Source organism: Phyllostomus hastatus, unplaced genomic scaffold (assembly GCF_019186645.2).
Source record: "Phyllostomus hastatus isolate PE091 unplaced genomic scaffold, TTU_PhHast_1.1 phas_contig_194, whole genome shotgun sequence".
In the NCBI taxonomy this organism is placed as follows: Eukaryota; Metazoa; Chordata; class Mammalia; order Chiroptera; family Phyllostomidae; genus Phyllostomus; species Phyllostomus hastatus.
Window position 1 is genome coordinate 372,154 of NW_025333703.1, and position 69,769 is coordinate 441,922.

The 69,769-nt window shown below is 38.9% G+C and overlaps 1 protein-coding gene across 1 annotated transcript; it reads right to left on the minus strand.

Moving 5' to 3' along the window:
- Positions 1–1,763: 1,763 nt before the first annotated feature.
- Positions 1,764–50,468, minus strand: ZFP14 (ZFP14 zinc finger protein). The gene is made up of 4 exons (XM_045833809.1): positions 50,229–50,468; positions 45,262–45,334; positions 42,003–42,129; positions 1,764–3,984 (listed from the first exon to the last, which is right to left on the minus strand). The coding sequence occupies exons 2-4, from the start codon at positions 45,268–45,270 to the stop codon at positions 2,618–2,620; spliced, it is 1,503 nt and encodes a 500-aa protein (XP_045689765.1). The 5' UTR covers positions 45,271–45,334; positions 50,229–50,468; the 3' UTR covers positions 1,764–2,617.
- Between the last annotated feature and the right edge of the window lie 19,301 nt (positions 50,469–69,769).

Sequence of the window (69,769 nt, forward strand, 5' to 3'; positions counted from 1 at the left end):
TTACACATACTGGATTTGTTTGGCTGCTTTCTTGTGTTGCCATTTACTTTGTTTATCTAGTCCCTAAATTCTTGGTTTAAAGAAACACTTTGACTTAATGGTTTAATTCCTTCAGTTCATTATTTTGGCAATAAGGCTTTATAAGTAGTGGTGTGTACTTTCTGTTGCATTATTTCAAGAGGTGAATAGTCTAATAGCCCCATTTTTATAGTGGTTAAAGTTGATTAAAGGGTTCAGAGATGGTCAGCTCAGTAAATCCATTCTAATGTTCTCACTATAAAAACCTTCGCTTAATAGTTTTAATATTCACTGATCACTTTCTGGACTCATTATTCCATTAGGAAACTAGAAAACAGTGATTATTCTAATACTGTCAATCCCTCTGTATTTACTAGATTTTAAAGACTCTTTAATTTGAAAAGTTTTTGGTGGCTGTAAAACTTGGTTCACATGGGAAAAGTAAAATAAATGACTTTTCCCCTTATTTGTCAATTTTCAGAATGCTGAGTTGTGCTAAAACATCATCCATAGCTGTCTGAACTATAGAGCCATAACCAAGTAAACTAACTACTAGTGGTGTCATTTCAAAAGACTCTACTACCAGTTGAAGATGGGACAATATGAACACCAAAAGTCATAGTGACCGTAATGAAATGATGTTTTCTTCCTTTTATACAAGAGTTTTACACATACTCTCTCTCTCTCTCACACACACACACAAGTATACACATACAATGTTAAATTTCCAGTGATCAGTTTCCTTTTTGCCATCTTTTTGATAGTTTCTAATCAATCTTGATTTATGCTCAGACAATAAAGATTATAAAACATCTACTTCTGGAAATTTATTATGGGAAAATAATTTCATGTTTCTCTTTGAGTCTTCAATAGTTGTACTCTTAAAAACCTCATTATCAGGAAATTCTTAAGGCTTTCTTTTCAGCATAAAATATCTGATGCAGGTTAAGTGATGAAGAACTTCTCACATTAATATAACCTCTTATATTTTTTTATCCAGGACAAATCAGTGCTGAACAGTGAGAAAAGGCATTTCTCCATTTATTACTTCTATAGGATATTCCTTTCATATGAATTCACTAGTACTAATAATGATACGATAACAGATAATATTTACAGAAAACATGCTATATGGCTGCAATTTTTCTAACTATTAACTACTTAATCCTTTCAATTCTATTACACGATGTTGCAGGCTGACTCTGAACTGGCCCCAGTGGTCCCTACCTCCTGGTATTCACATTCTTGGTTACTCCTCTTTCTTTGAGTGTGGGCAACCTTGAAATTTGCTTGTAGCCAGTAGAAGACAGCAAAAGTGATGAGATATTCAGTTGGCCAAAAAGTCTGTATAGTTTTTCCAATAAAATAAAACACACATTTTTTCATTTTCACCGGTAACTATTGATTTGGATATTTTTAGTATATCAGCTATCTCCTTCATAGTATAATGTTGATTATTATTAATTTGTTGATTTGATCACGATCAACTTCAACCAGTCTACCCAATCATGGAGCATTGTCCAGCGAGATATCTCCAGAACAAAACTTCACAAACCACTTTGACACATTCCATTAGTCACAGCACCTTTTCCATACACTGCACAGTTCATTTTTGGTGTTTTACCTTTCTTGAAATAACAAAGCATAATATGCCAAAAGTGTTGAACATTTTCTTTCATTTAATATTGAAATTGTTACACAAAAATTCACCAAGTTTGATAAGGTTTTTTTAAATGCATGCTGACATGACAGCTGTCACAACACCATCTAACAAAATTGTTTTGAATGAAGTTAAAGACAACTAAGAGCTACTAGAGCCACCTTATAGAAAAAAACAAACTTTTTGGCCAACCTAATATTCAGTGACTAGACTACACAAGATTATAACTTTTATGATTCTAGCAAACTCTACTGCCTTCTTGGCTTGCATATTTTGATGAAGTAAGCAGCATGTTGAAGAGGCCCATGAGGCAAAGAACTGAGTTCAGCTTCTAGCCAACAGTCAGAAAGTGAGGACCTCAATGTTATCACAAGAAACTAAATTCACACAAGAAACTAAATTCACCCAACAACCATGTGAGGTTGGAAGTGGATCCCTTCTCCAGCTGAGCCTTCAGATGAGACTCAGCCCCATCTAAAACTTTGATTTTAGCCTGTGAGAGACCCTGAAGCAGAAGACCCAACTAAATTATACCCAGACTTCCAACTCATAGAAATTGTGAAATAATATATATGTATTATTTTAAGCTAGTAATTAAGTTGTGGTAATGTATTACATAGCAATAAATAATGTACACAGGTACATTACCACCAATTTATGAGTGAACACAATGAGGCACAGAAGTTTAAGTACCTTGTCCAGTAACACACTGGTAATAAAGTGGTGAAATGGAGATAATGATAAAGCTAAAGATTTTTATTACATTCATTGTATTATTCTCTGACATATATTTGCTAAAGATGATGTCTGCATGGTGAAGGAAGGCTTTTAAAGCAACATTTTTCTGTAATATGAAATTTCTTATGCTTAGATGTGAGCATAAAAAAATTCTCAAAAATGAATTTTCTGATGGTCTATACATTTCAAGGCTTTCTTCTACTAAATTCCATTATGAATTTTCTGATGTTGAGTAAGGTGTGAATGTTGTCTAAAGGCCTTCTTACATTCCTTACATTTGTAGGGTTTCTCACCTGTATGAATTCTCTGGTGTTGAGTAAGAAACGAATAAAGTCTAAAAGCCTTACCACATTCCTTACAATCATAAGGTTTCTCACCAGTATGAATACTCTGATGTTGAGTAAGTTGTGAGAGCAGTCTAAATGGTTTTCTACACTCCTTACATTCATAGGGTTTCTCACCAGTATGAATACTCTGATGTTGAGTAAGTTGTGAGAGCAATCTAAAGGCCTTCCCACATTCTTCACATTCGTAAGGTCTCTCACCAATATGAATACTCTGATGTGAAATAAGTTGTGAGTAACTACTAAAGGTCTTCCAACATTCCACACATTCATAAGGTTTCTCCCGAGTATGAATTCTCTGATGGCGAACAAGTTGTTGTCTTAATCTAAAAGTCTTTCCACATTCCTTACATTCATAGGGTTTCTCACCAGTATGAATACTTTGATGGACAGTAAGTTGTTGGCATATTCTAAAAGTCTTTCCACATTCCTTACATTCATAAGGCTTCTCACCAAAATGAATTTTCTGGTGTACTCTAAGGTCTGGACTGCATACAAAGGCTTTCCCACATTCCTTACATTTATAGAGCTTCTCAGCAGTATGAAGTCTCTGATGTCGAGTAAGGTGTGTACACTGCCTAAAAGTCTTCCCACATGCCTTACATTCATAGGGTTTCTCACCAGTGTGAATTCTTTGATGCCTGGCAAGTTGCTGATGTACTCTAAAGGCCTTTCCACATTCCTTACATTCATAGGGCTTTTCACCAGTATGAAGTCTCTGATGTTGAGTAAGTTCTTGGAGCACTGTAAATGCCTTCCCACATTCCTTACATTCATAAGGTTTCTCACCAGTATGAAGTTTGTGATGTCGAATAAGGTGTGCACGCTGTCTAAAAGCCTGCCCACATTCCTTACATTTATAAGGTTTCTCACCAGTATGAATTCTCAGGTGTTGACTAAGTGTTGAACGACGAATAAAGGTCTTCGTACATTCCTTACATTCATATGACTTTTCTCCATTATGAACTCTCTGATATTCAGCAAGAAAATTTTGCTTTTTGTAAGTTGTTATTTTTTCAGAAGTATTTTTCATTTGCCCCAAATATCCTTCTTGTGGTTCCATTTGCCTCTCAAACTTACTTTTGCATTTCCAATAATTTCTAATAATGGAGTCCTGAAGGCAATAGCTTTTAGTTGTTTCCATTATCTCCCACTGGAATAAATATGTTTCATAAATATCCTTTCCTGGGGATAAAGTATTGGTCTTGTATCTGGACTCCAAATCTGAAAGAAACAAGAAAGCAAACACATGCTGTTTTTCTGTTCCAGAAAAAAGAAAACTTCCATAAAGAAATAAAAGGCACTGAAAACAATGCCTATTACAAATGATACCTATCTAATGCAAAATTGCACACCAGAATTAAAGCTTATGAAGAAAGTAGAGCTGGAGAGGACTTCTCAGATCTATGCAACTGTATTAGCAGTGCACTAATACAATAATAGGAACCTTAAGGGAACCCAAAAGGCAGCTCAGCATAACTGAAGGCCACTTCATGAGTATGAAAATGCACAAATATTAAGTGAAAATGCTGGATTTCAGAAACTGAGACATTACACATGAAAACAAAGCCCTGAGCCAGTAAGGATACCATTAAGATGCAAAACAGGTAAAGTACAATGTGTCTGGGTTGAAGCCATGCAAAGCTGATTGTATATGTCTCTGAGGAGGGAGCCCTGGGTGCAAGCATTTATCATTAGTTTGCTTGATACAGAGGTAAAAGGGCTCCTAACAAAGCATAAAATTAAAGGCTTTTGCCTTTCCTTCTGAATGTTATAAATCTACTATTCTGGCCACATTAAACTAAGAAAATTACCTGTGAACTAACTAACTCCTATATTATACTGATATTCCCTATTTCATATGACTATTAGGCTAATTTACATAGGGATTATTCATTGCATTATGGAACAGATTGTATTCTCAAACATTTCAGAAAAAGTCAAGGAAATACAGAATAAGGAAAGTGCAGGAAAGGAGGTGAACTTGGTGATTGGGGAAACAAGATAAATCAGTGAAAGCCTCATTTAATTATGGATGAGTCACCTGAAAATTTGAAACTAGATAAGAGGGGGTGAGGAAGATGACAGTGGAGTGAATGAAAGTCACACTAACTTCCACCCAGGGCCAGTCTAGAATTACAACTCAATTATGGAGAAACCACCCAGAACAAACAACTGAGCAATAGCAAGAGAGAAGCCAAATAACCTCGGACAGACAGAAGAATCAGCTTCAGCACAATCTTATCTGTTAAGGAGTGTAGTAGACACTTGAGAGGGCTGACTGGGCACCCACAGGCAGCAGTGCCAGTGGGATAATTAAGTGGCTGGTTGGATCCCCCTGAGAAGAATAGGGTCTAAACCCTAAGCTAGGATTCTCAGCCTAGAGCACCAGAGTCCAAAAAGTACAGTTAATAACCAGAGGCAAAAAGTGGCAAGGTTGCAGAGACAGAAGGCTGGAGATGCAAGACCTGTTAAAAGGGCCAAAACACAAATTTTAATTTGCAGCCACTTATCCTAGGCTCTGGCAAAGGAGGGGCAAGAGTGGGCTGGTAATGCCTGAGGAAAGACTGAGTACAGAAGCTTCAGGGAGAGAACTGAGAGAGTAGAGGCTGGGATCCCATTGTTGAGGCATCCATACAGAAGTAGCCATCCCGCTCAGGCAGACCACTTCCCTCCGAGCAGTAACAGCCTGAGGGGAAACAACAGCCCCCAACTCAGGAGAGACTCTGCTCTAGCCCTGTGGTGCTTAAGCCTGACTGCTGAGTACTGATTGACTAGATTAACAACAGAAAGAGACAGCCACAGACAGTAGATCCCTTGCAAAGGTGGGGGCAGAGTGGACTAGAAAGACTTGAGAAAAGACTGGGGACAGAGGCTTTGGGGAGAGAACTGAGAGTAGCTGCTGGGATCCAGGTGCTGAGCCAACCCCCATACAGGAGCAGCCATCCTGCTTAGGCAGACTGCTCCTCTCCAAGCAGCAGTAGCAGCCTGAGGGGAAACAAAAGCCCGTACCCTAGGAGGGATTCAGCCCCAACCTATGTTGCTTCAACCTGACTGCCAAGTCCAGAGTGACTAGATTAACAACTGAAGGAGACATCCAAGAACAGTAGATCCTTGGAAGTCTTGTATAGGCTGCCTAAGGGCAGACAGGGTCAACATCTGACATCACCAGAAGCAGATCAAGAAAGAAAAAACCAGTGGTAAATACAAGAAGCTATCAAGACAAAATCCACTGTTGTCTTCTCCATGGTTTGCAATATTCTCTTTCCTGCATAGCTCTTTAACATTCATTTCTTGTCCAGCAAGTTTGTACATATTAAGTCACTACATTTTATACCAGTGTATTTCAATTCACATATTTTGCTTCTCTCTTCTCTTACCTCATTTTACCTTCCCCTTTTCTTGCATTATTCTCATTTCAAATTGTTTCCTCTCTTGCTACAACTTGTTTCCATTCCACACCATTACTCTTTCTCCCACATCCAGACACACAACACCAATTTTGTTGTCAATGGTCATCTGACATCCCTTTTCCCTGCTCTTAAAATACTCATGTTCTCTCTCCACCTGTAGCAATCTTTGCTAGTTGGTTGTGGGTAGGGTAGTTATTGTTGTATTTTTTTCTATTATATTTCTAGAGCTTCACTAATTTTGTATTTCAAATATCAAATTTTGCTGATCCCTCATCTACTCTTTTTTTCTTTTCACTAAAGATTTTATTTATTATTAGAGAGAAGAGAAGGGAAAGAGAAAAATAGGGAGAGAAACATCAATGTGTAGTTGCCTCTCAAATGCCCCCTACTGGGGACCTAGCCCACAACCCAGGCATGAACCCTGACTGGGAATAGAACCAGAGACCTTTTTTGTTTGAGGCTGGCACTCAATCCACTGAGCGACACCATCTAGGACTCCTACTCTTTTTTTCATCTCAATTTTTTAATTTTTCCATCTTAGCCTGCTTTTTTCTTTTTTTTTGTCTTTTATTTCTCTTTCATCCTGCCCTTATATTTTTCTTTATTCTCCTTCTCTTTCTTTTCCCTTACATCCCTAATTTTAATTTTTCCCTGTCTAGCCTAGTTTTTCTTCGTGACTCTTAGTATTTCCTCTCCCTCTATCATTTCAAAATCACTTCCCATTCTTCTAGACATCTCTTAGATGTTTCTTTGTTTCTTTTTTCCCTCTTATTCCCATACCAACTATATTAATTTTACTTCATTTGTTGTTGGTAGTATTGGGGTGGTACTTCTCTCCAATTTGGCTCCTATATTTTTATTAATTATTTACTATTTATCCTTCCTTCTTTCTCTCTCCAACTTTATTTTATATTATTTTCATTTTTGTTCAAACCTAATACTATACACTTCCTGTCTCATACTCAATTCCACATTCTTCATTTTTTTCATGATGTAAATTTTAATTTCTCTCTTTGCATTGTGCCAATTCTTTCGCTTCACAACTCCCAACTCTTATTAGTCCTCCTCCTTCTACACTCTCAAATTTCTTTTTATTTCAGTAGGTCATCTCATATCTGCTCTCCTGTCTTATAATAGTCCTCATCTCTTTACACTCTTATTAATACTGGTTCATTTGCTGTTAATAGTGGGATTGTGGGAGGGAGTATTTTTGCAGGTATGGGTTTGTTTCCTGGACTTTGTGGTTTTGTTCTGGCAGCACCTGCACAACAGCACACAGGACACAGTGGGTAGAGTGTCACTCTGTCAACCAGCTGGAAGGTAGGACCCATCAAAGAAACCCCAACAACAATCAATATCCAATTATATGCAAAGAACCAGCATAAATAGCATAAAGGGCATCCCAAGAGCATCTAGTTTAGGTGATCAGGGAGATAACACCACTGAATCTCACAGACCGCCTACCATAGAAGTTCACACCACAAATACAGGGAGTTAAACAGATCAATTTAAGAGACAGAAGCAAACAAAAAGAGTCTCACGAATAATGGGAAGACAAAGAAACAATCCCTAACAGAAAGGATGGAGGAATCTTCAGGAAGAATGCTAAATGAAATAGAGGCAAGTCAACTATCAGATATTGAGTTCAAAGCAGTGGTTATAAGGAAGCTGAATGAACTCAGTGCAAACTACCAAAACCTACAGGGAAGTATGAGGAACTTACTGCAAACTATATCAGCATAAAAAAGGACATAAAAAAAATCAACAAGGGCTAAGAGGAAATGAAGAATACAACTTTTGAAATGAAGAACACAGTAGATGGAATCAAGACCAGGCTACATGAGGCAGAGGATCGAATTAGTGAGATGGAGGACAAGATAGAAAAAAAAAACTCACAAAACAGCAAGAAAAGGAAAAAAGACTCAAAAAGAATGAAGAGGGTTAAGGGAAATGCAGGACACATTAAAAGTAATAATATCCACATAATAGGGATACCAGAAGGAGAAAGAGGAGAAAAGAATAGAAAACCTGTTTGAAAAAGTAATGATGGAAAACTTCCTTTGCAAGAAAAAGTCACACAAGTCCAGGAAACACAGACGGTCCCAATCAAGAGGAACACAAACAGACACACTCAAAGACACATCATAACTAAATTAGGAAAATTCAGATACAAAGAGAGAATGAATAAGGTAGGAAGGGAGGAACAGGACATAACATAAATGGGAGCCCAAAAGTCTAACAGGTGACTTCTCAAAAGAAACATTACAAGCCAAAAGAGAATGGTAAGAACTATTCCAAGTAATAAAGAGCAACAGACTGCAACCATGATTACGCTACCCAGCAACACTCTCATTTAAAATGTAAGGCAAAATAAGGAGATTTTCAGACAAAAGAAGGTTAAGAGTACACCTCCACCAAACCAGCATTGCAAGATATGCTAGAGATGCTTTAAGAAGAGTAGGAGAAACAGTGAGAGAGAGAGGAACACAGGTACAAAGGGAGTAAGTGGCAATGAATAAGTACCTATCGATAATAACCTTAAATGTAAATGGATTAAATACTCTAATAAAAAGACACAGGGTAGTTAATATATATATTAGGAATATATAAGGAAATTCTTCAAGGATTTCAGGAGAGCTATAGAGAGCAACATAATTATAGTAGGGATTTTACGCCCCACTGTCAACAATGGATAGATCTTCCAAACAAAATATCAACAAGGATATTGTGGAACTGAACCATGTATTAGATCAAATGCACTTCACTGATATATATAGAATCTTTCATCCCAAGGAAGCAAAATACACATTCCTTTCAAATGCACATACAAAATTTTCAAACATACAGCACATGATAGGCCAAAAAAAAAAAAAACCCTCAACAAATTCGAGAAAACTGAAATCATATCAAACATCTTCTCTGACCACAAGGGCTTGAAACTAGAACCCAACCTCAAGGAAAAAATTTAAAAATATTCAAACTCATGGAGATTGAACAGCATGCTATTAAACAATGAGTGGGATAATAATGAGCTGAAGGAAGAAATCAAAAAGTTTCTGCAAACAAATGAAAACAAACACACAATAGTCCAAAACTTATGGGACACAGCAAAGGCAGTCTTGAGAGGGAAGTTCATAGCAATACAGGCCTACCTAAAAAAGACAGAAACATTACAAATCAAGAACCTAACCCTATATCTACAAGAACTGGGGCAACAACAACAAACAGAGCTCAGAGCAAGCAGAAGGAAGGAAATAATCAAGATCAGAGCAGAATTAAATAACATAGAGACTAAAACAATAATTCAAAGGATCAATAAAGCCAGGAGCAGATTCTTTGAAAAAATAAACAAAATTGACAAGCCTTTAACCAGAGTCATCAAGCAAAAGAGACATGAACCAAATAAAATCAGAAACATAAGAGGAGAAATTTCAACTGATACCACAGATATACAAAGGATTATAAGAAATTACTCTGAGCAAGTATATGCCAAAAAATTTGTAAACCAGGGTAAAATGGACTACTTACTAGAAAAATATAATTTTCCAAAACTGAATCAAGAAGCAGAAAGCATACACAGACTGATAAAAGCTGGTGAAATCGAAGCATTAATAAAAAAAAAATTCTATCCAACAAAAGCCCTGGAGTGGATAAATTCACAGGAGAATCTTACAAAACATTTAAGGAAGAGCTAACTCCTATCCTTCTTAGACTATTCAAGAAAAAACAAGAAGACTGAAGGATCTCAAACTCTTTTTATGAGGCCAGCATCATATAATCCCAGAGCCAGAGGAAGACACAACAAAGAAAGAAAACTACAGGCCAATATCACTGATGAATGTAGATGCTAAAATCCTCAACAAAGTATTGGGAAACTGCATCCAGCAATACATCAAAAATATCATATACTGAGAAGACTGAAGATGGCGCTGAGGTAGGAGGGAGCAGATTCCACTTCTTCCTACACATGGGAGAAAAACCTAGCTGATCTATGGAGGGACAGAGCAAACAGCCAACAGTACCCCAGCATATATGAAGATAGGGGACCAAAAATTGTAGAGGACATTGAAAAACCAGACAGTAAAGAAACTGCTTAAGGACAATAGGTTCCCTGGGACCAGCACGTGGACCAGGGCAGCTGCAGCCCCAGGCCCTGTGGGTCTGCCACAAGGTTCTTCAGAGAGAGCTGGGTCAACGGCTCCCTGCCCTGCCAAACAAGGATTGAGCACCACTGAGAGAGACCTGGTTGCCTGAAGTCACAGAGCGGGGAATAAGGACTAAGTGGCAAACACACAGGGGCTGTGAGAACCCACAGAATCTGTGGATGCCAGCTGGGGAAAGTTGAGAGTTGGGCCATGATGGACCCTGACCCCAAGAACTCCCACTGTGGTTGGGGAATTGGGCTGTGCGAGAGGCCAGACCGCTGTATGAACCGGCAGGCTTGAGTAGGAGGAATTACTCAAAAAGAAAGAGTGAAAAAAGAGACACTGTTTGCAGAAATCTGCAGCAGCTACTCCGGCCTCCTCCCCACATTTCTGCACAGCAATCCTGAGGTGGCACAGAAGACCCTGCACACACTCCCACAGCCTGGGGGAGAGTTCCTGCCCTAAGCTGTGGAACCTGAGGGACCAGAGGCTGATGGGGAGCTGGGCTAGAGGCTGACTGAGTGAGGGTCAAAGAGAGAAAAGTGACACCAATTGCCCCTCAGCCTGCTTCAGCCAGGAAGACCAGCAAGCCTAGTTTCGTCAGTTTGAAGCCAGCAAGAGGTTGAAATTTTTTTTAAGTAATTATTTATTTTATTTATTTTTTAAAAATTTCAACTCCTTTTGCCTCTCTTTCCTCCTTTCTTGTTTTATTCCTTCTTCCTCTCTTTCCCATTTTATCTCAATTTTTTTTAAATTCCCACAACTGAGACAAAAAATACTGGAACTGTGAAAAGATCAGAGTTGGACCCTAAGAGGGGGCATCGCAACAGCTGAGATAGGGAGACATATTTCATTTTGCTACTACAGAGAGACCGCAAATTATTGTATATTCATATTATTTTTTTCATTATTCTTACATCTTTTATTTTATTAGTATTTTTGTATTCCTTTTCTTTCTGTTTAGTCTTCTTTGCCTGCCTGGTTAAATTGTAATGTTTGACTGGTTTCCCTTGTTCTCTCTTTCACAGTGTATTGTTAATTTACTGTCATTCACTTCATGTTCCATTGGCACACTAGTCAAGGTCCTATACTCCCTATTTTTGTTATCCATATTACGTAGATTCTGTCATGTGATTGCTGCTCTATTATTATTGTAAATAACAGCTGTTCTATACAATTGTAAATACTACACAGCACCCCTCCCAGATCTTTGCCCACTTCACGGTTTCCTGAACTCTATTACTGTTCTGGTTAACTCTATTCTCTCACACACTACACCCACTTTTAAACCTTTACTCTAACTTTACCTTAGAATCTGACATCCCACAACCTCACTGCTTTCTAGATCCAACTCACAATACTTCCCTCCCCAACAAGAGTCTTATATTCTTTCCACCCTTTCTAAAAAATGGCTAGTAGGGTAGAATATTACAGTTAACACTATACATATTCAAAGGATATCCTCTCTCTTCTCTACCAGCTGCTACTGTAAATATCATAGATTACACTCATGCTGTCTTAAACCATTTTGCCTTCCCCCTACAACTGATCACAAAAAAAAAGTACGTGCAAGCTGTGAACACCAGGATAACTGCTGGAAGGGGAAACCCACCAACAGAGGAACCACCAAAATAACAACAGAAGAAGGTGAAGGAGGGAGTGGAAACCACACTGCCTCAATCCAGGACCTATAGGAAAATACAACTAAATAGTGAAGAAATTATGCAGAACAAACAACTGAACAAGAGCAAGAGAGAAGCCTCAAAACCTTGTCCACACAGAAGAATCAGCTTAAACACAACCTGCCCACACCACTAAAACAAAATACAAGAGGTGTTGACAGAGTGACCCTCACTTAACCAGCTGGTGGGAAGAACCCACCAAAGAAAGACTCAACAACAATCAAAACCCAAAGACATACACAGACCCAACATAAATGACAGCCTAAGACCAGTGAGCTTGGGAGGTCATGGAGACTACACCACTGAATCTCACAGGTCTTCTAACATAGAAGTTCACACCATAAACCCAGAGAGCCAAAACAGATAAATTTAAGAAGCAGAGACTAAAAAAGAGTTTCAAAAACAAGGGGGAGACATAGAAACAAACACCAAATGAAAGGAAAGAAGGAAGCCTCAGAAAGAATGCTAAATGAACCAGAGGCAACTCAACTATTAGATATGTAGTTCAAACAAATGGCTATCAGGAAGCTCATTGAGCTCAAAGAGAATTACCAGAAACTACAGGGAAACTACAATGAACTCACTGCAAACTATATCAACATGACAAAGGAAATAGAAACTATCAACAAGGACCAAGAGGATATGAAAAATGCGATTTCTGAACTGAAGAACACAGTAGAAGGTATCAAAACCAGGCTCAATGAAGCAGAAGATCGGATCAGTGAGTTGGAAGACAAGGTAGAAAAAAACACCCAGAAAGAGCAAGAAAAGGAAAACAGGCTCAGAAAGAATGAAGAGATACTAAGGAAAATGCAGAACAATATGAAAGGTAATGATTTCTGTATAATAGGGATACCAGAAGGAGAAGAAGAGAAAAGAACATAAAACCTGTTTGAAACAGTAATGATGGTAACTTCCCTAAGGTGATGAGAGAAAAAGTCACACAAATCCAGGAAACACACAGAGTCCCAATCAAGAGGAACCCAAACAGGTCCACTTCAAGACACATCATGATTAAAATGGCAAAATTCCAAGACAAAGAGAGAATCTTAAAGGCAGCAAGGGAGAAACAGAAAGTAACATGCAAGGGAGCCCTGATAAGGTTAGCAGCTGACTTCTCAATGGAAGTATGCCAAGCCAAAAGAGAATGGCAAGAAATATTCCAAGTAATGAGAAACAGAGGCCTGCAACCAAGGCTGCTTTACCCAGCAATGCTCTCAATCAAGGTAGAAGACAAAACAAGGAGCTTCCCAGCCAAAAGAAGTCTAATGAAATACACCTCCACCAAATGAGCTCTGCAAGAGATGCTAAAGGGACTGCTTTAAGGAAAGGAAGGAAAAGAGAGACAGAGCAAGAGACAGAGGAATACAGGTATGAAAATGGCAATGAATAAGTACCTATCAATAACAACCTTAAATGTAAATCGATTGAATGTTCCAATCAAAAGACATACAATAGCTGAATGGATAAGAAAGCATGACCCAAATATATGCTGCCTACAAGAGACCCCCTTCAGGACAAAAGACCCACACACAAGGAAAGTGAAGGGCTGGAAACAAATTTTCCAAGCAAATAGACAGGAAAACAAGCCAGCGTAGCAATATCATATCACACAAAATAGACTTCAAAAAAAAAGGGCTATTACACAGACCCAGAAGGTTGCTACATAACACTCAAGGGAATAACCCACCAAGAAGACATAAACATTGTAAATATATATGCAACCAACATAGGAGCACCCAAATACATAAAGAAAATCTTGGAGGGCTTCAAGAAAGATAATAACAGCAAGACAATTATAGTAGGGGATTTTAACACCCCACTGTCAAAATGGACATTTATTCCCAACAAAATATCAACAGAGATATTGTGTCATTGAACAATGCCCTACATGAAATGGATTTCACTTATTATATACACAGACTTTCATCCCAAAGAATCTAAATACACATTCTTTTCAAATGTACATGAACATTTTCAAAGATAGACCACATGAGGGGAAACAAAACAAGCCTCAACACATTCAAGAACATTGAAATCATACCAAGCCTTTTCTCCAACCACAAGGGACTGAAACTACAAACCAACCCTAAGGAAAAAAAAACCCAAACCACTCAAAATCATGGAGATTGAATAGCATGCTATTGAACAATGAATACGTCAAAAATGAAATAAGGGAAGAAATCAAAAAGTTCTGGAAACAAACAAAAATGAACTCAAAACAACCCAAAACTTATGGGATACAGTGAAGGCAGTCCTGAGAGGGAAGTTCATAGCAATACCGGGCTACCTAAAAAAGATACAAACATTTCAAACAAACAACCTAACCCTATGCCTACAACAACCAGAAGAACAACAACAAAGACAGCCCAGACCAAGGAGAAGGAAGGAAATAACCAAGATGAGTGAAGAATTAAATGACATAGAGAATAAAAGCACAATTCTAAGGATCAATGACTCCAGGAGCTGGTTCCTTGAAAAGATAAACAAAATCAAGAAGCCTTTAAGCAGCCTCATCAAGAAAAGAGAAGAGACCCAAATAAACACAATCAGAAATGAAAGAGACAAGATGACAATTGATACCACAGAATTCCAAAGGATTGTAAGCAATCACTACAAAGAAATGTATGCCAAGAAATTTGAAAACCTAGGTGAAATGGACACATTTCTAGAAAAATATAGTCTTCCAAAACTCAGTGAAGAAGAAGGAGAAACCTGAACAGACCAGTAACAGCAGATAAAATTGAAGCAATAACCAAAAAACTCCCAACACACAAAAGCCCTGGACCAGATGGTTTCACAGGAGAATTCTACAAAGCATTTAAGGAAGAGCTAACCCCTATCCTTCACAGACTATTCCAAAAAACCCAAGAATATGGAAGACTCCCAAACTCCTTTTGTGAGGCCAGCATCTTCCTAATCCCAAAATCAGACAAAGAAAAAACAAAGAAAGAAAACTTGAGGCCAATGTTGCTGGTGAACATAGATGCTAAAATCCTCAAGAAAATATTGGCAAACCGCATCTAACAATACACTAAAAAAATCATACACCACGAGGAAGTGGGATTCATCCCAGGGATGCAAGGATGGTACAATATTTGCAAGTCAATAAATGTAATACATCACATGAACAAAAGCAAAGAGAAAAATCACATCATCATATCAATAGATGCAGAAAAAGCATTTAATAAGGTACAACACCCATTTATGATAAAAACACTCAGCAAAGTGGGAATGGAAAGAGCATTCCTCAATATAATAATGGCCATATATGAGAGACCTACAGCCAACATGATAGTCAATTAGCAAAAATAAAATCTTTTCCACTAAGATCAGGAAGAAGACAAGGTTGTCCCATTTCACCACTTCTATTCAACACAATATTGGAAGTTTCAGCCACAGTGATGAAACGAGAAAAGGAAATAAAAGGAATACAAATCAGAAAGGAGGAAACAACACTGTCATTGTTTGCAGGTGACATCATAGTGCACATAAAAAATCCTATAGACTGCCAAAAAACTGCTCAACCTAATAAATGAATTTGGCAAAAACTGTGGGATACACAGTCAATATCCAGAAATCAAATGCATTCTTGTAATAACAACAATCAGAAGCAGAAATCAACCAAAAAAATCCCATTTGATATTGCAACAAACAAAATAAAATACCTAGGAATAAACCCAACCAAAGAGGTAAAAGATCTGTACTCAGAAAACTACACAACACTGAAGAAAGAAATCAAGGAAGACACAAACAAATGGAAACATACACTGTGTTCATGGATCAGGAGAATTAACATCATCAAAATGTCCATACTACCCAAAGCAATTTACAGACTCACTGAAATGCCTATTATAGTACCAATGGCATATTTCACAGATATAGAACAAACACTTCAAAACTGTATATGGAACCATAAATGAACCTGAATAGCTGCTGCAATTTTGAGAAAGAAGAGCAAAGTAGGAGGGATCCCAATACCTGATTATCAAACCAAGTATTACAAGGCCACTGTAATCAAAACAGCCTGGTTCTGGCTTAAGAACAGACAGAGAGACCAATGGAACAGAACAGAGAGCCCAGAAATAAACCCAAGTCTTTATGGTCAACTAATATTAAACAAAGGGGGCAGCAACATAAAATGGAGTAAAAAATAGTCCCTCCAACAAATGGTTTTGGGAGAGCTGGATAGCTACATGCAAAAAAAGGAAACGAGCACCAACTTACACCATACACAAAAATAAATTCAAGGTGGATAAAAGATTTAAATATAAGTCATGACATCATTAAAGTGCTAGAGAAGAACATACCCAGGAAAATTTCAGATATTTCACCCAGCAATATTTTCACTGACATGTCCCCTAGAGTAAGGGACATAAAGGAAAGAATAAACAAATGGGATCTCATAAAAATAAAAAGCTTCTGCAAGGGTAAACAAAAGAGTATTAAAATGAAAAGAGAAACAACTGTATGGGAAAACATATTTGCCAATGATACCTCAAACAAGGATTTAATCTCCAAAATATATAAAGAACTTACATGACTCCACTCTCAGAAAACAAGCATCCCAATTAAAACATGGGCAAAGGACTTGAACAGACACTCCTCCGAGGAGGACATACAGAGGATTCAGAGACACATGAAAAGATGCTCAGTATCATTAGCTATCATACAGATGCAAATTAAAACCACAATGAGATACCACCTCCCACCAGTTAGAATGGCCATCATAAACAAAGCAACAAAGAACAAGAGTTGGAGAGGTTGTGGAGAAAAGGGAACCCTAGTGCACTGTTGGTGGGACTGCAGACTGGTACAAGCACTATGGAAAACAGTGTGGGATTTCCTGAGAAAACTAAAAATGGAACTACCTTTGACCCAGCAATTCCACTCCTAGGATTATATCCTAAGAACCCTGAAACACGAATTCAGAAAAACCTATGCATCCCAATGTTCATAGCAGCACAATTTACAATAGGCAAGTGCTAGAAGCAACGTAAGTGCCCATCAGTAAATGAATGGATCAAAAAACTATGGTACATTTACACACTGTAATTCTATGCAGCAGAAAGAAGGAGCTCCTACCCTTTTTGACAGCATGGATGGAACTGGAAAGCATTATGCTAAGCGAAACAAGCCAGGCAGTGAAAGACAAATACCATATGATCTCACCTTTAACAGAAACCTGATCAACGAAACAAACAAACAAGCAAAATATAACCAAAGATACTGAAATTGAGAACAGGCTGGCAGTGACCAGAAGAGAGAGGAAAGTGAATTTCAGGGGAAAGGGGTAAGGTTTTGCAGGAAAAATTATCAAGGATACAAGGACAAAAACAATGGGGGATGAAAATGGGAGGGAGGTGCGGAGGGCTAGGGGGGTTGTCTGGGATGGAGGTAAAAGGCAGAAAACTGTACTTGAACAACAATTAAAAGAAAAAAATCATATACCATGATCAAGTAGGATTCATTGCAGTGATGCATGGATGGTATAGTATTCGCTAATCAATAAACATAATACATCACATAAACAAAAGGAAAGACAAAAACCACATAATCATACCAATAGATGAAGAGAAAGCATTTGATAAGGCACAGAACCCATTTATGATCAAAACACTCAGCAAAGTGGGAGTAGAGGAATCGTACCTCAACATAATAAGGTTTTATATAAAAAACCTACAGCAAACATCATACACAATGGATATAAAGTAAAAGCTTTCCCACTAAGATAAAGAGGAAGACAAGGATGTCCACTTTCACCACTTCTATTTAACTAATATTGGAAGTCCTAGCCACAGTGATCAGGAAAGAAAAAGAATTAAAAGGCATACAAATTGGAAAGGAAAAGTAAAACTGTTATTGTTTGCAGATAACATGATAGTGTACATATAACACCCTAGAGAGTCTACCAAAAAACTACTCGACCTAATAAGTGAGTCTAGCAAAACAGTGCGATACAAAGTCAATATTCAGAAATTGAAGGCATTTTTGTACACCAGCAATGAAATACCAGAAACAGAAATCAGGAAAAAATCCTATTTATTATACCAACTAGAGAAATAAAGTACCTAGGAATAAACCTAACCAAAGAGGTAAAAGTCCTCTACTCAGAAAACTACACAATACTGAAGAAAGAAACTGAGGAAGACACAAATAAATAGAAACATGTACTATGTGGATTGGACGAATTAATATCATCAAAATTTTCATACTACCCAAAGCAATTTACAGATTCAATGCAATCTCTATTAAAATCCATGACATATTTCACAGATATAAAACAAACATTTCAAAAATTTATGTGGAATCATAAATTACCCCAAATTGCTGTAGCACTTTGAGAAAGAAGAATGAAGTAGGAGGTCCCACCATTCCTGACACCAAATTATATTACAAGGCCACAGTAATCAACATAGTTTGGTACTGGCATAAGAATAGACAGAGACCAATGGAACAAAATAGAGAGCCCAGAAATAAGCCCATGTCAATATGGTCAATTAATACTTGAAAAAGGGGGCAAAATCATTAAATAGACTAAAAATAGTCTCTCAAACAGATGGTGTTGGAGCATGATTAAGTGCAATTCATCCCAGGTATGCAATGATGTTACAACATTCGCAAATCAATAAATGGATTTTTATCACATAAACAAAAGACAAAAATCACATGATCATATCAACAGATGCAGAAAAAGCATTTCATAACATAAGCACCTATTTGTGTGAACATTCAGCAAAGTGGGAGTAGAGAGAATATTCCTCAACATGATAAAGGCCATACACAAGAAATCTATAGCCAACATCATACTCAATGGGCAAACACTAAAAGCTTTCCCATTAAGATCAGGAACAAGGTAAGTATGTCCACTTTTACCACTTTGATTCAATATAGTATTGGAAGTACCAGTCACTGTGATCAGACATAAAGAGAAATAAAAGGCATCCAAATTGGAAAGGAGGAAGTAAAAATGTTACTGTTTGCAGATAATACAATAGTGTACATAGAAAACCCTAGAGACTACGCCAAAAAACTACTCAACCTAATAAGAAAATCTGGAAAAACAGCAGGGTTCACAGTCAATATTCAGAAATGAAAAGCATTTTTATATAACAGCAATGAAAGATCAGAATCGCAAATCAGGAAAAATTCCCATTTGCTATAGCAATAAGAAAAATAAAGCACCTAGGAATAAACTTTACCAAGGAGGTAAAAGACCTCTACTCAGAAAACTACACAACACTGAAGAAAGTAATTAAGGAAGACACACATCAAAATATGCGTACTAACCAAAGCAATTAATACACTCAATGCAATCCCTATATAATACCAATGACATATTTCACAGATACAGAACATTTCACAAATTTTTATGGAACCATAAACAACCTCAAATAGCCTCAGCAATTTTGAGAAATAAGAAGAAATTAGAGGGGATAAGAATACCAGAAATAAAACTATAATACAAGGCCACTATAATCAAAACACTCTGATACTGGCATAAGAAAAGACACATAGACCAATAGAACATAATAGAGGGCCCACAGGGGTATAGCTCAATGCAAAATAGAGAGCCTAGAAATAAATCCAAGTCTCTATGGTCAATTAATATTCAACAAAGGGTGCAGAAGCATAAAATGGTGTGAAAATAGCCTCTTGAACAAATGATGTTGGGAGATCTGGACAGCTACATTCAAAAAAGTGTAACTCAATCACTAACTTACACCACACACAAAAATAAATGCAAGGTGGATTAAAGACTTAAATATAAGTTGCAACACCATAAAAGACTTAGAGGAGAACACAGGCAAGAAAATCGCAGATATTCCATATAGTAGTATTTTCACCAATATGTCCTCTAGAGCAAAGCAAATAAAGGAAAAAATAAATAAATGGGACCTCATCAAACAAAAAGTTTCTGCACAGCTGAAGAAAACAGTCTTCAAATGAAAAGGGAACCAACTGTATGGGAAAACATATTTGTAAATGGCACCTCAAACAAGGGTTTAATCTTCATAATATATCAAGAACTCACAGGACTCCATTTCAAGATGACAAGCGATCCAATTAAAAAATGGGCAAAGGACTTGAACAGACACTTCTCCAAGGACATACAGAGAGCCCAAAAACATATGAAAAGATCCTCAGCATCATTAGCCATCAGAGAGATGCGAATAGTATGGGAAACGTAGAAGCTAAAGAAATTATGACACATGGACATGAATTAAAGAGGGGAAAGGTGGGTGGGAGAAGGTGTGCAGGATAGAAGGGAATGAAGGGGAGAAAATGGGACAACTGTAATAGCAAAATCAATAAAATATATTTTTTTCAAAAACTCACAATGAGATACCACTTCATGCCAGTCAGAATGGCCATCATAAACAAATCAACAAACAACAAGTGTTGGAAAGGGTATGGAGAAAAGGGAACCCTAATACATTGTTGATTGGAATGTAGACTGGTGCAGGCCCTGTGGAAAACATTTTGGAATTTCCTCAGACAACTAAAAATTGGACTGCCTTTTGACCCAGCAATCCCACTGCTGTGATTACACCCAAGAATCCCGAAACACCAATCCAAAAGAAACTATGCACCCCAATGTTCATAGCAGCACAATTTATAATAGCCAAGTGCTGGAAGCAAACCAAGTGCCTGTCAGTAAATGAGTGGATCAAAAAACTGTGGTACATTTACACAATGGAATACTACAGAGCAGAAAGAAAGAAAGAACTCCTACTCTTTGGGACAGCATGGATGGAACTGTAGAGTATTATGCTAAGTCAAATAAGCCGGGCAGTAAAAGACCAATACTATGTGATCTCACCCATAAGTGGAACCTAATCAACAAAACAAACAAACAAGCAAAATGCCACCAGAGACACTGAAATAAAGATCAAACTGACAGTAACCAGAGAGGACGGGAGAGAAGGATAATAGGGGATAACAGGGGAAGGTCCATCAAGAAACATGCATAAAGAAGGTATGGACAAAGTCAAAGAGGGTAGGTTTGAGGGTGGGAAGCAGGGATGGGTGGGGTGGGGGCATGTGGTGGGGTGAAAATGGGGACAACTGTACTTGAAAAACAGTAAAAAATAAAAATAAATAAATAAAATAAAATAAAATAGCCCTGTCTGGTGTGGCTCAATGGACTGAGCACTGGACTGCGAACCAAAGGGTCACTGGTTCGATTCCTAGTCAGGGCACATGCCTGGTTGCAGGCCCAGTCCCCTGTAGGGGGCACATGAGAGGCAACCACACATTGATGATTCCCTCCTTCTCTTTCTCCCTCCCTTCCTCTCTCTCTCTCTAAAAAGAAATAAATAAATAATATTTAATAAATAAAGAAAGAGAAAAGAAAAGAAAAGAAAAGAAAAGAGAAAAAATGATGGTGTTGGGAGATCTGGACCACTATATGCAAAAAAATGAAACTTGACCACCTACTTACACCATACACAAAAATAAACTCAAGATGGATAAAGATTTAAATATAAGTTGTGATACCATAAAGGTCCTAGAGGAGAACACTGGCAGAAAAATCTCAGATATTCCACAGAGCAGCATTTTCACCAATATGTCCTCTAGATCAGGGACATAAAGGAAAGAATAAACAAATGGGACCTCATCAAAATAAAAAGCTTCTGCACACATCAGCAAAATGAAAGGGAACCAACTGTATGGGAAAATATATCTGCTAGTTATACCTCAAACAAGCATTTGATCTCCAAAATATATAAAGAACTCACATGATTCCACTCCAGGAAGACAAACAACCCAATTAAAAAATGAGCAATGGACCTGTACAGACACTTCTCCAAGGAAGAACATTAGAAGGCGCAGAAACATATGAAAGGATGTTCAGCATCACTAGCTATCAGAGAGATGCAAATTAAAACCACTATGACATTCAACTTCACCTCAGTCAGAATGGCCCTCATAAACAAATCAACAAACAATAAGTGCTGGTGAGGTTGCAGAGATAAGGGAACTCTACCTAGTACATTCTTGGTAAGAATGAAGACTGGTGCAGCTTTGTGGAAAACACTATGGAATTTCCTCAAAAAGCTAAAAATGGAACTGCCATTTGATCCAGCAATTCCACTGCTGGGATTATACACTAAAAATGCTGAAACACTAATTCAAAAGAACCTATGCACCCCAATGTTCATAGCAGCACGATTTACAATAGCCAAATGCTGGAAGCAGTAAGTACCCATCAGTAAATGAGTGCATCAAAAAACTGTGGTACATTTACACAATGGAATACTACAGAGCAGAAAGAAAGAAAGAACTCCTACCCTTTGTGACAGCATTGGTGGAACTGGAGCATTATTATGCTAAGTGAAATAAGTCAGCCAGTAAAAGACCAATACCATATGATCTCACCCATAAGTGGAACCTAATCAACAAAGCAAACAAGCAAGCAAAATGCCACCACAGCCACTGAAATAAAGAACTGACAGTAACCAGTGGGGACAGCAGTGGGAGATAATGGGAGAAAGAAGGGAAAGGGTTGTCAAGGAACATGTATAAAGGACCCATGGATGAAGCCAAAGGGTGATACCAGAGATACTGGTAGTGGGAAAATGGAGGCAACTGTATTTGAACAATAAATAATGATTAAAAAAAGATTTGAAACTGTACTGAGATATTTTTAATTTTGTTTATGATCCAGGCACTTTCTCTTTTTTACTTTATTTTTTACACCATTACAAATGTCTCCATTTTTCCTCCTTTGCCCACCTCTTCCCCACCCCACCTCCTGCTTCCCTCTGCCCATTGACACTGCTGTCTGTGTCAATGGGTTATGCATGTGTTCTTTTGTGAATCCCATTACCTTCTTTCATCAAGTACCCCACTCCTCAATGCCCTCTGATAGCTGTCAATCTGTTCTGTGTATCCATGCCTCTGTTTCTATTTTGTTCATCAGTTAATTTGGTTCATTAAGTTCCACATACAGTTGAGATTATACGATATTTGTTTTTCACTGACTGCCTTATTTCACTTAGCCTAATAATCTCCAGGTCCATTCATGCTGTCACAAAAGATAAGATTTCCTTATTTTTTACATTGTGTAGTATTCCTTTGTGTAAATACAGCACAAGTTTTCTGTCCACTCATCTACTGATGGACACTTGGGCTGATTCCAGATCTTGGCTATTGTAAATAATGCTGCTATGAACATAGGAGTGCACATATTCTTTCAAGTTGGTGTTTTGGAATTCTTAGGATATAATCCCAGAAGTGGGATTGCTAGTCAAAGGCAGCTCCACTTTTATTTTTTTGAGGAAATTCTATACTGTTTTCTGCAGTGGCTGCATCAGAGCTGAATCCAAATAGTTTCGCAAGTGGCATATCATAGGGAGATCTCAACAGACACAGGACCCTGTGAGGCAAGTTCCACTTTCTGTGGTCAGCACCTGACCGTAGCTTTTACACTGTGGTTAATCAACCCCATGCATGAAGAGACCAACAGTAATCAAAACTCAACTGCAACTACAGTGCTGACATAACCCACACAAGGAATATTCTGGAGCACCCAGCTCAGATGATCAAGGGGCCTGAGCCACTGGGTCAAAGAGGACACCTATTACATAAGGCCACCCTACCAAGGCTTGGAGACCTAACAGATATATCTTATGCACAGAAATAAACACAAACAGGCAGCAAAAATGAGGAAACAAGAATCATGCCCCAAATGAAAGAATGGGAGAAATCTCCAGAGAAAGATCTAAATGAAATGGAGGCAAGAAATTTACTAGATTTCAAAAATATGGTTATAAGGATACTCAAGAAACTTAGTGAGAACTTCAAGGAACTCAGTGAGAGCATGAAAAGGCACAGGGAAATCATAGAGAATAAGCAGTTGGAAATGAGGGATATAATACCTGAAGTAAATAATAGACCAAAAGGAATAATCAGTGGTTTGAATAAAGCAGAGGAATGAATCAGCAAATTAGATAAAAAGTAGCAGAAAACCCCAAAGTATCAAAGGGAAAGAATTTTAGAGCTTCCAGTCAAGTGGAGACATAGGTAAACACACCTCGCCTCCTTGCACAACTATAGCAAAAACTACAACTATACTACAAAACAAATATCACCCAGTACTGTCAGAAAATCAAACTGTGTGGAATTCCAATAAACAAGAATTTAAGAAGCCACATTAATCCAGATGGGTAGGAAAGTCAGTGACTCAGAAGAGGCACAGAGAGGTTGAAAGGTGCAGAGAGATGCAGAGTGTGCAGAGAGGTGAGGAGATGGGAATGGGTGGTCCCACATACACGTGTGGTATATAAAAATCAGGAGGAACACCTTGGGAACAAGGGATCACAGCCCCAAACCATATCACCCAGCCCAGGTTTCCAGTGCCAGGAAGATAGGTTCCCATAACTCCTGGCTGCAAAAACCAGTGGGGGTAAGAATGGAAGAAAACTGGAATTCTCAAGAGACTCCTCTTCAAGTGTCCACAATAGACTTAGGACTCATGCAGACTCACACTCTCTGGGATTCAGCACCAGGGCAACAGCTGGAAGGGAATCAGTGGCATACTGGGAAAAAGTGAAGTGACTGGCAAGAGTGCCAGGAGACGCCTTCCTCCTAGGCAAAACTCCAGAGACTACGCAAGTGGCATAGGCCCCTCTCTGAGCACTTCCCCACACACAGCAACAGAGTGGTGACACAGGTTGCCCCACCCTGGTGATTAGCTAAAGCTATGCCCCATCCAACTTCCCAATGCACTTTACTAAAATATGCCATGCTACTAAGACAGGGAGTCAAAGCAGCCCTACCTAATACACAGAAACAAACATAGCAAGCATGCCCCAATGAGGAGATGATGAAATATGGCCCAAATGAAAAAACAAAACGAAGTGAGAAGAAAGAAAATAATAAAGATCATAGCAGAAATAAACAAAATAGTCTAAAAATATAATACAAATGATAATAAAACCAAGAGCAGATTCTTTGAAAAGGTTAACAAGATTGACAAGCCTTTAACCAGAATCATTAAGAAATAAAGAGAGGAATCAAATAAATAAAATCAGAAATGGAAGAAAAGAAGTAACAATTGGCACCACAGTAATACAAAAGATTGTAAGAAAATATGAACAACTATATGCTAACAAGTTGGACTATCTGGATGAAATGGATAAATTCCTAGAGACATACACTCTTATAAAACTGAATCAAGAAGAATCAGAAAATCTGAATAGACTGATAACAATTAATGAAATTGAAGCAGTAAAAAAAAAAAATTCCCAAGAAGTAGAAGTCCTGGATTGGATGGCTTCACAAGTGAATTTTACCAAACATTCAAGGAAGTACTAACACTTATCTTTCTCAAACTATTCCAGAAAATTCAAGAGGAGGGAAGACTCCCAAAATTTATTACAAAACCAGCACTACTCTAAATACAAAACCAGATAAAGACACTACAAAAAATGAAAATCATAGGCAAAGATCCTTGATGAACACAGATGCTAAAATTCTGAACAAAATATTAGCACTGGATCTAGCAAAACATTAAAAAGATCATATACTATGATCAAGTGGGATTTATTCCAGGGATACAAGGTTAGTACAATATCCACAAATCAATAAATGTGATATACCACATAAACAAAATGAAAAATAAGAATCACATGATTGTATCAATAGATACAGAAAAAGTTTCTGATAAAACCCAACCCCCATTTATGACAAAAACTCTCAGCAGAGGGGGAATAGAGGGAACATGCTTCAACATGATAAAGGCCATATATGACAAACCCACAGCCAGTATCATATTCAAAAGAAAAAACTAAAAGCGTTTCCCTTAAGATCAGGAAGAAGACAAAAATGTCCGCTTTCACCACTCGCACTCAACATAATACTGTAAGTTCTAGCCAGGCAATTAGACAAGAAGAAAAAACAAAAAGTATCCAAATTGAAAAGGAAGGGTAAAACTGTCTTTATTTGCAGATGACACAATACTGCATAGACAGACCCCTAAAGATTCAACCTGTAAAGTGGCAAGACTCAAATTAATATCCAGATGAGTTACATTTTTATACACCAATAATGAATGATCAGAAAGAGAAACTAAGAAAACAATCCATTTACAATTGCATCAAACAAAATAATTTACCTAGAAATTAATTTAACCAAGGATGTAAAAGACCTGTGCTGGGAAAATTATAAGACACTCCAGAAAGAAAGTGAAGAAAATACAAATAAATGGAAGTATATAACACGTTCATGGATAACATCATTAAAATGTCCATACTACCCAAAGTAATCTATGGATTCAGCATAATTCCTCTCAAGATAACAATGGATTTTTTCACAGAACTAGAAAAATATTCCAAAAATTAATATAGAACCACAAAAGACTGTGAATAGCCACAGTAATCTTCAGAAAGAATATAGTTGGAGGAGTTATGCTATCTGGTATCAATCTGTACTACAAAGCCATAGTATTAAAAAACAGCATGATCCTGGAATGAAAGGAGACATACAGACCAATGGAACAGAAGAGAAAGCCCAGAAATAAACTCACACCTTCACACCTTTATGGACAATTAATATTCTTTTTTGTTTTGTTTTGTTTTGTTTTGTTTTGTTTTGTTTTAAAGAGCGAGAGCGAGAGCGAGAGAGAGAGAGAGAGAGAGAGAGAGAGAGAGAGAAACATCAATGTGCGGTTGCTGGGGGCTGTGGCCTGCAACCCAGGTATATGCCCTGACTGGGAATCGATCCTGCGACACTTTGGTTCGCAGCGCGCTCAATCCACTAAGCTACGCCAACCAGGGCAACAATTAATATTCTTTAAAAAAGTCAAGAACACACAATAGGGCAAAGACAATCTATTCAATAAATGGTGGTGGGAAAATTGGATGGATACATGCAAAAAAGTGAATCTGGACCACTTCCTTATACTATACACAAGAATAAAGTAAAAAATGGATTAAAGACTTAAATATAAGACACAAAACCATAAAAATCCTAGATTATAACACAGGCAGTAAAATCTCAGACATTACTCATAGTAATATGTTTTCTGATATATCTCCTTGGACAAGGGAAATAAAAGAAAAAGTAAACAAATGGGACTATATCAAACCAAAAAGTTTTTGCACAGCAAAGAAAAAACATCAACAAAATAAACCAACTCTTCTGGTCAAAATGGCAGCATAGGTAAACACGGCCCACCTCCTTGTACAACCACATCAAAATTACAACTAAGCTATACAACCATCATTCAAAACTGTTGGAAACTGAGCTGAATAGAAGTTGTACAACGAAGGCATTAAAGAGGAAATCACATCAAGACTAATGGGGGTGGGGGGGACTTGGAACTGGCTGGACCCACACTATGTGTGGTAGATAAAAATAGGAAGGGCTATCTTAGGAGTGAAGGGTCCCAGCCCCACACCAGGCCCCCCACCCCAGAGTTCCAGTGCCAGAAAGATAAGTCTCCATAACTTCTGCCTATAAAACCCAGTGGGATTGAGGCTGTGAAAGGCAGAAACTGCTGGAATCACAGGCAGTCCCTCTTAAAGGGCCCATGCACAGACTTACTTGGACTCACTCCCTATGAAATGCAGAGCCAAAAGAGCAGATGGAAAGGCATCAGAGACACATGGGGAGGAAATGAATTGTCTAGCATTAGGACGAGAGCTGTGGGCCAGGTTTCTCCTATTCAGAAGTGCTGGCAGAAACCACTGATCCTTTTTTGAGCCTCCCTCCACAGAGCCACAGAGCTGGCAGGCAGGTGCTATATCTGAGACTCCATTAATCTGGCTCACACTGTTTCCCCCCACCCTGGTGATTCCCTGAGGCTCTGCTGCATCCATTTTCAGGCTCACCCAAGTTACTTCCAGTGACTTTTCCATATGAATGGCTTGTCTTGGCCCATGCTTCATATTTTCCTAAGTTCTCTGAAACAAGCAGCCTCTGGCTTCAGTGAGCCCCATACCTCTTGCTAAATTGCCCAGGCCCAAACCTAGTAGCAGCTAGCCTTTGTTCACAGCTTGGTCTCTCTTGGGCACCTCCAAGCCCAGCACAAGTAGTAGCCATCTGCAGTCACTTTTTAGCTAATGCTGTGTGACCCTGGGCAGAAGATAGGTGGTGGCTGACCTTGGATGTGCCATCAGCAATCAAGGCCCAACTAAAAACGGAGAATGTGCACAGCCCACACAGTGGATGTACCTTGAGCACCCAGCTTGGGTACAGAGGAGGCTGTGCCAGTGGATCCTACAGGACACCTACTATATAAAGCCACTTTATCAAGCCTGTGAGACATATTAGCTATACTTAACACATAAAAACAAACACAGAGAGGCTGCTAAAATTAAGAGACAAAGAAACATGGCCCAAATGAAATAACAGGACAAAACTCCAGAAAAAAACAACAACACTAAACTAAATGGAGAAAAGCAATCTATCAGATGCATACTTCAAAACACTGGTTTTCAGGATGCTCCAGGAACTCACTGAATACTTCAACAGCATAAAAAAGACCCAGGCAGAAATGAAGGTTGCATTAAGTGAAATAAGGAAAAAATCTACAGAAAACCAACAGTGGACAGAATGGAGCCAAGAATCAAAATAACGATTTGAAACACAAGGAAGGAAAAAGCATTCAATCAGAGCAGCAGGACAAAAAAAAATTTTTTTTTAAAGGATAGGCTTAGGGACATCTTTCTGGGACATCTTTAAATATACCAAATCACAGGAGTACCAGTAGGAGAAGAGGAAGAGTAAGAAATTGAAAACTTATTTGAAAAAAAAATGAAAGAAAGCTTACCTAATTGTTGAAGGAAATAGACACACAGTCTAGGAAGCACAGAAAGTCCCAAACAAGATGGACCCAAACAGAAGCACACCAAGATGTGTTGTGATTAAAATGCCAAAGGTTAAAAACAGAGACTCTAAAAAGCAGCAAGATAAAAACAATAGGTACCTAAAAGGAGTTCCCATAGGACTGTAGATTTCTCAAAAGAAAATTTGCAGGCTAGAAGGGACTGGCAATAAGTATTCAAGGTGATGAAAAGCAAGGACCTAAAACCTATATTACTGTATCAGCAAAGTTATTTAGAATTGAAGGGCAGATAAAATTCTTCCCAGACAAGGTAAAGCTAAAGGAGTTTATCCTCACCAAACCATTGTTATATGAAATGTTAAAGGGAATGATATAAGAAAAAGAAGGTAGAAAAATTCACATTAAAATGGTAATAAATTCACAACTATCAATAATTTAATCCAAATAACAAACTAAGCAAACAAGCAGAACAGGAACAGAACCATATATATGGAGATCATCTGGAGGATTATCAGCTGGGAGGGGAAGGAGAAGAACCAAGGAAAAGGTGCAGGGATTAAAAGGCACAAATCAGTAGGTACAGAAGACCAGGGGATATTAAGAGCAGTGTGGGTAATGGGGTAGCCAAAGAATTTATATGCATGACCCATGGACATAAACGAAGGGAGGTGGTTGCTAGAGGGAACTGAAGGTACTGGGTGGAGGGAGAAAAGGGAGGGAAATTGGGACAACTGTAATAGCATAATCAATAAAATGTATTTAAAAAAGAAAGAAAAAAGAATTTTTAAAGAATGAGGATAGTCTCAGGGAACTTTGGAATAACATGAAGCGTAACAACATCTGCATCATAGAGATATCAGAAGGAGAGGAGAGAGAGCCAGGGATCAAGAACCTGTTTCAAGAAATAACTGAAAACTTCCCTAACTTGGTGAAGGAAAAACATACCCAAAGCCAAGAAGCACAGAGAGTCCCAAACAGGGCCTACACCAAGGCACATCATAATCAAAATGAAAAAAAAAAAAAGACAGCTAGTTACCTGTAAGGGAGCTCCCATAAATCTATAAGCTGACACCTCATCAGAAACATTTCGGGCAAGAAATATTCCAAGTGTTGAAAGCCAAGAACATGCAACAAGAATACTATACCCAGGTTATCATTTAAATTTGAAGGCCAAATGAAGAGCTTCCCAGACAAAAAACAAACAAAATAAACAACCTTAAAGGAGTTCATTACCACCAAGCCAATATTAGAAGAAATTATCAAGTGTCTTCTTTAAGAGGAAGAAATAAATGAAACTCAGAGAAAAGTGGTTACAAAGAATAAATCATGACACATGACCCCCACCATTACACCTTTCAGGCCATCTTTCTCTCTGTAGCTGCCACCACCAGCACAAGCTCCACACCATTCAAAAAGGAGCCCATGTACAGGCTTTCTGTTGAGGACAGTATCAGCCTCTGTCCAATATGACCCTCAGAAGGAGGTAGAACTCTGTATCTGGATTGAGGGACTCAGTTCTGTCTCTCAGTCCTGGCTTCTAGAAGAGCCTGAAGGATGGAATTACCCTGTGTATACTCATAATAAGCTGCAGCCAGGCTCAGTCCCAAGATCAACCAGTCCATGCAAAACTGTCACCAGCTAGAAAACCTCTTTAACTTTATCAAGCCCATGGTCAGCTATGGCATAAACTCTGTGGACCTATTTGAAGCCAGTGACCTGTTTGAGAGTGGAAACATGACACTTGTGCAGGGTCTCTTCTGGCTCTAGCAGGAGAGGCCAAGAAAAAGGGACTGCAGAGTCACGTGAAAATTGGAATCAAGTGTCCAGAAAAGCAGATGTGGAACTTTGATAATGCCACCATGAAGGGAGGCCAAAGAATCAGTCAACAAGTGTGCCAGCCAGTCAGGCATGATAGCATATGGCAAGAGAAGGCATCTGTATGACCCTAAGAACCATATCCTGCTGGCCATGAACCACTCAACCATCAGTCTACAAATGGATACCAACAGTGTTCCAGTCAGGTGGGCATGATGGCACTCAGGATGGCACATTTGGTGGCACATAGATGTGCACTCTGGTGGCACATCTATGACACAAAGCGTGCTAACCAGAGTGGACAGGTCTTTGGCCTGGGCCAACAGATATATGATCCCAAGTATTGCTCAAAAAACCCAGTGGCCAATGAGGCTCCAGGGTCAGTTGGCAACTGCCCAAGCCAGGGGAAGGCCCCAGAGCACCCCCTGAATTACCAAGAGGAGGCAGGCTAATGAGGCCCCCCTTTGCGGGGTGTGCCCCCATATCACCACCCCATTTGGGATTTGGGGTTTTTTTGTACTTTCATTTTGCTTTTCTATGTGTTCATCTGCTTCTAGTTGAGGGTCTGTGAAGGCCAGTTCCAGATGCACGTGGAATGGGAGTCTATGACAGGGCACACTGAGGTAGCAAATCTCCCAGCAGGCTTTGGGACAAGCTGGGGTGGGGGAGAAACCTGGGCAGCAAGGCAAATTGGGCCCAAAGAGATTCCAGTTTCTTACGCTCCCTTATCTCTGCTGATCAGTTTGACAGCTTTACAAAAGATCTCAGGCAGCTTTAACAAAAGTAATTTTTGGAGCAGAGAGGGTAGGGAGGATGGAGGGACGTGCTGGGAAAGAAGTCCCCTGGGCCAAGCCAAAGTCCCCAGATATTTTAGGCATAAGAGACTGGATTTCCCCAGGACCAAGGAAACTGAGGCACATACAGAACAATGGAGTTCTAAGTGGTTGAGACAAAGTCAAACCCACTTCTATACTTGACCCTTCTCCCCAACCAAGTACTGCACAGGAAACCCCACTAGGAGGCCCTTCTTTAGACCAGCCCCACCAAGGAGCTCTGGGACCAACAGATAATATACCAAATGCCATAAAAACCTATTTTAGAAAAAAAAAATGAAAAAACACGGCAATAAATATGTACCTATAAATAATCATTTTAAATGTAAATGGCTTAAATGTTCCACTCAAAAGACATAAAGTAGTTTAATGGATAAGAAAACAAGATCCATATATATGCTGTCTACAAGATACATACAGACTGACAGTAGAAGGATGGAAAAACAGATTTCATGAAAATGAAAAAAAGCTGGGTAGCAATACTTATATCAGACAAAATAGACTTTAAAACAAAGACAGTAACAGTAGACAAAGAAGAACATTACATAATGATAAAAGGAGCAATCCAATAAGAGGATATAACTCTTGTAAATATTTATGCACCTAATGTAGGACAACTTAAATATATAAAGTAAATCTTAATGGACATAAAGGGAGAGACTGACAGAAATACAGTCACAGCAAGGGATTTTAACACCCCACTGACATCAATGATTAGATATTCTAGTCATAAAATTAATAAACAGTGGTCCCCCAAAAAGCTAAACCGGAGTTTACCATCACCAAACTGGTATTATACGAAATGTTAAGGGTCTTAAGAAGATGAAGAAAATAAAAAAATATGTACAATAAAACAGCAATAAATACATACCTATCAACAATGGATCTAAGAAACAAACAAATAGGCAGAATAGAAACAGAGCACACTGATGATTGCCAGATGGGAGGGGGGTCAGGAAGATGGGTGAAAAAGGTGAAGGGGAGATTTCCGCAAAGATGGAGGCATAGGTATGGAGATATGCTTTGCCTCCTCACACAACCAAAAGGACAATAACCAATTTAAAAACAAAAAATAACCAGAACTGCCAGAAAATTGAACTGTATGGAAGTCTGAAAAGGAGTTAAAGAAGAAACATTCACCCAGATAGGTAGGAGGGATGGAGACAGGCAGCCAGGGTGGAGAGGACTCAGTAAAGCGTCAGCTGGAGCACTGGGGCAAGGGAGGTGGTGGCTGGCAGACCAGGCAAGGCGGCTGCTGGCGAAGTGCGCAGTCCCACATTTGTGTGTGGATAAACTGGGAGGAACAACTGGAGAGCAACAGAGGCTGCACAACCCAGGGTTCCAGTGCAGGGAAATAAAGCCTCAAAACCTCTGACTGAAAAAACCTGTGGGGGTTGCAGGGGCAGGAGAAACTCCAGCCTCACGAGAGAGTTCACTGGAGAGATCCACAGGGTTCTAGAATGTATACAAAACTACTCCCTGGGAATCACCACAAGGGCCCCATTTGCTTGTGGGTGACAAGGGAAGTGGCTGAAAGCCAGCCAAGAGTCAAGCAAGTGGCATCGCTCCCTCTTAGACCCCTCCTCCACATACAGTGCTACAACTCAGCAACCTCAATTGACCTACCCTAGCAAATAACTAAGGCTCCACCCCTTACTACATAATGGGTGCACTGAGAAAAAGAAATACATGGTTCAAATGAAAGAACAGATCAAAGCTGCAGAAAAAATTACAACTAAGCAATGAAGAGATAGCCAACCTATCAGATGCACAGTTCAAAACACTGGTAATCAGGATGCTCACACAAATGGTTGAATATTGTCACAAAATAGAGGAAAAAGTGAAGGCTATGAAAAGTGAAATAAAGGAAAATATACAGGAAACCAACAGTGACGAGAAGGAAACTGGGATTCAAATCAATGGTTTGGAGCAGAAGGAAGAAATAAATATTCCACCAGAACAGAGTGAAGAAATAAAAATATGAAAAAATGAGGAGAGGCTTAGGAACCTCCAGGACAACTTTAAACGTTCCAACATCCAAATCATAGGGGTGCCAGAAAGAGAAAAGGAAGAGCAAGAAATGGAAAACTTATTTGAAAAAATAATAAAAGAGAACTTCCCCAATCTAGCAAAGGAAATAGACTTCCAGGAAGTCCAGGAAGCTCAGAGAGTCCCAAAGAAGTTGGATCCAAGGAAGCACACAGCAAGGCACATCACAATTACATTAGCCAAGATTAAAGATAAGGAGAGAATCTTAAAAGCAGCAAGAGAAAAGGAGACAGTTACCTACCAACTAGTTCCCATACTACTATCAGCTGATTTCTAAAAAAAACAAAAACAAAACCTTGCAGGCAAGAAGGGGCTGGAAAGAAGTATTTGAAGTCATGAAAGGCAAGGACATCCATCCAAGATAATTCTATCCAGGAAACCTATCATTTAGAATGGAAGGGCAGATAAAGTGCTTCCCAGATAAGGTCAAGTTAAAGCAGCTCATCATCACCAAGCCCGTATATGGAATGTGAAAGGGAGTTACTAAGAAAAAGAAGAAGATCAAAAATATGAACAGTAAAATGACAACAAATTCACAACTATCAACAACTGAACCTAGAAAAACAAAAAAATCTTAAATGAACTAAACAAACAACTAGAACAGGAACAGATTCACAGTAATAGTGATCACATGGAGGGTTATCAGTGGGAAGGCAGAGGGGGCAGAATGGGGGAAAAGGTACAGGAAATAAGAAGCATAAATGGTAGGTACAAAATAAACAGGGGGAGGTTAAGAATAGTATAGGAAATGGGGAAGCCAAAGAACCAATGGACATGACCTAAGGTTGGGGAATGATGGTAGGAGACGGTTACAGGGCAGAAGGAAATAAAAGGGAGGAAAAATATGGGACAAGTGTAATAGCATAATCAATAAAGTATATTTAAAAAAGAAAAAGGAAGAAAAAGGTGAAGGGTTTAAGAATTCAGTTACAAATTGGTAGTTACAGAATAGTCATGGGGATGTAAAGTACAGTATAGGGAATAGAACAGCCAAAAAACATATATGCAGGGCACATGGAAATAGACAATGATGTAAGGATTGCCTGATGGAGTGGTGGTGGCTGGGTAATGGGGAACAAATGGAGAAAATTTGGGACAACTGTAATAGCATACACAATAAAATATAATTAAAAATAAAAATGGAGAGACATTCCATGTTTAAAAATAAATAAACCAACAACCCACTGAAAGGAAGAACAAATTCATCAATTATACATCTGACAATGGATTAATATCCAACATTTATAAAGAAGCAATACAACTCAACACCAAAAAAAACCCCAAATAATCCAATTGAAAAATGGGCATAGGGCCTGAACAGACATTTCTCCAAAGAAGACATAGAGATGGCCAATCTACATATGAAAAGATGCTCATTGTTACTAATCATCAGGGAAATGCAAATTAAAACCACAATGACATATTACTTCACACCTTTCAGAACAGCTGCAATCTATAAATCAACAAACAATAACTGTAAGTGAGGATGTGAAGAAAAGGGAATCCTAGTGCACTCTTGGTGGGAATGCGGATTGGTGTAGCCTCTGTGGAAAACAGTACAGGGTTCCCACAAAAACTTAAAAATGGAATTGCATTGTGATCCAATGATTACACCTTTGGCAATATAGCCAAAGAAACCTGAATCACTAATTCTAAAGAACCTATATATATCCTTATTTCACAGCAGCATTATTTACAATAGCCAAGATTTGGAAGCAGCCCAAAGTGCTCATCAGTACATTAGTGGATAAAAAAACTATGGGACATTACACAATGGAATACTACCCAACTTTAAAAATAAAATCTAACTTTTGCAATAACATGAATGGACCTGGAGAGTATTATGCTAACAGAAATAAGTTAGTAAGAAAAAGACAAATACCATATGGTTTCACTTGTATGTACAATCTAATAAATAAAACAAAACAAAAAAACAAAACAGAAAGAGTCACAGATACAGAGAACAGAGTGACATCTCCCATTGGCAGGGGTGGGAGCGAGGATTGAAGGACTGAGTGAAAAAAATGGTGGAATTAAGCAAAAAAAAAAAAAGAGAGAGAGAAAAGAAAAGAAAGAAAAAAATCCAAAACTCACAGACACAGACAACAGTATGGGATTACCAGAGGGAAAAAGTGAGAAAAGGTGAAAAGGGCAAAGTGGGGATAAATAGTGACAGAATTGACTTGACTTTGGATGGTGAACACACAAAATATACAGACGTTATTATAGAATTGTACACTTGAAACATACAATTGCGTTAACCAATGTCATCCTAATAAATTCAATAAAAATTATTTTTAAATGAACACAAAATAAAGATAATTTCAAATAAGACCTAGGAGAACTCATTGTTACCAGGTACAATAAAAGAAATACTAAAGGAAGTTCTTCAAGTAGAGAAAATCATTCTACATAGAAGCATTGCAATACAGAAAAGAATAAGGAGCAAAGGTAAAATAAACAGGCCATTTTAAATAAGTATTGACAATTAATGTAAATTAATGCTATGGGGGAATTAAAATGTATATAGAATTAAGATACACGATGACAGCCCAAAAAGGGGGTGACGCATAAAAGGAATTAAAATGTTTTTTTAATATATTTTATTGATTATGCTATTACAGTTGTCCCATTCCTCCTTCACTCCCCTCCACCCTGCACACCCTCTCCCACCCACATTCCCCCCTTTTAATTCATGTCCATATGTCATAAGTTCTTTAGCTTCTACACTTCCCATACTATTCCTGCCCTATTTTCCACCTACCATCTATGCTACTTATTCTCCATACCTTTCCCCACCCTCTCCTCCTCCCACTCCCCTGTTGCTACCCCTCCATGTGATCTCCATTTCTATGGTTCTGCTCCTGTTCTAGTTGTTTGCTTAGTTTCTCTTGGTTTTGTTTCAGGTGTGGTTATTAATAATTGTGAGTTTGCTGTCCTTCTACTATACATGTATTTTTATCTTCTTTTTCTTAGATAAGTCCCTTTAACATTTCATAAAATAAAGGTTTGGTGATGATGAACTCCTTTAACTTGACCTTATCTGAGAAGCACTTGATCTGTCCTTCCATTCTAAATGATAGCTTTGCTGGACAGAGCAATCTTAGATGTAGGTCCTTGCCTTTCATGACTTGGAATACCTCTTTCCAGCCCCTTCTTGCCCGTAAGGTCTCTTTTGAGAAATCAGCTGACAGTCTGATGGGAACTCCTTTGTAGGTTACTGTCTCCTTATCTCATGCTGCTTCTTGGATTCTCTCCTTCATTTGCACCTTGACTAATGTAATTCTGATGTGCCTTAGTGTGTTCCGTCTTGGGTCCAACTTCTTTGGGACCCTCTGAGCTTCCTGGACTTCCTGGAAGCCTATTTCCTTTGCCAGAATGGGGAAGTTCTCCTCTACTATTTGTTCAAATAAGTTTTCCACTTGTTGCTCTTCCTCTTCTCCTTCTGGTACCCCTCTAATTCAGATGTTGGAACATTTAAAGATGTCCTGGAGGTTCCTAAGCCTCTCCTCATTTTTTTGAATTCTTATTTGTTCATTCTTTTCTGTGTGGTTGTTTCTTTCTTCCTTCTGGCCCACTCCATTGATGTGAGACCCAGCTTTCTTTCCATCACTATTGGTTCCCTGTGTATTTTTCTTCATTTCACTTATTGTAGCCTTCATTTTTTCATCTAATTTGCAACCAAAATCAACCAATTCTGTGAGCTTCCTGATTACCAGTGTTTTGAACTGTACATCTGACAGTTTGTCTATCTGTCGGTCCCTTAAAAGGATGTGTTCTGGGGCTTTCATTTGGTCTTCTGTTTGAGCCATCTCTCTCTCTTTTCTTTTCCCCCTTTGGTCTGCCCATGCCTGTTACAGTGAGGGGTGGAGTCTTAGGTGTTCACCAAGGTGGGGAACCCCAGTCCCTGGGTTGTGACGCTGTATGTGGGGGCGGGGCCAAGGGAACAATGGCGCTTGCTCCGTTCTTCATGAGACCTCAGTCCCTTCTGCTGCTTCCCCCCCGAGCAAACTGGGCCTCTCTTTTGCTAATTCCCGTGTGGGTGGGCTTGTGCACCCCATAGGACCCTCCGAGGACCTCTCCTATGAGGCTGGGTGTCTCTCTGTGCACCTCAACCCTCACAGGTGTCCTCAATCAGTGCCCCAAGGCTCTATTTACCAGCGCTGGGATCCTGGGTTGCACGCAGTACCTTGCTTCACAATCACTGCCTCACTGGGTCTGCCAGTTGCCACCCCTTGGATGGGATCTGCCAGCTGCCGCTTGCGCACTCAGGGTCCACCCTCTGTGGTCTTGCACACCCTGGATGCCTTTCTCCCCCTTGGATGCCTTACATGCCTGGTCCCAACGCTCTCTGCTCTCTGTGCCAGGACCCGCACCGGTTGCCTGACTCCGCCCCTTCTACAGGTCTGGATGAACGGGTCTATTTCAACTTCTTGGTTGTCCGACTTCCATTCAGATCAATTTTCTGTTAGTTCTGGTTGTTATTCTGTTTCTAAATTGTTTCTGTACCTATCTTGGTTGTGCAACGAGGCACAGTGCATCCACGTATGCCTTCATCTTGGCCAGAAGTCCAAAATGTTTTTAAGACTGCTACAGCCCTGGCTGGTATAGCTCAGTGGATTGAGCGCAGGCCTGTGAGCCAAAAGGTTGCCAGTTGGATTTCTAGTCAGAGCACATGCCAAGTCCCCAGGCTGGGGATGGGGGGCCAGGGAGAGAGAACCACGCATTGATGTTTCTCTCCCTCTCTTTTTCCTTCCCTTCTCCTCTGTCTAAAAATAAATAAATAAATTCTTTAAAAAAAAAGACTGCTATAATATTAGGAAAGGTATAAAGGAACTAGTTTAAGGACAATGTAGTAAGTAAAGAATGCATATGTTAATCCCTTTGGGCAACCACAAGAAGAAAAATAAAAGTATGTATAACTACATTCTAAAAAGACAGAAGCTGAAATAAAAATATTTGATTAATCCAAAAAAAGGCAGGAGAGAAAACAAAAAAAATGTTGAACAAATAAATTAGGAGAGTGGTAAATTCCTGAAAGTCTATTTCCTTTGCCAGATTGGAGAAGTTCTCCTCTACTATTTGTTCAAATAAGTTTTCCACTTGTTGCTCTTCCTTTTCCCCTTCTGGTACCCCTCTAATTCAGATGTTGGAACATTTAAAGATGTCCTGGAGGTGCCTAAGCCTCTCCTCATTTTCTGAATTCTTGTTTCTGCATTCTTTTCTGTGTGGTTGTTTCTTTCTTCCTTCTGGTCCACTCCATTGATGTGAAACCCAGCTTTCTTTCTATCACAATTGGTTCCCTGTGTATTTTTCTTCATTTCACTTATTGTAGCCTTCATATTTTCATCTAATTTGCAACCAAAATCAACCAATTCTGTGAGCATCCTGATCACCAGTGCTTTGAACTGTGCATCTGATAGGTTTGCTATTTCTTCATTACTTAGTTGTATTTGCTGTGGAGCTTTGATCTGTTCTTCCATTTAGGCAATTTTTTTTTGTCTTGACGCACCTGTTATGTATGAGGGGCAAAGCCTTAGGTGTTCACCAGGGCAGGGCACCCCAGTCACTGGGTTGTGATGCTGTATGTGGTGGCGGGGTCCAAGAGGGAACAATGGGGCCTGCTCCACTCTCTGTTGGATCCCAGTCCCGTCCACCACTTCCCCCAAGCAAACTGGGCCCTTCTGGTGCTGATTCCTGTGTGGGTGGGCCTGTGTATTTTCCAGGACCCTGTGGGTCTCTCCAATGAACTCTCTGTGAGGCTGGGAGTTTCTCCCGGCACCTCAACCCCACAGGTGTTTTCAATGGGTGTTTTGAGGCCTTATTTCCTGGCACTGGAACTCTGGGCTGCGTGGTCTATCTCACTCTCCAGTTTCACCTGGTTTATCTGCGCTCAAATGTGGGACTGCCTGCTCAGCCAGCCACCTGGTATACAGTGCCTCACTTCACAGTCGCCACCTCACTGGGTCTGCCCCTTGTCAACTGGCACCTGGAGTCTGCCAGCCACCACCTGCACGCCCAGGGTCTGCCTGCTGCCATTTTGCATGCCTAGGGTGCCTTGCGTGCCCAGTGCCACAACCTTCCTCTGCCTGGCCATCCAACTCTACCCAGCCTACCAGTCTGGATGAATGTGTCTATTTTAACTCCTTGGTTGTCAGACTTCCATACAGTTCAATTTTCTGTCAGTTCTGGTTGTTACTTTATTTCTAAATTGCTGTTGTCCTTATTTTGGTTGTGTCAGGAGGCACAGTGTGTCTACCTACACCTCCATCTTGGCCGTAAGTCTCTTGTTAAAATTTTTATAACTATGTTCATAAAGGATATGGGTTTGTGATTTTTGTTTTTTGGTAAAATCTTTGTATAAGAGTTATGTGGTCTCATAAAATGAGTTGGAAGTTGCTCTTTCCTTTCTACAGAACTCTGTGTAATACTGCTTTAATTTCTTAAATATTTAATATAATTCACCAGTGAAACTGTCAGAGCCTGGCATTTTCTTTGTGGAAATATTTCCACAAAGGACTATGTGGGAATAAAATTAATTCAATTACTTTAACAAATATAAAGGTTTTCTATGTGTTCTTTTTATCTTGTGTCAGTTCTAGCAAGTTGTATTTTTCAACTTCATTGAATTTTTCAATTTAAATCTGTCAAAGTCACTAGCAGAAAGTTATTCATGATATTCTCTTATTATTCTTTTAATGGCTATAGGATTTGAACTGAAAACCTCTCTTCCATTCCTGACAGTAATTTATGTTGTCTTTTCCTCTTGATTAGTCATGCTCACTGTTTAACAACTTTGCTGATCTTTTCAAGAAATTAACTTTGGCTTTATTAATTTTCTTTACTTCTTTTTTTATTTTATTGATTTCAGCTTTTATATTTATTATTTTTTCTTCTACTAAGAATAGTTCTTCTCTTTGAAATGGGAGAGAAATATGAGAGACATGAAAAAGAGGTGTAACAAAGTTTCTTTGTTAGTGTAGGCTTAAAAGATTTTAATTTGGTTCTTAGGACTCAGGCTTTTCCTCTACAAGTCATGGAGAAATCCACAAAAACAATGAAAGGTTATGCCTTTAGCCTAACCTGCTTGGCTATTACCTGAAGTAATGACTTCCCCATGCCTGCTAAGCCTCACTCATCAAGGTAGTGTCTTCTTGTCCTTTCCCTCACAACCCTTCCTGGCTCCTTTCCTTCATCCAATAATGTAATCACATCTAGATTAGAAATGAAGAGTCCTGCTTAACAGATAAGTATGACATGAAATTATGAGCCCAAAAGTCCTTAGATTCAGATTTGGTTAAGTTTATAATTAACTCTAGACCAAAATGGTATTTTATCAAGTCTAAGAGCAAAGAAATGAAAAATGTTGAAGAATACATTAAGATAACCTCAGAACCACAAGAATACACACCAGATCATTAAGAACAGGCCTAACATGATTTAAACTCACACAAGCTGTTGAGTGGCAGTCTTGTGTAATGGTTTAGTAACAAAATCTGGATTCAGACTGCCTGGGTTCACATACTACTTTTGTTGCTGTGTTACCTTCGTGCCTAAGTTTTATCATCAGAAATGAAGATAAAAATAGTATATTCCTCATAGAGTTGGGAGAATTAATTAATGATATACAATGCTTAGACTAGTTACATATGTACATATACATATAATATATGTGTACTAGGTATTAACTTTTATTAATACAATTTTGATAAGAGAATAATAAGAGGATTCCTATGACATTCTCATATCCTTTTTAGAATACTCATTCAATGTTACAAGGAAAAGTCCTTAGATTTTTAACTTTCAACTACAAAGTAGGTAGAATTAAGTGTCTGTTATAAGAAACACAATGCATATAAATATTTAACTGAGCATTAAATGAACTTTGTGGATCCATCTCATATTATAAAAGTTCAATAGGCTCTGATTTTTAGAGCGATTCAGAACCCCTTTCTCTAGGAATTCTCCATACAGGTGGATTAGAAATGACTGTTAGCCCTGATTGCGTGGCTCAGTGGACTGAGCATCAGCCTGTGAATCGAAAGATCTCTGGTTTTGATTCCCTGTCTGGGCACATACCTGGGTTGCCAGCTGGGGGCATGCAAGAGGTAGCCAGTTGACATTTTTCTTGCACATCAATGTTTCTACCTCTCTTTCCCCCTCCCTTTCCACTCTCTAAAAATAATTAAAATCTTTTTAAAAAATAAGTGTTAAGCATCTATATTAATTTTGAGCTCAAATATAATGTGAAATCTGGTTTCTAGCAATCCAGAATTAAAATATATCCCCTTGGATATTAAAGAAACAAGTAGAGTACAAAACCTGAAAAAATCTGAAGGACCTAGCATGATGGGAGTGATAAAATATTAAATGGAGGGACCTATTTCCAACCTAATAAAGCTTGCACCATTCCTTTGGAATAGAGAGACAGAATTTATATAGTTTCTCAAAGCACAGTCTGGAAATTGACAGTAGAGAATGCCAGTATAATTTGGAATAAATAAACTTACCTAGTGAAATAAAGTTGCTATAATTCTCCCACATTACATTCCTATATAAGTCCCTCTGAGCTGCGTCCAGAAATTCCCATTCTTCCTGTGAGAAGTCTATGGCTACATCCCCAAATGTCACTGAATCCTTAAAAAAAACACACACACACAAAAAACCCTCATGTATTATTTGTGAAAATAAATAAAATCTTTTTTTAAATGGAAAGGTATGATATCAAGGATTTCACTGCAGAGAACTAGCCACAAGCAGCAAATATGGCAGGGGTGAAATTTTATGACATGCATAGGAGATAGAAAATTAGTAGCCCTCAAGCAGAGTACTACATCTCTTGAATAATCCTGTGGCTATTGATAAGATTAAATTTTAACCACATATACCTGGAAATGAATAAAATAACCCTCAAAAGTCCCAACAAAATGAAACAGTGCACACAGCCTTCTGTAAGCTATATCTCTACCACAAATTCTAAAGAAATATGAGGCCTTCTACCTTCTTTTTCTATGAATAATCATGAAGAATATTGATAACAATTTCTCCTGAATATATTAGAAAATCTCAGCCCTGGCTGGCGTAGCTCAGTGGATTGAGCGCAGGCTGCGAACCAGGCATCACAGGTTCGATTCCCAGTCAGGGCACATGCCTAGGTTGCAGGCCATGGCCCCCAGCAACCGCACATTGATGTTTGTTTCTCTCTCTCTCTTTCTCCTTCCCTTCCCTCTCTAAAAATAAATAAATAAAATCTTAAAAAAAATCTCTAAGAACACAGACTCGAGTTCATCATAAGTCAAACTATATATAATCACTTTCCCTGTTATGACCAATTTTTTAGTAAACTTTAAAAATTTGGTACATGGTAGTCTACATTTTAAATATATGAAATTCAATCTTTTTTCTGTTTAGATGTTTTAATTCAACACAATTTCAAAAGTCTTCCTCAAGTATCATAGTCTATATTATCTAATATTTATTTATGCAACTAGGTAACTTTTTATTCCTTACCATCCATTGCTGCTAACTGACCACCTTTCCTCATTACTGAGTTACAGGATACTGAATTGTGAAGATATCACTCTGGACCAGTGGTTTTCTATGAGGAGTGATTTTACTACCCAGAAGATACCTGGCCATGTCTGGAGAAAATTTTGATTCACAAACTAGGGGAGGAGGTGTAAGTGTTACAGGCATCTAATTGGTAGAGGACAGGGATAACTTTAGATATCCTATAATGCAGAGGACACTTCCCTAGAATAAAAGATTCTCTCGCTCAGAATATGAATAGTTCCAAGGTTGAGAAACTCTGCTCTAGACCAGCACATTCCATAAAACTACTCAATGATCCTTGAGCTTTCTATTTGCAGTACTGTTCTGATCACTCCTATTCATCCACTGGAAAAGAGGGGAATCCTTTGCCCCAGATAGCATGAGTTGGCTGAATACCTGACATCAGAGAGATGGGATTGCCAGTAGTGTCTTAGTCACAGACTCACAGCCCAGGGGAGGAGGACACCAAATGTCATGTAGGACCACACAGGGGTTATATTCAGGAATAAAGTGACTAAACAAGGTCTATGAGAGGTAGTAAAAAGAGGGTGAGGTGTTCCTTGGTTACCGCAGAAAGATGTGATGAGTTGGTCTGAATAATTCTGCAGGCTGGCAGGGAAGTAAAACTCATACATTAAGGACTAGGAGGGATGCTGATGGGACTGATATGGGAACTAGCCAGGCAGGGAGTTTTTTCTGCTGGATGGCAGATATAGCTTGTGAGATCAGAACTCATGGTTAGGCCTTTGGAGACTTGATTAAGATATCAAGGCAGTACAATCATAAAAGCCTCATATACCATTAGATCTCAACACATGCAGAGACTGAGACCAGCCAATACAAACCTCATTTTATGTGCTGAGGAGACTGAGGTCTGTGGAGAAGTTTGGAGTTTTCCCTATAGGAGTCAAATAGGATCAAATTCTCTTTCATCAAAACACAGATCTTCAAGGAAAGTTCAAAACTGAGATCTCCTGCTTAATATCAATAATCCATTTTAACACTACATTATTGACTAGGTACCTATTTTCCCATCACTTTAAATAAAATAATTGGATTGCATTACACATCAATTTCAACCCCTCACCTACTTTCCTATATCCCCTCAGTATAGAATTATATATGATACATAAGGGTCAGTGCAGGGGTACTTTGGCTTTAGTATTTTCATTGTCTCTTTTTATGGAACTCATTTTTCTTAGCTGATTTTTTTTCTCCATAGTTTTCTTGACAATTCTTCCAAATTTTTAGGAACTCATTTTATACTAGGCAAAAACAAGAGCTACATGTGAAGTACACTATTAAAATGCATTTCTAACAAACATTATGGCAGAAATGATTCATATTATGATGCTCTGATATCTTCTTTATTAATCAGCAGCACCAGATATACACATCCCCTTTAATAATACTTGCATGCATTTCAAAACATCTGCAGATGGTTCTGATAGTTCATAAATTGTATTTGGAATAAAACGAGACTTGCTGCACATTGCTTTTTGTTTAAAAATGTTGCATTGACCTACACAATTTCATATATATAAAGTTTTAAAAATGGGCAAAATTAATTTATATTTTACATCAAGATAGAGGTTACATTTGGATTGGGTAGGTATGGAGTACCTAAAAGGGGGACATCTGAAGTGCTAGAAATAGTCTCTTTCTTGACCTGAAGGCTGGAGATATAAATGTACTCAATTTTTAAAAGTTCATTTAGCTATACACTTACAACTTGTGCATTTTTCTCTATGTACATTATCAATAAAAAGTTCAAAACTTTTTTAAAATGTCAAATTGTGTGTTGGGAATATAAATTTTTCCTACATAAAACTAGACTAAAAATCATTGTACTCAGAGAAATATACTTTCTCTGAAGTTTAAGTACTACAACCAACAGCTTGTTCAGTTGGAAAGTGTTAATAGGGGGAATATTCTGCACAAAATGTCTGAATTTTTATCAAGCTTTTGTACCCTCATAGTTCTTGACAGATTCTGCAGATAGGAGATGGCCTACATAAATGGGGGGGGAGGAGAAGAGTGCATGGAGAGGATACTGGGTTATTTGTCCCCAACACTCACAGGAAGGAAACTAGTGCAGGTTCTTGGATGAAGTTCTGTTACAAAGGAAATTTCAGAATAAGAAATTAGTGTGTATGCATGACCTAGTAATTGGCAATATCTAAATATCTAAAAAGAGAGAAAGAAGCGTCAACTTACATGGGCCATGGTTTCAAACTGGTCAGTCCTCAAGATTCCTGTTAGAGAACTGCAAAGTCCAGATAAGACAAATCTGGAAAAAGAGAAAGAAGACATGAAACCAGATGTGCCTCAGAGCCCCCCAAATTACTTATGTTAATATGAGCTTTTTTTTCCTGCCACTCCTGCTTTCAAACTATTCCATACCACTACACCCACACTGATTTCATATCCACACAAACTGGAGAAAAATTTAGAGAACATGAAGAAATCCAAACCCTGAAGAAACCCGATGAACAATACTGAACTTGGTGTAGAACAACAGAAATTTCTGCATGATTTCTGACTAGTTCCCCATCTGGCAATGTGGTCCCAACATGAGATTATTCAGATGTGTCCTGAGCAGTTCCTTCTCCCTCTAGCATAGCTTCTCCGGGCCACAAAAGGCCCATATTAATCAAAAAGAACCTCCTTTGAGTCCCAGGATTCTGCCTTAACTTACTAAATAAAGACTAAAAACCACACTGATTGAGCCCAGAAGCTCCCGCCACTGTAAAGCTGCGTTTGTCCAGCCAGGGCAACTCGCTACTCTGTTTCCCAGTCAGGACTTCTCATACCCTGACATCCTTTGTCATTATGACAACTGCAGTTAGTCAAAAACTAACAGACATTGAGAACTTTGATTTGATGAAGGCATTATACACACTACTCATTGATCCTCAGCACTGTTCTGCAATGTAGTTCTTCTCTCCATTCAACAGGAAACTGATGCTCAGGGCTCAAATAATTTCTTCAAATTCAGTTCTTAGATGCCAGAGTTTTGTTTTGTTTTGAATCCACATTTCTCTAACTAAAAAGCCATCTTTCAACTTTAATTTTTGCCTCTGAAGACTAGGATTTCCAATTTACTGAGAGAAACCTATGCAAGGGCAATTAACTATAAAACAGAAATAACCTTTCAAAAGATACTATTCACTACTAAGTAAGGTGATATGTATTAAAGCAACCAAAAGAGTCTTTTACAGCGACTGAATTGATAAAGATATTTGCAGAAGTATGCTAACAGATATGGTTTATGATGAATAAAAGTTGAAACAAATATAATTGGAGAAATGGTTAAACAACTGAAAATCATGCAAAAGATTTTCAAAAGTGATTATGTTGACACAGGTTTGATGAAATGGGTGAAGGTACTATATTAAAAAAAAACACATGTGGCATTAAACTATTCTGACAGAAAAAAAATCACACATATGCCTAAAAGGAGCAGTTAAAATATTTACAGTCACAGCCAGTGATACTCATCACCATATTAAATATAGTATGAGCTAAACTACACAAATACTCCAAACCAAACAAGACTTTCCCAGTTCAAGGTTTTCTTCCCATCTTCTGTTAAACTAAGAAAAGAGCTTAGCACTCTCTAAAAACAGCTATTTTTCCTGAGTGACTTTTTAACTTCAGCTTCCAATTCATGAACCAACTATATGATTTAGTTTGCTCATGTATGTTGGAATACTATCTAAAAAGAATGGCAAAAGACCTAGACTGATGTTTTTTTAAGTACTGATTGCAGTCTCATGGTTGTCTCCTTTCACATCTTCCTAACAAATGAGCTTATTTTGCTTCTGACCCAATCCTTTGGCCTAAGATACCTATGAAGCCCTACAATAGATGCTGAATCTTCTTGTCCTACTAGTCTACTAATTTGCCATAGAATATCACTATAATTAAAAATTTAAGGCATAAATCTTACTGTATAAAATCCATTTCCCTCCGCAGAAACTTTGTAACCTCAGCATAATCTGGACATAGCTCGACAGTGCTTGCTGACATCAGATTAATATATCTTCCATCATAATGATAACTAAAACAGGAAGAATTTTTAAGTATACATAATGATAAGACTTGATATACTGTTGCAATTACTAATATAGGCTTTGCTGTCAGAATTCCAGGATATAAATCTCAGCTCTGATAGTTATTAACTGTGTGATCTTTGATGTGTTACTTAATTTTTCAGCCTTAGTTTCTTCCTATGTAAAATGGTAATAATTACAGTTCTATATCAAAGGGTTGTTATGTGGATTAAATATACATATAAAGCACTTAAAAGTAGCAAATAAAAACTTAATAAAGGGAAGCTATATATGAAGAATCCTATATACTCTTCTTCCTATAACTATTAAAGACAATTCTCTTGTTTTTTTCCATAAAAAATGAGCTTCTTAGCCCTGCACTTACAATGCTAACTATTAAGTTTCAAAGCCTTGTGTTGATAGGCAATTCCTCCTGATTAACAAGAGTTTACAAAAGGTGGGGTATGTGAATGGATGAAGTAAATGTGCCAAAATCCACACAATTTTTGGATTTGGGTTTAGGTGAGAAGAAAAAATATGGAATTACAACATAATAGTAGTAACTAAATCTACTGAGCACTTATATGTCTCAAGCATTACCTGAGAACTTTACACATGTTCCTTCATTTATTCATAGCAATCCTATATAGTAGGCTCTATCATTATCCCCCTCTTACAGATGAAGGAACTGTGGCACCAAGAGATGAAATAAATTGCCCGAAGGTCACCCATTTCTAAGTGACAGGTTTAGGATTAGAACCCTGATAATTTAGTTCCATAGCCCAAACTGTTGAGACTAAACTAAACTGCTTCTCTTAAAACCACATAAATATGTAGCCTGAAACAAACTCGTGGTGTCAAAAACTTCAAACCTCTTCTCAAATTTCTACTAATGTCTTTGCTTCTCTTCTACTAATGACCCCTCCCTTGTTAACACAGACCTTCATTAAAAACCCTACCTGTCACTGATCACATCTTCTCCTGCTTTGACCTCAGGGCAGTGGGGAAGATCAAAAGCCACCTAGTATGAGTCCAACTAAACTAATCTCAACAAATCACAGCCTACACAGTAAAGCTCTGCAGTTAGCCTTGCTTGCAGACCATTCAAGGGTCTAGAAAGCAGCAGCTCACAGGAGAAATTAAATGACTGCCAAATGTTCATGTGAATACCTACTTGAGTAGGAGGGGCAAAGATTCAAGTCCATAGATGTTTCAGGTGTAAAGCCTTACCAGCTAAACACTACAATTTAAGGGATGGCTGTAAATGCAGTCCAACACAAAATCATAAATTTACTTACAACGTTATGAGATTTTGTGTGTGTGTGATTACATGTCACAATGTATTTAATGCATGGACCAAGACAATTCTTTTTCCAGTGTGGCCCAGAGATGTCAGAAGATTGGACACCCCTGGACTACATGGAACAATCCTATATAGGCAGACTTATTTACTCAAGACAGGGAGGAAATTCCACAGAAACTATTGGAATGTGATGGAGGGGAGAGAGAGAAGGAGACACTCTCTTATAAAGGACTGAGTACCAACTGAAGGATTCTGAGGAAGAGGGGAATATTTCTGGAATGTTTGCTATGTCTGAGGAGAGAGTAGCAGTAGGGATTAATTGGAAGTTGAATGCTATAATAAAACAAGAGTAGTTTAGCAATTGAGTATCTCCAGTAATAAAATAAAAATAGCAAACTGAAAAGAAAGCTGTAATCTCTCAGAGAGAAAGTCATTATGGCATTTTACAGTTGCTGCAAGACTTGAGTATGTGGTCGGCAGTTAGATAGACATGAGCAGAGCAAGGACGAGCCAGGTACAAAAGGTCACCACTGCAAAAGCCCCAGGTACCTAACAACAGGGAAACTGAGAAAACAAGGACCTTGCCCACAGGATAACCTCTCATCCCCCAGAATATCACTTGTCATTTGGTTTACACCCCTTTTCCTTTCATATCACCAGTCAGGTGTTTTGGACCCTTTCCTGACTTTTCCCTTCCTTGGCATTCAGTTTAGACTCCCTTAGAGGGGGAACCAAGAAGGGGGCTAGAAAATAGCCCTTAAGCATTAAGCCCCCAGGACAATGAGGCTCTGACCTGTATCAAATACACCTAGGCTTGAGGTGTGTTTCAGCTCCAGGACCACAAAAAGCAAAAAAAAAGAAAAAAACAGACAATCAACACTATGGCTGACATATTGACTGATGACCCCTGCCATGGCATGGACCAATCAGTAGAGACCATGACCTTGAAAGGACACAGAGAAATCTGGTAAATGTTCTATGAGGACCCTCCCCTAAGACCTCCATATGAATACCCTCAAGATAGAGGGCCCTTGGCTTACTCTATGGAGCACCCTTGAGCCTTTCCCTTTAACCCCCAGCCATGTTTTCCTTGACTCTTTCTCCTAAGCCCCAAGGGTCCCCCTTTTTTGCTTCTGTAACTTGTTTCCAGAGCCCATGTCTTCTACAGTTCACTACTCCTATCTTTGGGACTTTCTAAATAAACTTTCTCTTATAGTAGAGTCTTGGCTCTGAATTCTTTCTTAGCCAGAACTAGAGTACCAAGGTTGCTGAACCAAGATCAGGTCTAACACCACCAGTCTAACTAACACCTGGTGCCTTCTCCCTTCCAATGTTTCCCAATTTTGCAGCTGGCTTTATCTGTCTCTACTCCCCCAGCCTGATTAATGACAGGGCTGGTTTTTCTCTTTGGAGTCCAACCAGATTTTCCCTTTTCATAAAAGCAAATATTCCCATGTCTGGAAAAATAAAAATTACATTTCATGGAACAAAGGGAAAACCGAAACTCATCTCAAGATGAATATGTATCTACTGACTTATATCGATAGATTATATATGTTATATATATGATATATATTCTTTCTCTCTCTTTTACTAAAAATCAGCACGTTTGGGGAAGGAAGCGGGAATCTAGAGACAATGTGCCTTTCCTGGAGCTCAGCCCGGCGGGCTAGCAGCCTCGCTCCTACATTTGCTCCCAACATCCACCACACATTTAAGCCGATGGAAATCTGGGAGCCTGGGGTAAGGCCGACACTTCGTAGTATCATAAAGGCCAGAGAGCAAAGACCAGGGCTGGACTCCGACTCTGAGCTCAAGGCACTTACCTTGGGAGGAAGCCCTACTTAAGCTATGGTTCTGCGATCTGCGTTGATCTCAGGACTGCATCTTTTTGAAGGCGGCCTTCACTCTGGGGTTCATACATTTATCACAGAGCCATTCTGGGCCACTGGATCTGTGCGGTCCTTACGCGAAAGGGCAGAGGACGCATCAGGACTCCCAGGGCCCAGTTACCATCACAAACTCCATAATGACTGCAACACGGTTCACAAATGTGCGAAGGCCCGCCGCCCCCCACGCCGCCCCCCACGCCGCCCCCCACGCCGCCCCAGAGTTCTTTTCCTCCACGTCCACGACCAAATCAGCTCCGTGGGAGACACAAGCAGGGAAGCCCATAGACAACTACGTGCAAGAGGCCTGTGGGAAATGTAGTCTCTGGTAGGGAGAGCATGGTCTCCGCCCCCAAAGGGCTGCCGGGAGTAAGCAAAGGCGGGGCCTAGCGCGAGCACAAGCAGACGGACTGGTAGGGAGGGGCTTCAAGGCAGTCCGGGACAATATTCGGTACTGTCAGCAAACTCAGGATTGATTGTGTTAGTCTCTGAAGAAAGCCCTACCAAGGTTGAGAAAGTAGTCTTGGCTCCAGCAGGAAGCTAACACGTGATTTGTGTTAGGCACACAGACGTTACACCTTAATCCAAAATTAGCCCTAGATATATAACACAAAAATACAAAACTTCTAGAGAAAATCTGTGTGACTTGGGGTTTGTTTAGATACAATACCAAAAGAACGGTCTGTTTAAAAAAAATGCTAAACTTCACTAAAACTTAAAAATTTTCCCCGTGTAAAAAACACGGTTAAGAGAATGAAAAGAGAAACCATTGATTAGAAGAAAATATTTGCAAATACCTAGCTATATAATTTTAATCCAGAGTATATAAAGAACTCTTAAAACTCAACAATAAAAAAATAAGCCATTTGAAAAATGGGTTAAAGCTTTGAGCACACATCTTACCATAGAAGACATACAGATGACAAATCAGCATGTGAAAATATGCTCAACATAACTTTTCATTAAGAAACTGCAAATTAAAGTGACAGATATCATTATCTTCATTTGGGCTGCTATAAAAAATTATCACGAACTGGGTAGTGTAAGCAATGTTTATTTCTAATAGTTCTGAAGGCTTCCCAATAGTTCAAGATCAAGATATTGGCAGATTCGGCATCTGGTGAGAGCTTGCTTCCTGGTTTTTAGGTGGTCATCTTCTTTCTTGTTCACTGGCAAGAGCAAAGGGGGTGGAAGCACACTCTCCTGTTTCTCCTTATAAGGGCACTAATTCCACTCATGACAACTACTAATAAGGTGTTGTGTGTTAAAGCAACCGAAAAATCTTTTTATAGTGACTGAACTGGGAGATCTAAAAGATTGATAATGCCCTAGGCATCAGTCTAAAATGGCTGAAGTAGCCCTCAGGACCTAATTACTTTCCAAAGGCCCCACCTCCTAATAACATTATATTGGAGGTTAAGCTTTTAACATAGGAATTTTGTGGGAAAATAAACATTCAATTGATAACAATCCAGCTATAAGAATGGCTAAAATTTTTAAAAATGTATAACTCCGATTGCTGTTAAGTATACGGAGCATCAGGAGTGATTTCTCATTCATTTCTGAAGGGAATGCAAAATGGTAGAGCTACTTTGGAAGATAGTTTACTGATTTCTTATAGATCAATAGCAAGTCTTTGATCCAGCAATTAAATGGTAATTCTCAAAAAAAGTATTAAAGAATTAATATGTGCAAATGAATATTGCTAAGTTAAAAAAGGTAGTATAAAAAGTCTGTATATCCCATTTATATAAAATTCTGAAAAAAGCAAACTGTAGAGAAGTAAAACAGTTTACTGATTGCCAAAGGTTTTAGGATTTTGGAGAGCTGAATATGCTGAAGCATGGGCAAATTTTTTAGAATGGGGAAACTATTCTGTACTATGATAGTGGATACATGACCATATGCATTTGTCTGAAACCATAGAACATCACAGCACAAATAGTGAATCTTAATGCATACACAATTTTTTAAAAATCAATTAGGAGACTGATCCAAGAAATTCCATGATGAAATTCAGATAGTGACAAATGAATATAACTATTAAAGATGTATGATAAATGTCACAGAAGACTATGGGAGGTAAGGAGAAGCTGACAAATGTATATCAATGCTATGCTTTAATTAATAAAATTGTTTTTCATCAGTGTATGGGTAAAGAATTCTGAAGCCACTGCACATGTATATGGACATGAACAAACAAATAAATGGATGACAGTAGAAACCGAGCTTCTCTGTCTTGAAGTGGGAGGTTCCAGAACAGTAAGGGGGAAAGGCTAGAACAAACTGTGTGTTACTAAATTCAAGTCAGAGAAATCACAGAACTCATTTTTAGCTTAATATAATACATGCACACTTATAAATAATTACAGATATGTATATGTACTTGAGTTAGTATACATAAATATAAGTTCTAGCTATGTTTGCTGAGAGGGCCTATAAGTAATGAAATCCCAGAAAAAATTAGCAATCCCTGAGCCCAGATCTTAGTATCTAACAACATTCTACAGTGAAAGGAACCAGGGCTCCTTGGAAAAATGGCTGAGTCTAGGGCTGGCCAGGGAATATATAAAACTGGAATATGTTGTTATACCAGAAACTAAGGAAGTGCTCAAAAAATAAAAAGATGGGAGTATGCCAAAAAGACATAGGAGCCAACTGAGAGAGTTCACAATAGCCAAAACTAGAGTAATATGAGCAGTAGATGGATAGATACATGATACATAGGTAGATACGACAGTATTGAATTATAATCAAACATTTCCAGCCAAGATGGAGGTATACTTAGACTTGATTCACCTCCTCACACAACCATAAGAAAGATAACAACCAATCTAAAAACAAATAACCAGAACTGTCAGAAAATCGAACTGTATGGCAATCCAACAACCAAGGATTTATAGAAGAAACATTCATCCAGACAGGTAGGTGGGGTGCATAGTACATGGTGTGGCATGGCAAGGCAGTGGCAGGTGAGGCAACTGTGGTGGTGGCCCACTGAACGGATGGTCCCACATTAATGTGCAATGGATGAAAACTGGGAGGGACAACTGAGGAGCAGTTGATCCCAGGCCCAAGCCAGACTGTGCAGCCAAGGGTTCCAGCAATGGGAGAACAAAGCCTTATAACTTCTGGCTGTAAACCAGTGGGAACTGGCACAGCAGAAGAAACTACCAGTCTTTCAGGAGAGTCCGTGTATAGTGTCCACAGGATCGTAGAATGTCTGCAAACCCATCCGCTCTAGGAATCAGCACCAGAGCAGCAACTTGAAGGGTGCCAGATTGTCGGGAGCTGACCAACAGCTGACCTTTGACACAGTTGGGTTGAGTGAGATGCATCTGCACAGCAGAGGCAACTGTGGTCAGATCTGTGTCTATCTCCTCCTGTATGCCTGTCTCTGCTAGCAATAGGTGGTGGGATTTTTAGATACCTGTGTGTTATAACAAAAAATCTGCACAATGCCTCTGATTATGCACAAAATGACTTACTGACCACAGAATAGAGACCCCTAGCAACCCGAATGTTGCTTGCTTCCCCCACCTGGGAAGTTAAGGACAAAATTAAACTATGGGCAGACCAGCAGCCAGAACACTGAAGGAAGCTGTTGCTAGGAATGTTTCTTAGAGAGTCACCACCTGAAAGCTTATGATTTATTAGAGCCACTACCCCTCCCATACCCTGGACAGGAGTGTAAAGAAGTAAGGAGTTCTAGCTGAAAATAATAATCTCAATACATGGAAACGAACACAAAACATTCCCCCACAAGATGTATAAATCAAAAAACCTAGGTAAAAAACCAGTTACCTAACCGAGACAAATTTAACTTCAATAGATAATAGTTGATTTCTATATATCTATAAATCACCCCTTGCATCCTTTTAATTTAAACCAATCCCTAGAATCTTAATAGATGCCTAGTTACTAATTGGCACCTGAAAGTTTGTGCCCATATAGCTTCGTTGGCTGTCTGATTAATGACCCTCTGGGTCAAAATAACCTTTGTTTAATATGGTTGATCTGTGGGACCTCCTGTACTTTTTGGTTATTTCTTTGTTTAACATGATTGATCTGTAAAACCTTCTGTGTTTTTAGAAATTATTTCTGTGGTAACCGTTTCTGTTTTAATCATCACACTATGCATTGAATGTTGTATAACCTCCCCCATAAAAATAAAGATTGATTTTTCTCGGCAAGTCAGTTGGGCCCAAAAGGCCTGGCTGTCCTCTGGCACCCTACCGGGTGTCTTGCTTCATTCGATTTGCCTTAGCTGTGCATCCTTTGGGGACCGTGAGACCCCGGTGAGGCTGGACCCCAGCACCAGATGCTTATGGGAATTAGGGGAAGAGACTGAAAATGGGGCAAGAATCAAGCAAGGTGCATTGTTCTCTCTATGACCCCTCCCCACATACAGTGCCACAAAGTGGCAAAGTGGGCTGTCCTGACCAGGTCAATACCTAAGGCAGGTATTCGTCTGTCTTACAACATACCAGATGCACCAAGCATGGGAATCAAAGCAGCTCTACCTAATATGCAGAAACACAGGGAAGTTGCCAAAATGAAGAAACAGACAGATAAGGCCCAAATGAAGGAAGGGATCAAAACTCCACAAAGAGAACTAAGTGACACAGAGACAGCCAACCTATCAGATGCACAGTTCAAGGTACCGGTGATCAGGATGCTCACAGAAATGATTCAGGGAAGCCACAAAACCAAGAAAGAAGTGAAGGCTATACAAAGAGAAATAAAGAAAAATATACAGGGAACCAATAGTGAACAGAAGGAAGCTGGGATTCGAATCAACAACTTGGAGCCGAAGGAAGAAATAAACATTCAACCAGAACAAACAAACAAGAATTCAAAAAATTGAGGAGAGGCTTAGGAATGTATGGGACAATTTTGAACATTCCAACATCTGAATTATAGGGGTACCAGAAGGGGAAGGGGAAGAGCAACAAGTGGAAAACTTATTTGAACAAATAATGAAGGAGAACTTCCCTAATTTGGCAAAGAAAATAGACTTCCAGGAAGTCCAGGAAGCTCAGTCCCAAAGAAGTTGGACCCAAGGAGGAACACACCAAGGCACATCATAATTACTTTACCCAAGATTAAAGATAAGGAGAGGATCTTAAAAGCAGCAAGAGAAAATGAGACAGTTACCTAGAAAGGAGTTCCCATTAGACTACCAGCTGATTTCTCAAACAAACAAACAAACAAACAAACAAAAACAAAAAAACCTTGCAGGCAAGAAGGAGCTGGAAAGAAGTGTCTGAAGTCATGAAAGGCAAGACCTACATCCAAGATAATTCTATCCAGCAAAGCTATCATTTATAATAGAAGGGCAGATAAATTGCTTCCCAGATAAGGTCAAGTTAAAGGAGTTCATCATCACCCAGCCTTTATTATATAAAATGTTAAAGGGACTTATCTAAGAAAAAGAAGACAAAAAATATGAACAGTAAAATGACAACAAACACACAATTATCAACAACTGAACCAGAAATAAAGAAAGAAAGAAAGAAAGAAAGAAAGAAAGAAAGAAAGAAAGAAAGAAAGAAAAGAAAGGAAAGGAAAAGAAAAGAAAAGAAAAGAAAAAAAAGAAAAGGAAAAGAAAAGAAAAGAAAGACTAAGTAAACAACTAGAGCATGAACAGAATCACAGAAATGGAAATCACATGGAGAGTTACCAGTAGGTAGGGGGAAGAATGGGGGGAAATGTGCAGGGAATAAGAAACATAAATGTTAGGTACAAAATAGACAGGGGAGAGGTTAAGAATAGTATGGGAAATGAAGAAACCAAAGAACTTATATATACAATCCATGGACATGATCTAAGGTGGGGGGGGGGTGCTGGTGGAAGGGGGGATGCAGGGAAAAAGGGAATAAAGGGGAGAAAAAATGGGAGAACTGTAATAGCATAATCAACAAAATATATTTTTTAAAAAGTAAGCAAGATTTGCAACACATTCTGTGTCACTGAAATGTGCTGCCAGTGTTGACTGTTTCTCTAAAAGAAGTCTCTGGAGTGGCTCTCGTAACTCAAAAACTCTGGCCAGTGATCTACCTTTAGAAAGCAATCTCACTTGTGTGTATAAGAGAAGGTGTGTGTGCTCTGTGTCCATCTGCTCACAGAGCTGTGCAAACAGACATGAGTTAACAGCATGTACTTTAATGTGGTTGATAATTTTAATCATGTCCTGCAAAACGTTAACTTCAGGTGATGTTTTTTGGCTAGTCAGCATTTCACTATGGATGACATAGTGCATAGACTCACATTCAGAAGTGAACTCTTTGACCCAAGTAGTGAAACCAGAAAGACGTCCAGTTATGGCAGCCACTCCATCTGTGTATATACCAACACAAAATGACCAATTAAGTTTTCTTGATAAGTAGTCATTCAAAGACTTGAATAGTTCTGCAGCTGTGGTGCTGGTTGGCAATAAAAGTGCACATAACATATCCTCATCAACATCCTCCTGAAAAATATATTGCAGAAAAACAAGCATTGTTGCCTTATTATCAACATTGGTAGACTCATCAACCTGGATTGTGTGCCATAGTGATTCATTAACCCTGCCTAACTATTGTGCCTCAATATGCTCTGCTATTTTATCAGTTCATCTATTTATGGTGCTAGCCCAAAGAGAGACACGTGCCACCTTTTTAACAGCAGCTTCTCCTAAAACTTCACAACAAATGTCCTCTGCAGCAGGCAATATCAACTCTTCACCAATAGTAAGTGGTTCTTAACTTTAGCAATGTAGTTAGCCACTAAGCATGATGCTCTCAGTGCATATACATTTGAAGAAGTAGTGGCCTTCAATAATTGCTTTTATTCTTTGTGTTCATACTTTCTTTTGAAACACTCCAAAGGCCTGCCTTTTAATGCAGGGTGTTTGGTTCCCATGTGGCGAAGCAGTTTTGAAGGTTTCACAGCTTTGTTTGATAGCCAGTCACCACATATTATTATACAAAGTGGGCTTGGAGAATGTGAATCACCTATTGCAATAAACACATATTTTAACCAGGACTTCTGGTATTTTCTTTTAAATGCACTTTCTTTTTGTTGGCAGTCTTAGAGTCTTCTGCTCTCTCATCTTTGGGTCTTTCCCCTTTTCCAAAGACGCTTTCCAATGATGTTTGTCTCTTGGCATTTGGATTAGCATGTGGGCTTACCAAAACCGTGAGAAAGACAAGTGCATAGTGTGGGAAGGAGGTGTGGACAGAAGGGGTAAATAAAATAATGGGCAGGCCATACATGGGCTAAAAGAAGGGTTGGATTTTGACTTATATATAATTGAAGTACATCAACTCACTTGCCACTAATGAAGCCTACCAACAGATGTAGCTTGATTGCCACTCAGTCGCTGATAGGGTTTTGATATGAGTCAGCAAGCAATTGATTTATTATGTTCCTTGTGCAGTCAAACCACTCTGCTAATGATAATCTGTATTTTCAGCTGAAGCATCACAACCTCAGCTCCACCTCAGATCATCAGGCATTAGATACAAGAAATGTGCAATCTAGATCCTTCACATGTACAGTTCATAATAGGGTTCAGGCTTCAATGAGAATCTAATACCAGCACTGATCTAATGAAAGGCACAGCTCAGGTGGTAATCAAGTGATGGGGAGCGGCAGGAAAAACATGAAGCTTCACTGAACCACTGGAGTGGTTCAAGCCTGGGGGTTGAGGACCCCTGGGCAAACCCAATAATTGTGTGTGTTTTTCTGCAGCTACATGCGTTTTGTTTAAATTAATTATTATATTATTGTTGTTCAATTACAGTGATCCCACCTTTTTCCCCATTGCACTCCATGCCCCACCCATCCCCTCTGCTCCCACAGTAAATGTCCACCCCACTGTCCATGCCCTAGAGTCCTCCATTAATGTTCCCTGACTTACTCCTTTCTTCTCTTTATCCACTATGCCCTTCCACCTGCCACTCTGGTCACTATCAGTTTGTTCTTTATTTCCATATCTCTGGTTACACTTTGCTTGCTTGTTTGTTTTGTTGACTATGTTCCACTTACAGCTGAGATCCTATGGTATCTGTCTTTCACCTCCTGGCTTATTACACTTAGCATAATAATCCCCAGTTCCACCCAGGCCGTTGCGAAGGGTAGGAGCTCCTTTCTTTTTCCACTATGTAGTATTCCATTGTGTAAATGTACCACAGTATTTTGATCCACTGATTTACTGATGGGTACTTAGGCTGTTTCCAGCACTTGGCTATTGTACATTGTGCTGCTATGAACACTGGGATGCAGAGGTTCTTCTGAACTGGTGTTTCCGGATTCTTAGGGTATAATCCCATCAGTGGAATTGCCAGATAAAAAGGCAGTTCCAGTTTTAGATTTCTGAGAAAATTACATGTTTTCCAAAGTGGCTTCACCAGTTTGCATTCCCACCAACAGTGTACTAGGGTTCCTCTTTTTCCACAACCTTGGCAGCATTTGTTCTTTGTTGATTTGTTTATGATGGCCATTCTGATCAATGTAAAGTGGTATCTAAGTATGGGTTTAATTTGCATCTCTCTGATGGCTATTGATGCTGAGTAGCCTATCGTATGTTTCTGAGTCTTCTGTATATCCTCCTTGGAGAAGTGTCTGTTCAGGTCATTTGCCCATTTTTTAATTGAGTTGTTTGTCTTCCTGGAGTGGACACATGTAGTTCTTTAAATATTTTGGAGATCAAACGATTCTCCAAAGTATCATTTGCAAATATATTTTCCCATACATTTGGTTCCCTTCTTATTTTGCTGATGTTTTCTTTTTTCTTTTTTTTTTAAGATTTATTTATTTATTTATTTTTAGGGAGGGAGAGAGAGGGGGAAGAGAGAGAGAGAGAGAGAGAGAGAGAGAGAGAGAGAGAGAGAGAGGGAGAGAAACATCAATGTGCGGTTGCTGGGGGTTATGGCCTGCAACCCAGGAATCTATCCTGGCTGGGAATCGAACCTGGGACACTTTGGTTCCCAGCCCGCGCTCAATCCACTGAGCTACGCCAGCCAGGGCTTGCTGATGTTTTCTTTAGCTCCGCAGAAGCTTTCTATTTTGATGAGGTCCCACTTGTTTATTCTTTCCTTTATGTTCCTTACTCTAGGACACATATTGCTGAAAATATTGCTATGTGGGGTATCTGAGATTTTCCTGCCTGTGTTCTCCTCTATTACTTTTCTGGTGTCATACTTATCTTTAAGTCTTTTATCCATTTGAGTTTATTTTGTGTATGGTATAAGCTGGTGGTTGGGTTTCATTTTTTTGCATGTAGCTTTCCAGTTCTCCCAACACCATTTATTCGAGAGGTTATTTTTACTCCATTTTATGCTTCTGCCCCCTATGTCAAATATTAATTCACCATTGAGATTTGGGTTTATTACTGGGCTCTCTATTCAGTTCCATTGATCTAAGTGTCTGTTCTTATGGCAGTACCAGACTATTTTGATTACCATGGCCTTGTAATATAGTTTGATGTCAGGTGTTGTGATCCCTACTATTTTTTCTTTCTCAAAATTCCTATGATTTTTCAGGTTTATTTATGGTTCCATATAAATTTTAAAAATGTTTGTTTTATATCTGTGAAACATGTCAATGGTATTTTAACAGGGAATGTATTGAATCTATAAATTGCTTTGGGTAGTATGGGCATTTTGATGATGTTCATTCTTCCAGTCCATGAATACAGTATATGCTTCAATTTATTTGTGTCTTCTTTAATTTCTTTCTTCAATGTTGTGTAGTTTTCTGAGTACAGGTCTTGTACCTTCTTGGTAAGGTTTATTCCTAGGCACTTAGTTCTTCTTGATGCTATAGCAAATAGGATATTTTACTTGATTTCTATTTCTGATATTTCATTGTTGGTGTATAAAAATGCCTTTGATATCTGAATGCTGACTTTGTATCCCCTGCTTTGCAAATTCACTTATTATGTGGAGTAGTTTTGTGGTGGAGTCTATAGGGTTTTCTATGTACACTATCATATCCCCTGCAAACAATGACAGTTGCACTGCCTCCTTTCTAATGTGGATGGCTTTTATTTCTTTTTCTTGTCTGACTGCTCTGGCTAGAACTTCCAATACTATGTTGAATAGAAGTGATGAAAGTGGACATCCTTGTCTTGTTCCTGACATTTGTGGGAAAGCTTTAACTTTTTGCCCATTGAGCATGATGTTGGCTGCAGGTTTCTGTTTTATTGTTTTGAGGTATTGTTTTTGGCCTTTATTGTTTGGAGGCATGCTCCCTCTATTCCTACTTTGCTGAGTGTTTTTATCATAAATGAGTGCAGTACCTATCAAATGCTTTTTCTACATCTATTATGATCATGTTATGTTTGTCTTTCATTTTGTTTATGTGATATACTAGATTTATTGATTTGTGAATATTGTACCATCCTTGCATCACTAGGATGAATCCCACTTGATCATAATGTGCGGTACTTTTAATGTATTGCTGGATGTGGGTTGCCAATATTTTGTTGAGGATTTTAGTGTCTATGCTCATCAGTGATATTGGTCTTCAGTTCTTTTTCTTTGTCATGTCTTTATTTGGTTTTGGAATTTGGATGATGCTGGCTTCATAAAGAGATTGGGAATCTTCCTCATTCTTGGATTTTCTGGAATAGTCTGAGAAAGATATGGTTAGCTCTTACTTAATGTTTTGTAAAACTGTCCAATGAAACCACCTGGTCCAGGACTTTTCTGTGCCTGGAGTTTTTTTTATTACTCCTTTGATTTCTCTAGGTATTATCAGTCCATACAGGTTTTCTGCCTCTTCTTCATTCAGTTTTGAAACATTGTATTTTTCTAGGAATTGTTCCATTTCATCCAGGTTTTCAAATTTCTTGGCATGTAGTTCTTCATAGTAATTTTTTATAATCCTTTGTATTTCTGTGATATCAGCTGTAATCTCTCCTCTTCCATTTCTGATTTTATGTACTTGGGTCCTCTTTTTTCTTTATGACTCTGGTTAAAGGCTTGTTGATTTTATCTTTTCATAGCAGCAGCTTCTGGATTTACTGATCCTTTGAATTGTTTTTGTCTCAATGTTGTTTAATTCTGCTCTGATTTTGGTTATTTCCTTCACCCTACTTGCTCTGGGCTTTGTTTGTTGTTGTTCCTCCAGTTCTTATAGGTGTGGGGTTAGGTTGTTTACTTCAAAAGTTTCTATCTTTTTTAAGTAGGCCTGTGCCACTATGAATTTTCCTGTCAGGACTCTCTTTTTTGTGTCCCATCAGTTTTTGGCTCTTATGTGTTCATTTTCATTAGCTTCCAGAAATATTTTTATTTCTTACTTGATCTCATTATTAACCCAATCCTGGTTTAATAGCATGCTATTCAATGTCCATGAATTTGAGTGTTTTCAGTTTTTCCTTGAGTTTGGTTTCTAGTTTCAGGCCCTTGTGGTCCAAGAATAAATGCTTGATATGATTTCAATTTTCTGGAATTTGTGGAGGCTGTTTTCTGCCCTATCATATGGTCTATCTTTGAAACTGTTCTATGTGCATTTATTCAAAAGAATATGTATTTTGCTTCTTTGGGATGGGAAGTTCTATAATTATGAGTTAAGTCTATTTAATCTAGGGCATTGTTCAATGTCACAATATCCTTGTTGATATTTTGTTTAGAAGATCTATCCATTGTTGACAGTGAGGTGTTAAAATCTCCTACTGTAAGGGTGTTGTTGTCTATATCTTTGTGTCAAGATTTTCCTTATATATCTTGGTGCTCCTGTTTTGGGTGCTTATATGTTTACAATGTTTATGTCTTCTTGATGGATTCTTCCCTTGAGTATTATGAAACGTCTTTCCATGTCTCTTTTTATGGCCTTTGTTTTGAAGTCTATTTTGTCTGATATAAGTATTGCTACCTGAGCTTTTTCTTCCTGCCTATTTGCTTGGAATATTTTTTCCAATCCTTCAATTTCAGTCTGTGTAGGTCTTTTTTTTCTCAGGTGGGTCTCTTGTAGGCAACATATGTGTGGGTCATGATTTCTTATCCATTCAGCTTTCCTATATCTTTTGATTGGGGCATTTAATCCATTAATATTTAAGGTGATTATTGATAGGTACTTATTCATTTTTCCTCCTTTGTAACTGTGTTCCCCTCACTCTAGCTTTTTTTATTCCTCTTCTTAAAGCAGTCCTTTTAGCAGATCTTGCAGTAGTGGTTTGGTGAAGGTTTATTCTTTCACCCTTCTTTTGTCTGAGAAACTCCTTATTTCACTTTTCATTTTAATTGAGAGCCTCGCTGGGTACCGTAGTCTTGATTGCAGACCTTTGCTTTTCATTACTTGGAATATTTCTTGAAATTCCCTTCTGGCTTGTAGTGTTTCTGTTGAGAAATCAGCTCCTACCCTTATTGGAGGTCCCTTGTATGTTACTTCTTGTTTCTCCTCTGTTGCTTTTAATGTTCTTTTAAACTTGGCATTATAATTATGATATGTCTTGGAGTAGGCCTCTTTGGGCTCATCTTGATTGGGATTCTCTGTGCTTCCTGAACTGGTATGGTTTTTTCCCTCTCCAGGTTCAGGAAGTTTTTTCTCATTCTTTTTATCAAACAGGGTTCCTATCCCTTGCTCTTTCATTTCTCCTTCTGGTATTCTTATGATTTGAATGTTATTGTATTTCATGTTATCTTGCAGTTCCCTTAAGCTATCCTCATATTTTTTTAGTCTTTTTTCATGCTGGTGCTCTACCTGGGTGTTTCTTTCTACCCTGTCTTCCTGCTCACTAATTTGGTCCTCTGCTTCATCCAGCCTGCTTGTATTTCCTTGTAGTGTGTTTTTCACTTCAGAAATTGTATTCTTCATTTCTTCCTGGTTTGTTTCTATTTTCTTTTTCATACTAAGTTCTCACTTAGTTCTTGTACTTGTCAGTGAATTCCTTGAGCACCCTTATAAACATTATTTTGAATTCTATATCTGATAGTTTGCTTGTCTCCATTTCACTTAGCTCTCTTAGTGGGGAGTTTTCCACTCCTTTTGGTTGTGGGCTTTTTTTTTGCCTCCCCATTTTAGGTGAGTCTTTTTGTCTGTTTCCATGATCCCCAATATTCTGCTTTGCCAGCTATCTTTGTAGGGTGAACCTCTGTGGTAAGAGATCTGTGGAACTCACTGGTGTGGTCTATTTGGTCTCCTGGTCTGAATGTTCTAGGGTTGTCCTTTCTCCCATTTGTGTGGGCTGTCTTGTTGTATTTGGGCTTACCTGTTGGTAGCTCCTTTTTTAATGCGTTCTCCCCTCTAGCCAGTTTACTGGTATTCACAACTCCCACCTTGTCTTCTTTGTGATCAGGGGCAGGACAAAGGCATGATTAAGTATGATAGTGGGAGAGTATTCTATGGGATTTAAAGTACTAACAATGGAGAACAGATAGGAGATCCTTTGCAGAAGTACAGCAATAACAGATATTTCACCCAATGAGCCACTTTTCATAAAAGGTTAAAAGGAGATGTCTCTTGTTAGAAGGGAAAAGAATGGGAACTGACTTTAGAAAGCAGAGCGTTTATGTGAGGTTAGATGGTGAAATATAGTGAGAGTTATAGATAGAAACTTGGCACAGTGTGCGAGAGAATAAAGTTGGACACAACAGTGATAAAGCTCAGGAAGATAGCAAAACAGATTAAGACCAGGGAAGGGTGCTGTGTTGGATCTGGAATAACAATAATATAAGAAATATATAATCTGAATTAAAAGATTGAAAAGTAAAAGAACAAGAGTAGTGTGTTATTGGAATATAAGTTAAGTAAAAGAAGAAAAATTAAAATGCAATATGAAGGACAGAATAAGGAAAGCAATCCAAAAAGGAAATAAAAAACAAAACAGAACAAAACAAACAGAAAGAATTGAAATAAGAAAATCAAAATAATAAAAAAAATTAAATACAAGTTCTGAAGGATAGTAAAGTGAAATTTGTCTCAGCTGTTGGTGTTAGCCTTTTGACTTTATTCTGGATCTGTCTTTGGTCTTTTCACAGCTCCAGGTCTTATTGTCTTATACCTGAAAAAAAGAAAAGACTAAAAACAAGACTTGTCCTGTCTTTAAACTGCCAAGTGGGTGTTGGTGGTCTTCCTGGGTGCTGCAGGGGTGGGCTCGGTTTCATTTCTTTTTCCTTTCCTGTAGTACAGTAAGGATAGGGGCTCATTCTAGGGTACAGTATTCACAGGTGCCTCATTTCCATGCCCTCAGAGCACTGTGCTGTCTACACTGTCCCCTGTACATATGTACCAGGTCAGCATCTATAGTCCACTTCATTGTGCAACCCTTTCATTAGTTCATGAGGGGCACTGTGTGGGACTAAATCACACCCTTCATCCTCCCTCTTTGTTGGCCTGAGCTCTTTGCATATGCCAAGTCCCTTCTCAGCAAATTAGATTCCCTATTAAATCAAGTCTCTCTGGGCACTACTACCTCTCTGAGTCTCTGCTGCCCACCTTTGGTCAATCTGTGAGGTGCATTGAGTGGGAGCAAATCACGTGCACCCTCTTCCCTCCTCCCTCTTTACTGGCCTAGTCACTGAGCATGAAGAGTCCTTTTCACAGCAGTTGAGAACCTTTTTTTTTTGGGTGGGGGGGTGAATTCTCCTTGGTTGTGGCCAGCTGCTCCTAACAAGTGCCTAACTTTTCACACAGCACCACTCTCTGACAGTCCAGAGACTATCTGGGTCATGGCCAGTCATGGCCTGTCTCTTCCTCAGTCTCCCAGTGTCACCCAGCTCCCCAATTTCTCTGGTACTGTCCAGGCTGGCAACCACAGGCCCAGCCAGGGTATGCTGCTAGCTGTGTGTCTCCTACTGCATCTTTATTCTACCAGAGACTTTAAGCATTCAGGTCTCTCCTGGCACAGGTCTGGAGATTCCTCTCTGGAAGGGGAGGGAGCCACGAGGTTACAATCATGGACCCAGCTCTCCTCCAAAGCTGCCACGGCAGCTGCAGTCTCCAGCACAGGGCCCAGGGATATTCCTGTCAGCCTACAAAATCTCCTTAACATTCATTTCAAAACATCCTCTGTAATCTTTGGCTTCCAAACTTCATATTAGCTAGAATTCTGTTGGCTATTCACTCTGTTCTTCAGAAGATCAGCTATGTGTCCCAGTTGGGTGCACAAGCAAGTGGGTTTGGCTCCCACCTACCATGCCACCATCTTCTTGGAAAATCAGAACTGTTATCCAGTAGTTACTTGGGTTATTTTTTCCTTTGTGGGGAAAATATTTGCTTTTGTTTATATATACCAATTAAGGGTCTCTGCCTTCTTTGTTATTTTTTCCAGCTTCCTACATCTAGTAGTTTTAAAATTGTATTTTATTGATTATGCTATTAGTTTTACCAATTTTACCCCTTTTATCCCCCCTCCACCCTGCACCCAGCAACCCTCCAGCATCCCTCCCCTTAGTTCATGTCCATGGGTTGTAGTTAAGTTCTTTGAGTTCTGTTTCCTATACCATTTTTTACCCTTTCTGTGTATTTAATGCCGATTACACTTCTTCTTCCCTGTACCTTGTCCCCTCTCTTCCTCCACTCCCCCTCCCCACTGAAAACCCTCCATGTGATCTCCATTTCTCTGTTTCTATTCCTATTCTAATTGTTTGCTTAGTTTTTGTTGTCATTGTTTTTTATTTTTCTAGGTTCATTTGTTGATAGTTGTGACTTTGTTGTCATTTTACTGTTAATATTTTTATCTTCCTTTTCTTAGATAAATCCCTTTAACATTTCATATAAAATGGCTTGGTGATGATGAATTCCTTTAACTTGACCTTATCTGGGAAGCACTTTATCTGCTTTCCATTCTAAATGATAGCTTTGCTGAATAATCTTGGATGTAGGTCCTTGCCCTTAATGACTTCACACACTTCTTTGCAGCCCCTTCTTGCCTGCAAGGTTTCTTTTGAGAAATCAACTGATAACCTTATAGGCACTCCTTTGTAGGTAACTCTTTCCTTTCCTCTTGCTGCTTGTAAGATTGTCTCTTTGTCCTTAACCTTAGGTAACTTAATAGTGATGTGCCTTGGTATGTTCCTCTTTGGGTCCAACTTCTTTGGGACTCTCTGGGCTTCCTGGATTTCCTGGAAGTCCATTTCCTTCACCAGATTGGGGAAGTTTTCCTTCATTATTTGTTCAAATAAGTTTTCAATTTCTTGATGTTGTTCTCCTCCTTCTGGCACCCCTATAATTCGGATATTGGAACGTTTCAGGTTGTCCCAGAGAATCCTCAGCTTCTCTTCATTTTTTTTTTTTTGATTCTTGTTTCTTCATTCTTTTCCAGTTGGATGTTTATTTCTTCTTTTTGTTCCAAATTGTTGATTTGAATCCTGTTTTCCTTCCTGTCACTGTTGGTTCCCTGAATATTTTGCTTTATTTCATTTTGGGTGTCTTCCATTTTTTGGCCAAGCTCAATCATTTCTGTGAGCATTTTGATTACCAGGGCTTTAAATTTTCCATCAGATAGGGTAGCTATATCCTCCTTCCTTAGCTCTTTTTCTGAGGCTTTGCTCTGTTCTTTCATTTTGGCCCTATTTCTTTGCTTGCAGTCCCTGATAAGCTATAAGGAGGTGGGACCTTTGGTATTTACCCAGGCAGGGCAAACCTCCTTGCTGCACAGCTGCTCTGCCTGTGGGGGAGGGGCCAGAGAGGGAACAATGCAGTTCACCTGCTTGTCTCTAGTGCACTACTGAATGAACTCTTATGTGAGACTGGGAGTTACTCCTACCATACAACCACCACAGTCCACAGCCACCGCCGAGTCTGTTTCCTTTTAAGTCAGCCTCTCCCACACAGCAGCCCCACCTGCCCCGTCCACTCTGCCCACCAGGTCCACCACCTCCGGTGGTTTTTCTGAGTCAGCCTGCAAGGTCTGCCATCTTACTGATCTGGTTGATCTGTTTGACTGTTTCTTTAATTCCGTGGTTGTTGAACTTCCATGGTTTGATTTTCTGACATTTCTGCCTTTTATTTATTTTATGTTTTTACCATATTTTATTATAGGTTCATCTTGAGTAGAAAAGGAACATACTACATTGACATAGAAAAGGAATATACTATATTTAACCAACTCTAGGAAAATGTGTTTAAATAATCATTACTTTGATGAGGTCATTTTATATTCTTCCTATTTTTCATAAGTCAAATTACTAAAGAGATGCTCTGGGTATTAGAAAATAAAATACTTATATTTTAAATGTCTTTTATTATAAAATTCAAAGACCTAGTTTTCAAATGCAGATTTGTCCTTGAAATATCTCCATTCCTTTTTAAAATGTATTTTATTGATTGTGCTATTACAGTTGTCCCATTCCCCCTCTTTATTCCCCTCCACCCTGCACACACCCTCCCGCCCACATCTCTCCCCTCCCCCAGCTTTAGTTCACGTCCATGAGTCATATATATAAGTTCTTTGGCTTCTCCATTTCCTATACTATTCCTAACCTCCCCTGGTCTATTTTACACCTACCATTTATGCTACTTAGTCTCTGTACCTTTTCCCCCTCTATCGCTCTCCCACTCCCCCAATGATAACTCTCCATGTGATCTCCATTTCTGTGATTCAGTTCCTGTTCTAGTTGTTTGCTTAGTTTGTTTTTGTTTTTTGCTTTTTCAGTTTCAGTCGTTGATAGCTGTGAGCTTGTAATTTTTCAGTTCATATTTTTGATCTTCTTCTTCTTAGGTAAGTCAATTTAACATTTCATATAACAAGGGCTTGGGGATAATGAACTCCTTGAACTTGACCTTATCTGAGAAGCACTTGATCTGCCCTTCCATTCAAATGAAAGCTTTGCTGGATAGAGTAATCTGGGATGTAGGTTGCCTTTCATGACTTGGAATACTTGTTTCCAGCCCTTCTTACCTGCAAGGTTTCTTTTGAGTAATCAGCTGACAGTCTTATGGGAACTCTTTTGTAGGTAACTGTCTCCTTTTCACTTGCTGCTTTTAAGATTCTTTTCTTATCTTTCATCTTGGGTAATGTAATTATGATGTGCCTTGGTGTGTTCCTTCTTGAGCCCAACTTTTTTGGGACTTCCTGAGTTTCCTGGATGTCCTGGAATTCTATTTCCTTTCCCAGATTGGGGAAGTTCTTCATTATTTGTTCAAGTAGATTTTCAATTTCTTGGTGTTCCTCTTCTCCTTCTGGCACCCCTATGATTCAGATGTTCTAATGTTTAAAGATGTTCTGGAGGTTCCTAAACCTCTCCTCATTTTTTTGAATTCTTGTTTCTTCACTCTGTTCTTGTGGAATGTTTCTTCCTTCCTTCTGGGCCACATCATTGATTTGAGCCCCAGTTTCCTACCTGTCACTGTTAGTTCCCTGTACATTCTCCTTGATTTCACTTAGTATAGCCTTCATTTTTTCATCTAATTTGACACCAAATTCAACCAATTCTGTGAACATCCTGATTACCAGTGTCTTAAACTGTGTATCTAATAGGTTGGCTATGTCTTCATCGTTTAGTTGTATTTTTTTCTGGAGCTTTGATGTGTTCCTTCATTTGGGCCATTTCTTTCATCTCGGCACGCCTGTTATGTAGTAAGGGGTGGGGCATTAGGTGTTCACCAAGGCAGGCAACCCACATCGCCGGTTGTGGCACAGTATGTGGGGGAGGGGTCTGAGGGGGAAAAATGCCACTTGCTCCTCTCTCTGCTGGTTTTCAGTCACTTCCCCCACTACCCACAATTTGGGTACCCAAATTGGGCTCTTCTGGTGCTGATTCCCAGGTGAGTGGGCTTGTGTACATTCTAGGACCCTGTTGGTCTCTCCAATGAACTCTCACATGAGGCTGGGAGTTTCTCCTGTTGCCGCCTCAACTGCACAGGTTTTTCAGTCAGAGGTTTGAGGCTTTATTTCCCCACTCTGAACTCTGGGTTGTGCAGTCTGTCTCACACCCCAGTTGTTCCTCCCAGTTTATCTGCACGTGAATGTGGGACCGCCCAGTCTGCAGTCTACCACCTCGCCAGTCCACCAGCTGCTGCTTTGCCTGCCCTGGTCCTCTCCACCTGACTGCCTGTCTCTGCCCCTCCTACTGGTCTGGATGGATGTTTCTTCTTTAAGTCCTAGGCTGTTGGACTTCCATACAGTTCAATTTTCTGTCAGTTCTGGTTGTTTTTGTTTTTAAATTTGTTGTTGTCCTTCTTTTGGTTGGGTGTGGAGGCACAATGCATCTACCGACACCTGCATCTTGACTGGAAGTGATTGTTTATTGACTTTAGATTGGTTGTTTTTCTCCTTTTGGTTGTGTGAGAAAGCTAATGGCTTCTACCTATGCCTCCATCTTGACCAGAACTCTGTTATTTTAAAAATATGAACTCCATAGTGAAAATTATACAAAGATATACTCAGAAAGGTGTCACTCCCCCTGTCCTTAGTACTAAAATTTCCTGTATATTTGGGTCTATTTATAGACTTTCTGTTGTATTCCACTGGTCTTTTCATGCATGAGTGCCATATCATTTTATTAGGACCTGTTAGTATTTTCAAATAGCTGGTAGGTCTAGCATTC

What these genes read in the sequence shown, in the direction of transcription:
- ZFP14 (XM_045833809.1), bottom strand. An exon ending in TAGCAACTTTATTTCACTAG is followed by an intron (nt 3,985 to 42,002) that starts GTAAGTTTATTT and finishes TGTTTCTTTCAG; the next exon opens with ATTTGGAGTCCAGATACAAG.